This window comes from Cyclopterus lumpus, chromosome 15 (genome assembly GCF_009769545.1).
Source record: "Cyclopterus lumpus isolate fCycLum1 chromosome 15, fCycLum1.pri, whole genome shotgun sequence".
Taxonomy (NCBI): Eukaryota; Metazoa; Chordata; class Actinopteri; order Perciformes; family Cyclopteridae; genus Cyclopterus; species Cyclopterus lumpus.
Genome location: NC_046980.1, coordinates 240001 through 297500, shown reverse-complemented (window position 1 = coordinate 297500; position 57500 = coordinate 240001). Strand labels below are relative to the sequence as shown.

The window sequence follows — 57500 nt, the reverse complement described above, 5'->3', positions numbered from 1 at the left end:
GTTTGGTGACAGAAACAGGGCTTTTATTTTGAAGGATAATCACCAGATGATTAATCTGATCTGTATTTACATACATACATATGTATGTATGTGTGTGTGTGTGTGTGTATATATATATATATATATATATACACACACACACACACACACACACATACATACATATGTATGTATGTGTGTGTGTGTATATATATATATATATATATATATATATATATATATATATGAAGGTTTTTTGTACTAAGTAGCTTGTTCAAATACTACAACAACAACACATTAATTATTATGATTATTCTTAATTTTGTCTAATATCAGCCCCTCATGTTTCTGTCCCTTTTGAGCTTCCGTACTTTTAATTCCTGGTTCTTCTGCATTCGGTGTCACTGGTCGAATGTCGGCCTTCACAGCTCACCTGTTATCACTGATTGATTGATCACCGACTTATTGATTGATTGATCACCGACTTATTGATTGATTGATCCACTGACTAATTGATTGATCCACTGACTAATTGATTGATCCACTGACTAATTGATTGATCCACTGACTAATTGATTGATCCACTGACTAATTGATTGATCCACTGACTAATTGATTGATCCACTGACTGATTGATTGATCCACTGACTAATTGATTGATCCACTGACTAATTGATTGATCCACTGACTGATTGATTGATCCACTGACTAATTGATTGATCCACTGACTAATTGATTGATCCACTGACTAATTGATTGATCCACTGACTGATTGATTGATCCACTGACTGATTGATTGATTGATTGATTGATCCACTGACTAATTGATTGATTGATCCACTGACTGATTGATCCACTGATTGATTGATTGATTGATCCACTGACTGATTGATCCACTGATTGATTGATTGATTGATCCACTGACTGATTGATTGATCCACTGATTGAGTGCACCTTTCAGAGTGGACACTGGACAGTTTTTCAGCAGTGTTTCATGTTTTCACAGTAAGTGGAGGTATTGATCACATATTGATCAGCACTATTAGAATGTCTTGAGTTTAAATTCAAAGCTTCAGTGTGTGATCAGTATTGATTACTTAATTGATTAATTGGTCTTTAAAGCCGACAGCAGCTGGCGTAAGATTTAAAAGGAATTAATAATCGATCATAGTATTGATCCAGTTCATCACGAGCACCAATCACAGACTGAAGCTTCTTGACCTTCACTGATGGATTGTGGGTTATTAAGGTGCTGTCAGAGTGCATGATGGGACACTTTGACACGTTTATTACAGAACAGAAAACAATAAATGCATTAAAATAAAAGAATATTTGATATTTTACATTTCCACCAGATCTCTTGTATTCTTTCCATCATTTAATGGCTCAATCCAAAGTATGCTGAGTACAGACTTGTGTTCTTCTGGACTCTGGAGTCCAGAATCCAGACTCCAGAGGACCAGGACGGTCTTCCTGCAATTGGAACAGCAGCGAACTGGATGACGTCACCTAGTCAGCTGTTCTTGCTCATGAGTTTACTCCAATTATTCACTTTAAATTATTTTTACAGTCAAACTAAATATGACAACCCTGCTTTTTTCGTTTTCCTTTAAAATTAATTATTTTATTTTGAATTGTGTGTGTGGGTTTATTTATATATTTAATGTTACCTGTGAACTAATAATAACTCTTTGTGTTAGATCCTCCACACTGAATGATACCTCATGTGTAACCGCTCCGGAGACATCAGAGCCAGCGGATCGTTTAAAGTCCTGCCGACATCAGGCTGTTCTCGGCGGCCTCACTGAGCGCTGACCGCCCGGTGCTGCAGGCTCACCGGGCCGAGAGCCGGACCTCAACTCTCCGAAACCGGCGGAGGATATTTTTTGTCGGCTGAATGTCGACAACCCGACAACAGACTTTATGATTAAACTAATAACTTCTCGCCTGAAAACATCCTACAATATCATTCCGTGACTCAACAGTATTTAGAAATGCTCAATTTTCTCCTCCGCCATTGTTCCCCGTCGCTGGTGTGAAATGCATTGTGGGATATGGTCTGTCCAAAGTACGCACAAGTCTCCTCTGATCCTTTGGTTAAATGGGCGGAGCCAGTCACATCCGGGTGTTTTTACCGTGCTTTGCGAAGCGGACTTTTGAATTGGAACAGTTCTGATGACGTTTCACGAGAACTCATATTGAGAAACGGCCAATGACTTCTCTATGATTGAGGTACTGATAAGTTAAGCTAACTGGGCTAACAGTCTCTGTGCTAAGCTAAGCTAAAGATGTTCTGATATAACTCATTAGTTTCATACTTTGGATCATTTAGCTCCTACGATAGTAAATAGTGATAAACACATATATTAATGCTAAGCTAGCTGCCATAACAGAGTATATTGACTTTACATAGCATTGGTGAAGCTAACTGGTATGTCGCTACACTGGCTAGCAGTTTCCACTTGATTACAGTATTTATGCTAAGCTAAGCCAAAACCGAGAGCCAGCATGGAGGATGTTTTTATCAGAAGTCACCACTGCTGCAGGTTGCCATGTCACTCACAGTAAGCCCCGCCCTAAAGCGTCCCCTGCTTTATGGTCTGTTTGACTCTAAATGACCATCATTTACTAAATGAACATCACGCTGTATTGAAGAAGACTTGAAACTAGAGATTGAGACCAAAAACTAATGTTTACAATGTTTACTGAGGGAATAAATCAAGAGAAGTAGAGTCATTTATATAATTCAATTCAATTCAGTTTATTTTGTATAGCCAAATATCACAAATTACAAACTCCCCTCAGAGGGCTTTACAATCTGTACACATACGACATCCCTGACCTTTGACCTCACATCGGATCAGGAAAAACTCCCCAAAAATAACCTTTGACAGGGAAAAAAGGGAAGAAACCTTCAGGAGAGCAACAGAGGAGGATCCCTCTCCCCGGATGGACAGATGAATAGATGTCATGTGACCAGATGAACAGAGTTACAGAGTTACATAAACACATTACATGAATATGACAATGTATGAATGGAACTCCAATCCATGAAACAGAAGGAGGTAGAGAGGAGGGGGGGCGGGGCATCAGCAGGGCCAATGGGAGGCCGGTTCACCAGCATCAGACACCTCCAGGTCCAATGGACCCTATGAATTCATCCATAAGGAGAGAGAGAAGAGGAGATAGGTGCTCAGTGTATCCTAAAACATCCCCCAGCAGCCTATAAGCCTATAGCAGCATATCAAGGGGCTGGACCAGGGCAAACCTGATTCAGCCCTAACTATAAGCACTATTAAAGAGGAAAGTCTTAAGTCTACTCTTGAATGAGGTGACTGTGTCTGCCTCCAGGACTGAAAGTGGAAGCTGGTTCCATAAAAGAGGAGCTTGATAACTGAAGGCTCTGGCTCCCATCCTACTTTTTAGGACTCTAGGAACCACAAGTAGCCCCGCATTTAGTGAGCGCAGCTCTCTAGTGGGGCAATATGGTACTACAAGCTCCTTAAGATATGATGGTGCATCACCAATCAAGGCTTTGTAGGTGAGGAGAAGAATTTTAAATGTGATTCTTGATTTTACAGGGAGCCAGTGCAGAGCAGCTAATACAGGAGTCATGTGATCTCTTTTCTTAGTTTTTGTGAGTACACGAGCTGCAGCATTCTGGATCAACTGGAGGGACTTAAGAGACTTATTAGAGCAGCCTGATAATAAGGAGTTGCAGTAATCTAGTCTGGAAGTAAGAAATGTGTGAAAGGACAAGTCTGGGTCAAAGATAACTAGAGATTCTTTACAGTGGTGTTGGATGCCAGGGAAATGCCATCTACAGAAACCACATCACCAGATAATTGATCTCTGAGGTGTTCAGGGCCAGTAAAATAACTTCAGTTTTGTCTGAGTTTAACATCAGGAAGTTGCAGGTCATCCATGTTTTTATGTCTTTAAGACATTCTTGAATTTTAGCCAGCTGGTTGGTCTCCTCTGGTTTGATCGATAGATATAATTGAGTATCATCTGCATAGCAATGAAAGTTTATGCAGTGTTTCCTGATAATGTTGCCCAAAGGAAGCATATATAAGGTAAATAAAATTGGTCCAAGAACAGAACCTTGTGGAACTCCGTGATTAACGTTGGTGGTCTTTGAGGCTTCATCGTTTACAAATACAGATTGAGATTGATCTGATAAATAGGATTTAAACCAACTTAGTGCGGTACCTGAAATGCCAATCGACTGATCCAGTCTCTGTAATAGGATGTCATGATCAATGGTGTCGAACGCAGCACTAAGGTCTAATAATACCAGTACAGAGATGAGTCCTTTATCAGCACTAAGGTCTAACAAGACCAGTACGGAGATGAGTCCTTTATCAGCACTAAGGTCTAACAAGACCAGTACGGAGATGAGTCCTTTATCAGCACTAAGGTCTAACAAGACCAGTACAGAGATGAGTCCTTTATCAGCACTAAGGTCTAACAAGACCAGTACAGAGATGAGTCCTTTATCAGCACTAAGGTCTAATAAGACCAGTACAGAGATGAGTCCTTTATCAGCACTAAGGTCTAACAAGACCAGTACAGAGATGAGTCCTTTATCAGCACTAAGGTCTAACAAGACCAGTACAGAGATGAGTCCTTTATCAGCACTAAGGTCTAACAAGACCAGTACAGAGATGAGTCCTTTATCAGCACTAAGGTCTAACAAGACCAGTACAGAGATGAGTCCTTTATCAGCACTAAGGTCTAACAAGACCAGTACAGAGATGAGTCCTTTATCAGCACTAAGGTCTAACAAGACCAGTACAGAGATGAGTCCTTTATCAGCACTAAGGTCTAACAAGACCAGTACAGAGATGAGTCCTTTATCAGCACTAAGGTCTAACAAGACCAGTACAGAGATGAGTCCTTTATCAGCACTAAGGTCTAACAAGACCAGTACAGAGATGAGTCCTACTTTCTCAAGGATCTTAGAGAGGAAGGGAAGGTTAGAGATCGGTCTGTAGTTAGCCAACACCTCTGGATTAAGAGTGGTCTTCTTCAGGAGAGGTTTAATTACAGCTACTTTGAAGGAATGTGGTACATGGCCTGTTAGCAAAGACACATTAACAATATCCAGCAGAGAGGTGCCAACTAAAGGCAACACGTCTTTAAGCAGCCTCGTTGGGATGGGGTCTAAGAGACAGGTAGACGGTTTAGAAGTAGAAACCATTGAGGACAATTGGTCTAGGTTAATGGGAGAAAAGCTATCCAAATATACACCAGGGCATACAGCCGTTGCTGTATGAAGCATAGACTTCTTTAAAACCAGAGGAGTCGCCCCCTGGTGGTCAGTAGAGAGAATGCATCTTTAACACATGAAGCATAGATTTCTATACAACCAGAGGAGTCACCCCCTGGTGGTCACTAGAGATAATGCAGCTTTAACACATGAAGCATAGACTTCTATACAACCAGAGGAGTCGCCCCCTGGTGGTCAGGAGTGAGAATGCAGCTTTAACACATGAAGCATAGACTTCTATACAACCAGAGGAGTTGCCCCCTGGTGGTCAGGAGAGAATGCAGCTTTAACACATGAAGCATAGACTTCTATACAACCAGAGGAGTTGCCCCCTGGTGGTCAGGAGAGAATGCAGCTTTAACACATGAAGCATAGACTTCTATACAACCAGAGGAGTCACCCCCTGGTGGTCAGGAGAGAGAATGCAGCTTTAACACATGAAGCATAGACTTCTATACAACCAGAGGAGTCGCCCCCTGGTGGTCAGGAGAGAGAATGCAGCTTTAACACATGAAGCATAGACTTCTATACAACCAGAGGAGTCGCCCCCTGGTGGTCAGGAGAGAGAATGCAGCTTTAACACATGAAGCATAGACTTCTATACAACCAGAGGAGTCGCCCCCTGGTGGTCAGGAGAGAATGCAGCTTTAACACATGAAGCATAGACTTCTATACAACCAGAGGAGTTGCCCCCTGGTGGTCAGGAGAGAGAATGCAGCTTTAACACATGAAGCATAGACTTCTATACAACCAGAGGAGTCACCCCCTGGTGGTCAGGAGAGAGAATGCAGCTTTAACACATGAAGCATAGACTTCTATACAACCAGAGGAGTCGCCCCCTGGTGGTCAGGAGAGAGAATGCAGCTTTAACACATGAAGCATAGACTTCTATACAACCAGAGGAGTCGCCCCCTGGTGGTCAGGAGAGAGAATGCAGCTTTAACACATGAAGCATAGACTTCTATACAACCAGAGGAGTCGCCCCCTGGTGGTCAGGAGAGAATGCAGCTTTAACACATGAAGCATAGACTTCTATACAACCAGAGGAGTTGCCCCCTGGTGGTCAGGAGAGAGGATGCAGCTTTAACACATGAAGCATAGACTTCTAGACAACCAGAGGAGTTGCCCCCTGGTGGTCAGGAGAGAGAATGCAGCTTTAAGACTTCAATAAAACTATTTAAAAAACATTTATTTTTCTCACTTTAATTAGCAGAACGAGCGTCTGCCATAACATTGTTTTAATAGCGTCAGAAATGTGTGTCAAGTGTGTGTGTGTATCCGATCTTTTGATCAAACTGCTCTGTGAATAATTAATAGTTGACATCACACCACCTGTCAATCATCTGGTTCTCAGAACAGAACCATGAAAACCAGAACCTCAGTCCTTTTTTTATTTAGAAACACTTTTATTATTGCAGTAAATTCATTCTTAAAATAATTGAACCAGGAAGTTGTTTTTAAATGCAGATGTTCAGGTTCTCCTCAGGTTCTCCTCGGGCTTTCTTCTGGTTCTTCAGGCGGTTGAAGAACTCTTCCAGAACGTTCTCAACTTCGTCTTCTTTGTAATCTTTCACCACAAACCGATCGCTGTCTTCAGCACCGCGAATCATCGCCGACAGACCTGAAACAGGAAGTGGTGTTAAAGAGGATAGAGATTGTTGTTGTTGTTGTTGTTGTTGTTGTATTATTATTATTATTATAGGAAGGAAAGAGGAAGGAGGAAAGGAAAACATGAAGGAAGCAGGAAGGAGGAAGGAAACAGGAAGTGTCCTCACTTCGTCCTGACGCTGGTCTGAACAGACAGAGGACCTTCGTCTCCATGGTAACGGCTCGGCCGAGCTCGTACCCGACGCCCAGAGACGGCTGAGTTACCTCGGCAACGACCACTAAACACAGAGGTCAAAGGTCAATATTGATTCATGATCACTCTATTGATGCCTGTCCGTCTCACCGTCACACTCCCGGAGCCAGCGCACGTCCCGGTCATGAATGGCTCGGTCTCCTCCTACCGCGTCCTCTCCTGTCCAATCACAGCACAGCAGCAACAAGTGTCAATCATCCCAGATACAACGGCTGACTCAACGTATTGATCGTTTGATCAGTCCAACTTATTCTGATCAGCTCAGTCAGTTAATTACGCGTGTGCGCGTGCGCGTGTGCGCGTGAGACCTTTCTCGCTGATCTCGCTGCAGCTCACGTGCTCGGTCAGCACGCTCCCGTAGCTCTGCAGCTTCTGGACGATCCTCCGGTAAACGTGCGCGTCCTCGCGGCCGCCGCGGATGCTCCCGCAGAAATACACCTTCATCCTGTCTGCTCTGCGCGGTGACGTCAGACGCACGTACTGTGCGTGGTGTCCAACGGGACCTGATCGTGGTCGCAAGTACAACGCTGTGGAAACGTTATTCTTTCTCTGCTCTGATTGGATGAAGCTCAGACTCCTCGGCCTCTGATTGGAGCAGACCGACCACCTGACTAATGAATAATAGATCGACCATAACGGATCCTTTAAACAATGAACGAGTTCCGGGACTTCCCCTTCATTTTGTTTATTTTTTACAAAACAAACAAACAAATACTGACTTCCAGGATAGTTCATCATCATCATCATCATCATCATCATCATCATCATGTTTTATTGATCCATTTAAAGAATATCTTTCTTCTCGTTATGATATGCCTTTCAAAATAAAGGTTGTATCATCCGTTGCACTACCTTATAGTATATAAGAAGTCTATTATACTATTCGAGTATAACACATTAAAATATGAAGTAAATTGTACAAACAGAAATGTTTACATGTGAAGATAAGTTTAAAGTTAAAGCAGTTTATTGAGTTTTTGTTCAGAAAGTATAAATACGACCGACCAGGAAAATATGACAGACCGAAAGAATAAAGAAGGTACAGACATGAAGATATTTCAGGGCCCCCTCAGTGGACCCCTCAGTGGACCCTCAGTGGGCCCCTCAGTGGACCCCTCAGTGGACCCCTCAGTGGACCCCTCAGTGGGCCCCTCAGTGGACCCCTCAGTGGGCCCTCAGTGGACCCCTCAGTGGGCCCCTCAGTGGACCCCTCAGTGGGCCCTCAGTGGACCCTCAGTGGACCCCTCAGTGGGCCCTCAGTGGACCCTCAGTGGACCCCTCAGTGGGCCCTCAGTAGGGGCACCAGGCTCCTTACTGTGGCATTTATGGTCAGTTCAGGCACGTCTCTGGCCACCCGCTGCATGGGAACCATGTTGGGTCCTTCCAGAGAGTCCAGCAGCCCTGAAACCAAAATGACAAGAGATCTCACTCTGACACGGAACAAGAACAGGGAACGAGGACAAGAAGTCTCACTCCGGCGCGCAATGAGGATGAGAGGTCTCACTCTTTCACAAAGAACGAGAACGGGAGGTCTCACTCTCACAAAGACTGAGGATGGGAGGTCTCACTCTCACAAAGACAAGACGGCAGGTCTCACTCTGTCAAAGAACGAGGACGGGAGGTCTCACTCTCACTAAGACAGGACAGGAGGTCTCACTCTCACAAAGACAGAGGACGGGAGGTCTCACTCTCACAAAGACAGGACGGGAGGTCTCACTCTCACAAAGACAGAGGACGGGAGGTCTCACTCTCACAAAGACAGAGGACGGGAGGTCTCACTCTCACAAAGACAGGGCGGGAGGTCTCACTCTCTCAAAGAACGAGGACGGGAGGTCTCACTCTCACAAAGACGGAGGACGGGAGGTCTCACTCGCACAAAGAACGAGGACGGGAGGTCTCACTCTCAAAAAAAGAGGACGGGAGGTCTCACTCTCACAAAGAACGAGGATGGGAGGTCTCACTCTCACAAAGAACAAGGACGGGAGGTCTCACTCTCACTAAGACAGGACGGGAGGTCTCACTCTCACAAAGAACGAGGACGGGAGGTCTTACTCTCACAAAGACAGGACGGGAGGTCTCACTCTCACAAAGAACGAGGACGGGAGGTCTCACTCTCACAAAGACAGGACGGGAGGTCTCACTCTCACAAAGAACGAGGACGGGAGGTCTCACTCTCACAAAGACAGGACGGGAGGTCTCACTCTCACAAAGAACGAGAACGGGAGGTCTCACTCTGACAAAGACAGGACGGGAGGTCTCACTTTCACAAAGAACGAGGACGGGAGGTCTCACTCTCACAAAGACTGAGGACGGGAGGTTTCACTCTCACTAAGACAGGACGGGAGGTCTCACTCTCACAAAGAACGAGGATGAGAGGTCTCACTCTTTCACAAAGAACGAGAACGGGAGGTCTCACTCTCACAAAGACTGAGGATGGGAGGTCTCACTCTCACAAAGACAAGACGGCAGGTCTCACTCTGTCAAAGAACGAGGACGGGAGGTCTCACTCTCACTAAGACAGGACAGGAGGTCTCACTCTCACAAAGACAGAGGACGGGAGGTCTCACTCTCACAAAGACAGGACGGGAGGTCTCACTCTCACAAAGACAGAGGACGGGAGGTCTCACTCTCACAAAGACAGAGGACGGGAGGTCTCACTCTCACAAAGACAGGGCGGGAGGTCTCACTCTCTCAAAGAACGAGGACGGGAGGTCTCACTCTCACAAAGACGGAGGACGGGAGGTCTCACTCGCACAAAGAACGAGGACGGGAGGTCTCACTCTCAAAAAAAGAGGACGGGAGGTCTCACTCTCACAAAGAACGAGGATGGGAGGTCTCACTCTCACAAAGAACAAGGACGGGAGGTCTCACTCTCACTAAGACAGGACGGGAGGTCTCACTCTCACAAAGAACGAGGACGGGAGGTCTTACTCTCACAAAGACAGGACGGGAAGTCTCACTCTCACAAAGAACGAGGACGGGAGGTCTCACTCTCACAAAGACAGGACGGGAGGTCTCACTCTCACAAAGAACGAGGACGGGAGGTCTCACTCTCACAAAGACAGGACGGGAGGTCTCACTCTCACAAAGAACGAGAACGGGAGGTCTCACTCTGACAAAGACAGGACGGGAGGTCTCACTTTCACAAAGAACGAGGACGGGAGGTCTCACTCTCACAAAGACTGAGGACGGGAGGTTTCACTCTCACTAAGACAGGACGGGAGGTCTCACTCTCACAAAGACAGAGGACGGGAGGTCTCACTCTCACTAAGACAGGACGGGAGGTCTCACTCTCACAAAGACAGGGCGGGAGGTCTCACTCTCTCAAATAACGAGGACGGGAGGTCTCACTCTCACAAAGACGGAGGACGGGAGGTCTCACTCGCACAAAGAACGAGGACGGGAGGTCTCACTCTCACAAAGACAGAGGACGGGAGGTCTCACTCTCACAAAGAACGAGGATGGGAGGTCTCACTCTCACAAAGAACAAGGACGGGAGGTCTCACTCTCACTAAGACAGGACGGGAGGTCTCACTCTCACAAAGAACGAGGACGGGAGGTCTTACTCTCACAAAGACAGGACGGGAAGTCTCACTCTCACAAAGAACGAGGACGGGAGGTCTCACTCTCACAAAGAACGAGGACGGGAGGTCTCACTCTCACAAAGACGGAGGACGGGAGGTCTCACTCGCACAAAGAACGAGGACGGGAGGTCTCACTCTCACAAAGACAGAGGACGGGAGGTCTCACTCTCACAAAGAACGAGGATGGGAGGTCTCACTCTCACAAAGAACAAGGACGGGAGGTCTCACTCTCACTAAGACAGGACGGGAGGTCTCACTCTCACAAAGAACGAGGACGGGAGGTCTTACTCTCACAAAGACAGGACGGGAAGTCTCACTCTCACAAAGAACGAGGACGGGAGGTCTCACTCTCACAAAGAACGAGGACGGGAGGTCTCACTCTCACAAAGACAGGACGGGAGGTCTCACTCTCACAAAGAACGAGAACGGGAGGTCTCACTCTCACAAAGACAGGACGGGAGGTCTCACTTTCACAAAGAACGAGGACGGGAGGTCTCACTCTCACAAAGACTGAGGACGGGAGGTCTCACTCTCACAAAGACAGGACGGGAGGTCTCACTTTCACAAAGAACGAGGACGGGAGGTCTCACTTTCACAAAGAACGAGGACGGGAGGTCTCACTTTCACAAAGACTGAGGACGGGAGGTCTCACTCTCACAAAGAACGAGGACGGGAGGTCGCACTCTCACAAAGACAGGACGGGAGGTCTCACTCTCACAAAGACAGAGGACTGGAGGTCTCACTCTCACAAAGACTGAGGATGGGAGGTCTCACTCTCACAAAGACAAGACGGCAGGTCTCACTCTCTCAAAGAACGAGGACGGGAGGTCTCACTCTCACTAAGACAGGACGGGAGGTCTCACTCTCACAAAGACAGAGGACGGGAGGTCTCACTCTCACTAAGACAGGACGGGAGGTCTCACTCTCACAAAGACAGAGGACGGGAGGTCTCACTCTCACAAAGACAGAGGACGGGAGGTCTCACTCTCACAAAGAACGAGGACGGGAGGTCGCACTCTCACAAAGACAGGACGGGAGGTCTCACTCTCACAAAGACAGAGGACTGGAGGTCTCACTCTCACAAAGACTGAGGATGGGAGGTCTCACTCTCACAAAGACAAGACGGCAGGTCTCACTCTCTCAAAGAACGAGGACGGGAGGTCTCACTCTCACTAAGACAGGACGGGAGGTCTCACTCTCACAAAGACAGAGGACGGGAGGTCTCACTCTCACTAAGACAGGACGGGAGGTCTCACTCTCACAAAGACAGAGGACGGGAGGTCTCACTCTCACAAAGACAGAGGACGGGAGGTCTCACTCTCACAAAGACAGAGGACTGGAGGTCTCACTCTCACAAAGACTGAGGATGGGAGGTCTCACTCTCACAAAGACAGAGGACGGGAGGTCTCACTCTCACAAAGACAGGACGGGAGGTCTCACTCTCACAAAGACAGGATGGGAGGTCTCACTCTCACAAAGACAGAGGACTGGAGGTCTCACTCTCACAAAGACAGAGGACGGGAGGTCTCACTCTCACTAAGACAGGACGGGAGGTCTCACTCTCACAAAGACAGAGGACGGGAGGTCTCACTCTCACAAAGAACGAGGACGGGAGGTCTCACTCTCACAAAGACAGGACGGGAGGTCTCACTCTCTCAAAGAACGAGGACGGGAGGTCTCACTCTCACAAAGACAGGACGGGAGGTCTCACTCTCACAAAGACAGGATGGGAGGTCTCACTCTCTCAAAGACAGGATGGGAGGTCTCACTCTCACAAAGACAGAGGACTGGAGGTCTCACTCTCACAAAGACTGAGGACGGGAGGTCTCACTCTCACAAAGACAGAGGACGGGAGGTCTCACTCTCACAAAGACAGAGGGCGGGAGGTCTCACTCTCAGAAAGACAAGACGGCAGGTCTCACTCTCTCAAAGAACGAGGACGGGAGGTCTCACTCTCACAAAAACAGGACGGGAGGTCTCACTCTCACAAAGACAGGACGGGAGGTCTCACTCTCATAAAGACTGAGGATGGGAGGTCTCACTCTCACAAAGACAAGACGGCAGGTCTCACTCTCTCAAAGAACGAGGACGGGAGGTCTCACTCTCAGAAAGACAGGGCGGGAGGTCTCACTCTCTCAAAGAACGAGGACGGGAGGTCTCACTCTCACAAAGACAGGGCGGGAGGTCTCACTCTCACAAAGACTGAGGATGGGAGGTCTCACTCTCACAAAGACAAGACGGCAGGTCTCACTCTCTCAAAGAACGAGGACGGGAGGTCTCACTCTCACTAAGACAGGACAGGAGGTCTCACTCTCACAAAGACAGAGGACGGGAGGTCTCACTCTCACAAAGACAGAGGACTGGAGGTCTCACTCTCACAAAGACTGAGGACGGGAGGTCTCACTCTCACAAAGACAGAGGACGGGAGGTCTCACTCTCAGAAAGACAGGGCGGGAGGTCTCACTCTCTCAAAGAACGAGGACGGGAGGTCTCACTCTCACTAAAACAGGACGGGAGGTCTCACTCTCACAAAGACAGGATGGGAGGTCTCACTCTCACAAAGACAGGACGGGAGGTCTCACTCTCACAAAGACTGAGGATGGGAGGTCTCACTCTCACAAAGACAGGACGGGAGGTCTCACTCTCACAAAGAGAGGACGGGAGGTCTCACTCTCACAAAGACTGAGGTTGGGAGGTCTCACTCTCACAAAGACAGGATGGGAGGTCTCACTCTCACAAAGACAGGACGGGAGGTCTCACTCTCACAAAGACTGAGGATGGGAGGTCTCACTCTCACAAAGACAAGACGGCAGGTCTCACTCTCTCAAAGAACGAGGACGGGAGGTCTCACTCTCACTAAGACAGGACAGGAGGTCTCACTCTCACAAAGACAGAGGACGGGAGTTCTCACTCTCACAAAGACAGAGGACTGGAGGTCTCACTCTCACAAAGACTGAGGACGGGAGGTCTCACTCTCACAAAGACTGAGGACGGGAGGTCTCACTCTCACAAAGACAGAGGGCGGGAGGTCTCACTCTCAGAAAGACAGGGCGGGAGGTCTCACTCTCTCAAAGAACGAGGACGGGAGGTCTCACTCTCACAAAGACAGGACGGGAGGTCTCACTCTCACAAAGACAGGACGGGAGGTCTCACTCTCATAAAGACTGAGGATGGGAGGTCTCACTCTCACAAAGACACGACGGCAGGTCTCACTCTCTCAAAGAACGAGGACGGGAGGTCTCACTCTCACTAAGACAGGACGGGAGGTCTCACTCTCACAAAGACAGAGGACGGGAGGTCTCACTCTCACTAAAACAGGACGGGAGGTCTCACTCTCACAAAGACAGAGGACGGGAGGTCTCACTCTCACAAAGAACGAGGACGGGAGGTCTCACTCTCACAAAGACAGGACGGGAGGTCTCACTCTCACAAAGACAGAGGGCGGGAGTTCTCACTTGTACAAAGACAGAGGACGGGAGGTCTCACTCTCACAAAGACAGGACGGGAGGTCTCACTCTCACAAAGACAGGACGGGAGGTCTCACTCTCACAAAGACAGAGGGCGCGAGTTCTCACTCTCACAAAGACAGAGGACGGGAGGTCTCACTCTCACTAAGACAGGACGGGAGGTCTCACTCTCACAAAGACAGGACGGGAGGTCTCACTCTCACAAAGACAGGACGGGAGGTCTCACTCTCACTAAGACAGGACGGGAAGTCTCGCTCTCACAAAGAACGAGGACGGGAGGTCTCACTCTCACTAAGACAGGACGGGAGGTCTCACTCTCACAAAGACAGGACGGGAGGTCTCACTCGCACAAAGAACGAGGACGGGAGGTCTCACTCTCACAAACACAGAGGACGGGAGGTCTCACTCTCACAAAGACAGAGGACTGGAGGTCTCACTCTCACAAAGACTGAGGACGGGAGGTCTCACTCTCACAAAGACTGAGGACGGGAGGTCTCACTCTCACAAAGACAGAGGGCGGGAGGTCTCACTCTCAGAAAGACAGGGCGGGAGGTCTCACTCTCTCAAAGAACGAGGACGGGAGGTCTCACTCTCACAAAGACAGGACGGGAGGTCTCACTCTCACAAAGACAGGACGGGAGGTCTCACTCTCATAAAGACTGAGGATGGGAGGTCTCACTCTCACAAAGACAAGACGGCAGGTCTCACTCTCTCAAAGAACGAGGACGGGAGGTCTCACTCTCACTAAGACAGGACGGGAGGTCTCACTCTCACAAAGACAGAGGACGGGAGGTCTCACTCTCACAAAGAACGAGGACGGGAGGTCTCACTCTCACAAAGACAGGACGGGAGGTCTCACTCTCACAAAGACAGAGGACTGGAGGTCTCACTCTCACAAAGACTGAGGACGGGAGGTCTCACTCTCACAAAGACTGAGGACGGGAGGTCTCACTCTCACAAAGACAGAGGGCGGGAGGTCTCACTCTCAGAAAGACAGGGCGGGAGGTCTCACTCTCTCAAAGAACGAGGACGGGAGGTCTCACTCTCACAAAGACAGGACGGGAGGTCTCACTCTCACAAAGACAGGACGGGAGGTCTCACTCTCATAAAGACTGAGGATGGGAGGTCTCACTCTCACAAAGACAAGACGGCAGGTCTCACTCTCTCAAAGAACGAGGACGGGAGGTCTCACTCTCACTAAGACAGGACGGGAGGTCTCACTCTCACAAAGACAGAGGACGGGAGGTCTCACTCTCACTAAAACAGGACGGGAGGTCTCACTCTCACAAAGACAGAGGACGGGAGGTCTCACTCTCACAAAGAACGAGGACGGGAGGTCTCACTCTCACAAAGACAGGACGGGAGGTCTCACTCTCACAAAGACAGAGGGCGGGAGTTCTCACTTGTACAAAGACAGAGGACGGGAGGTCTCACTCTCACAAAGACAGGACGGGAGGTCTCACTCTCACAAAGACAGGACGGGAGGTCTCACTCTCACAAAGACAGAGGGCGGGAGGTCTCACTCTCACAAACACAGAGGACGGGAGGTCTCACTCTCACTAAGACAGGACGGGAGGTCTCACTCTCACAAAGACAGGACGGGAGGTCTCACTCTCACAAAGACAGGACGGGAGGTCTCACTCTCACTAAGACAGGACGGGAAGTCTCGCTCTCACAAAGAACGAGGACGGGAGGTCTCACTCTCACTAAGACAGGACGGGAGGTCTCACTCTCACAAAGACAGGACGGGAGGTCTCACTCGCACAAAGAACGAGGACGGGAGGTCTCACTCTCACAAAGACAGAGGACGGGAGGTCTCACTCTCACAAAGACAGAGGACTGGAGGTCTCACTCTCACAAAGACTGAGGACGGGAGGTCTCACTCTCACAAAGACTGAGGACGGGAGGTCTCACTCTCACAAAGACAGAGGGCGGGAGGTCTCACTCTCAGAAAGACAGGGCGGGAGGTCTCACTCTCACAAAGAACGAGGACGGGAGGTCTCACTCTCACAAAGACAGGACGGGAGGTCTCACTCTCACAAAGACAGGACGGGAGGTCTCACTCTCATAAAGACTGAGGATGGGAGGTCTCACTCTCACAAAGACAAGACGGCAGGTCTCACTCTCTCAAAGAACGAGGACGGGAGGTCTCACTCTCACTAAGACAGGACGGGAGGTCTCACTCTCACAAAGACAGAGGACGGGAGGTCTCACTCTCACAAAGAACGAGGACGGGAGGTCTCACTCTCACAAAGACAGGACGGGAGGTCTCACTCTCACAAAGACAGAGGGCGGGAGTTCTCACTTGTACAAAGACAGAGGACGGGAGGTCTCACTCTCACAAAGACAGGACGGGAGGTCTCACTCTCACAAAGACAGGACGGGAGGTCTCACTCTCACAAAGACAGAGGGCGGGAGTTCTCACTCGCACAAAGACAGAGGACGGGAGGTCTCACTCTCACTAAGACAGGACGGGAGGTCTCACTCTCACAAAGACAGGACGGGAGGTCTCACTCTCACAAAGACAGGACGGGAGGTCTCACTCTCACAAAGACAGAGGGCGGGAGTTCTCACTCGCACAAAGACAGAGGACGGGAGGTCTCACTCTCACTAAGACAGGACGGGAGGTCTCACTCTCACAAAAAACGAGGACGGGAGGTCTCACTCTCACTAAGACAGGACGGGAGGTCTCACTCTCACAAAGACAGGACGGGAGGTCTCACTCTCACTAAGACAGGACGGGAAGTCTCGCTCTCACAAAGAACGAGGACGGGAGGTCTCACTCTCACTAAGACAGGACGGGAGGTCTCACTCTCACAAAGACAGGACGGGAGGTCTCACTCGCACAAAGAACGAGGACGGGAGGTCTCACTCTCACAAAGACAGAGGACGGGAGGTCTCACTCTCACAAAGACAGAGGACTGGAGGTCTCACTCTCACAAAGACTGAGGACGGGAGGTCTCACTCTCACAAAGACTGAGGACGGGAGGTCTCACTCTCACAAAGACAGAGGGCGGGAGGTCTCACTCTCAGAAAGACAGGGCGGGAGGTCTCACTCTCTCAAAGAACGAGGACGGGAGGTCTCACTCTCACAAAGACAGGACGGGAGGTCTCACTCTCACAAAGACAGGACGGGAGGTCTCACTCTCATAAAGACTGAGGATGGGAGGTCTCACTCTCACAAAGACAAGACGGCAGGTCTCACTCTCTCAAAGAACGAGGACGGGAGGTCTCACTCTCACTAAGACAGGACGGGAGGTCTCACTCTCACAAAGACAGAGGACGGGAGGTCTCACTCTCACTAAAACAGGACGGGAGGTCTCACTCTCACAAAGACAGAGGACGGGAGGTCTCACTCTCACAAAGAACGAGGACGGGAGGTCTCACTCTCACAAAGACAGGACGGGAGGTCTCACTCTCACAAAGACAGAGGGCGGGAGTTCTCACTTGTACAAAGACAGAGGACGGGAGGTCTCACTCTCACAAAGACAGGACGGGAGGTCTCACTCTCACAAAGACAGGACGGGAGGTCTCACTCTCACAAAGACAGAGGGCGGGAGTTCTCACTCTCACAAAGACAGAGGACGGGAGGTCTCACTCTCACTAAGACAGGACGGGAGGTCTCACTCTCACAAAAAACGAGGACGGGAGGTCTCACTCTCACTAAGACAGGACGGGAGGTCTCACTCTCACAAAGACAGGACGGGAGGTCTCACTCTCACTAAGACAGGACGGGAAGTCTCGCTCTCACAAAGAACGAGGACGGGAGGTCTCACTCTCACTAAGACAGGACGGGAGGTCTCACTCTCACAAAGACAGGACGGGAGGTCTCACTCGCACAAAGAACGAGGACGGGAGGTCTCACTCTCACAAAGACAGAGGACGGGAGGTCTCACTCTCACAAAGACAGGATGGGAGGTCTCACTCTCACAAAGACAGGACGGGAGGTCTCACTCTCACAAAGACTGAGGATGGGAGGTCTCACTCTCACAAAGACAGGATGGGAGGTCTCACTCTCACAAAGACAGGACGGGAGGTCTCACTCTCACAAAGACTGAGGATGGGAGGTCTCACTCTCACAAAGACAAGACGGCAGGTCTCACTCTCTCAAAGAACGAGGACGGGAGGTCTCACTCTCACTAAGACAGGACAGGAGGTCTCACTCTCACAAAGACAGAGGACGGGAGGTCTCACTCTCACAAAGACAGAGGACTGGAGGTCTCACTCTCACAAAGACTGAGGACGGGAGGTCTCACTCTCACAAAGACTGAGGACGGGAGGTCTCACTCTCACAAAGACAGAGGGCGGGAGGTCTCACTCTCAGAAAGACAGGGCGGGAGGTCTCACTCTCTCAAAGAACGAGGACGGGAGGTCTCACTCTCACAAAGACAGGACGGGAGGTCTCACTCTCACAAAGACAGGACGGGAGGTCTCACTCTCATAAAGACTGAGGATGGGAGGTCTCACTCTCACAAAGACAAGACGGCAGGTCTCACTCTCTCAAAGAACGAGGACGGGAGGTCTCACTCTCACAAAGACAGGACGGGAGGTCTCACTCTCACAAAGACAGAGGACGGGAGGTCTCACTCTCACTAAAACAGGACGGGAGGTCTCACTCTCACAAAGACAGAGGACGGGAGGTCTCACTCTCACAAAGAACGAGGACGGGAGGTCTCACTCTCACAAAGACAGGACGGGAGGTCTCACTCTCACAAAGACAGAGGGCGGGAGTTCTCACTTGTACAAAGACAGAGGACGGGAGGTCTCACTCTCACAAAGACAGGACGGGAGGTCTCACTCTCACTAAGACAGGACGGGAAGTCTCACTCTCACAAAGAACGAGGACGGGAGGTCTCACTCTCACTAAGACAGGACGGGAGGTCTCACTCTCACAAAGACAGGACGGGAGGTCTCACTCTCACAAAGACTGAGGATGGGAGGTCTCACTCTCACAAAGACAAGACGGCAGGTCTCACTCTCTCAAAGAACGAGGACGGGAGGTCTCACTCTCACTAAGACAGGACAGGAGGTCTCACTCTCACAAAGACAGAGGACGGGAGGTCTCACTAAAACAGGACGGGAGGTCTCACTCTCACAAAGACAGAGGACGGGAGGTCTCACTCTCACAAAGACAGGACGGGAGGTCTCACTCTCACTAAGACAGGACGGGAGGTCTCACTCTCACTAAGACAGAGGACGGGAGGTCTCACTCGCACAAAGACAGAGGACGGGAGGTCTCACTCTCACTAAGACAGGACGGGAGGTCTCACTCTCACTAAGACAGGACGGGAGGTCTCACTCTCACTAAGACAGAGGACGGGAGGTCTCACTCTCACAAAGAACGAGGACGGGAGGTCTCACTCTCACTAAGACAGGACGGGAGGTCTCACTCTCACAAAGACAGGATGGGAGGTCTCACTCGCACAAAGACAGAGGACGGGAGGTCTCACTCGCACAAAGACAGAGGACGGGAGGTCTCACTCTCACAAAGACAGAGGGCGGGAGGTCTCACTCTCACAAAGACAGGACGGGAGGTCTCACTCTCACAAAGACAGAGGACGGAAGGTCTCACTCTCACAAAGACAGAGGACGGGAGGTCTCACTCTCACAAAGACAGGACGGGAGGTCTCACTCTCACAAAGACAGAGGACGGGAGGTCTCACTCTCACTAAAACAGGACGGGAGGTCTCACTCTCACAAAGACAGAGGACGGGAGGTCTCACTCTCACAAAGACAGGACGGGAGGTCTCACTCTCACTAAGACAGGACGGGAGGTCTCACTCTCACTAAGACAGGACGGGAAGTCTCACTCTCACAAAGAACGAGGACGGGAGGTCTCACTCTCACTAAGACAGGACGGGAGGTCTCACTCTCACAAAAACAGGACGGGAGGTCTCACTCGCACAAAGACAGAGGACGGGAGGTCTCACTCGCACAAAGACAGAGGACGGGAGGTCTCACTCTCACAAAGACAGAGGGCGGGAGGTCTCACTCTCACAAAGACAGGACGGGAGGTCTCACTCTCACAAAGACAGAGGACGGGAGGTCTCACTCCCACAAAGACAGAGGGCGGGAGGTCTCACTCTCACAAAGACAGGGCGGGAGGTCTCACTCTCTCAAAGAGCAAGGACGGGAGGTCTCACTCTCACAAAGACAGGACGGGAGGTCTCACTCTCACAAAGACAGAGGACGGGAGGTCTCACTCTCACAAAGACAGGACGGGAGGTCTCACTCTCACAAAGACAGGACGGGAGGTCTCACTCTCACAAAGACAGAGGACGGGAGGTCTCACTCTCACAAAGACAGGATGGGAGGTCTCACTCTCACAAAGACAGGACGGGAGGTCTCACTCTCACTAAGACAGGACGGGAAGTCTCACTCTCACAAAGAACGAGGACGGGAGGTCTCACTCTCACTAAGACAGGACGGGAGGTCTCACTCTCACAAAGACAGGACGGGAGGTCTCACTCTCACAAAGACAGGACGGGAGGTCTCACTCTCACAAAGACAGAGGACGGGAGGTCTCACTCTCACAAAGACAGAGGACGGGAGGTCTCACTCTCACAAAGACAGGACGGGAGGTCTCACTCTCACAAAGACAGGACGGGAGGTCTCACTCTCACTAAGACAGGACGGGAAGTCTCACTCTCACAAAGAACGAGGACGGGAGGTCTCACTCTCACTAAGACAGGACGGGAGGTCTCACTCTCACAAAGACAGGACGGGAGGTCTCACTCTCACAAAGACAGAGGACGGGAGGTCTCACTCTCACAAAGACAGAGGACGGGAGGTCTCACTCGCACAAAGACAGGATGGGAGGTCTCACTCTCACAAAGACAGGACGGGAGGTCTCACTCTCACTAAGACAGGACGGGAAGTCTCGCTCTCACAAAGAACGAGGACGGGAGGTCTCACTCTCACAAAGACAGGACGGGAGGTCTCACTCTCACAAAGAACGAGGACGGGAGTCTCACTCTCACAAAGACAGGACGGGAGGTCTCACTCTCACTAAGACAGGACGGGAGGTCTCACTCTCACTAAGACAGGACGGGAGGTCTCACTCTCACAAAGACAGGACGGGAGGTCTCACTCTCACAAAGACAGAGGGCGGGAGTTCTCACTCGCACAAAGACAGAGGACGGGAGGTCTCACTCTCACTAAGACAGGACGGGAGGTCTCACTCTCACAAAGACAGGACGGGAGGTCTCACTCTCACAAAGACAGGACGGGAGGTCTCACTCTCACAAAGACAGAGGGCGGGAGTTCTCACTCGCACAAAGACAGAGGACGGGAGGTCTCACTCTCACTAAGACAGGACGGGAGGTCTCACTCTCACAAAAAACGAGGACGGGAGGTCTCACTCTCACTAAGACAGGACGGGAGGTCTCACTCTCACAAAGACAGGACGGGAGGTCTCACTCTCACTAAGACAGGACGGGAAGTCTCGCTCTCACAAAGAACGAGGACGGGAGGTCTCACTCTCACTAAGACAGGACGGGAGGTCTCACTCTCACAAAGACAGGACGGGAGGTCTCACTCGCACAAAGAACGAGGACGGGAGGTCTCACTCTCACAAAGACAGAGGACGGGAGGTCTCACTCTCACAAAGACAGAGGACTGGAGGTCTCACTCTCACAAAGACTGAGGACGGGAGGTCTCACTCTCACAAAGACTGAGGACGGGAGGTCTCACTCTCACAAAGACAGAGGGCGGGAGGTCTCACTCTCAGAAAGACAGGGCGGGAGGTCTCACTCTCTCAAAGAACGAGGACGGGAGGTCTCACTCTCACAAAGACAGGACGGGAGGTCTCACTCTCACAAAGACAGGACGGGAGGTCTCACTCTCATAAAGACTGAGGATGGGAGGTCTCACTCTCACAAAGACAAGACGGCAGGTCTCACTCTCTCAAAGAACGAGGACGGGAGGTCTCACTCTCACTAAGACAGGACGGGAGGTCTCACTCTCACAAAGAAAGAGGACGGGAGGTCTCACTCTCACAAAGAACGAGGACGGGAGGTCTCACTCTCACAAAGACAGGACGGGAGGTCTCACTCTCACAAAGACAGAGGGCGGGAGTTCTCACTTGTACAAAGACAGAGGACGGGAGGTCTCACTCTCACAAAGACAGGACGGGAGGTCTCACTCTCACAAAGACAGGACGGGAGGTCTCACTCTCACAAAGACAGAGGGCGGGAGGTCTCACTCTCACAAAGACAGAGGACGGGAGGTCTCACTCTCACTAAGACAGGACGGGAGGTCTCACTCTCACAAAGACAGGACGGGAGGTCTCACTCTCACAAAGACAGGACGGGAGGTCTCACTCTCACAAAGACAGAGGGCGGGAGTTCTCACTCGCACAAAGACAGAGGACGGGAGGTCTCACTCTCACTAAGACAGGACGGGAGGTCTCACTCTCACAAAAAACGAGGACGGGAGGTCTCACTCTCACTAAGACAGGACGGGATGTCTCACTCTCACAAAGACAGGACGGGAGGTCTCACTCTCACTAAGACAGGACGGGAAGTCTCGCTCTCACAAAGAACGAGGACGGGAGGTCTCACTCTCACTAAGACAGGACGGGAGGTCTCACTCTCACAAAGACAGGACGGGAGGTCTCACTCGCACAAAGAACGAGGACGGGAGGTCTCACTCTCACAAAGACAGAGGACGGGAGGTCTCACTCTCACAAAGACAGAGGACGGGAGGTCTCACTCTCACAAAGACTGAGGACGGGAGGTCTCACTCTCACAAAGACTGAGGACGGGAGGTCTCACTCTCACAAAGACAGAGGGCGGGAGGTCTCACTCTCAGAAAGACAGGGCGGGAGGTCTCACTCTCTCAAAGAACGAGGACGGGAGGTCTCACTCTCACACAGACAGGACGGGAGGTCTCACTCTCACAAAGACAGGACGGGAGGTCTCACTCTCATAAAGACTGAGGATGGGAGGTCTCACTCTCACAAAGACAAGACGGCAGGTCTCACTCTCTCAAAGAACGAGGACGGGAGGTCTCACTCTCACTAAGACAGGACGGGAGGTCTCACTCTCACAAAGACAGAGGACGGGAGGTCTCACTCTCACTAAAACAGGACGGGAGGTCTCACTCTCACAAAGACAGGACGGGAGGTCTCACTCTCACTAAGACAGGACGGGAGGTCTCACTCTCACTAAGACAGAGGACGGGAGGTCTCACTCACACAAAGACAGAGGGCGGGAGTTCTCACTTGTACAAAGACAGAGGACGGGAGGTCTCACTCTCACAAAGACAGGACGGGAGGTCTCACTCTCACAAAGACAGGACGGGAGGTCTCACTCTCACAAAGACAGAGGGCGGGAGTTCTCACTCGCACAAAGACAGAGGACGGGAGGTCTCACTCTCACTAAGACAGGACGGGAGGTCTCACTCTCACAAAAAACGAGGACGGGAGGTCTCACTCTCACTAAGACAGGACGGGAGGTCTCACTCTCACAAAGACAGGACGGGAGGTCTCACTCTCACAAAGACAGGACGGGAAGTCTCGCTCTCACAAAGAACGAGGACGGGAGGTCTCACTCTCACTAAGACAGGACGGGAGGTCTCACTCTCACAAAGACAGGACGGGAGGTCTCACTCGCACAAAGAACGAGGACGGGAGGTCTCACTCTCACAAAGACAGAGGACGGGAGGTCTCACTCTCACAAAGACAGGATGGGAGGTCTCACTCTCACAAAGACAGGACGGGAGGTCTCACTCTCACAAAGACTGAGGATGGGAGGTCTCACTCTCACAAAGACAGGATGGGAGGTCTCACTCTCACAAAGACAGGACGGGAGGTCTCACTCTCACAAAGACTGAGGATGGGAGGTCTCACTCTCACAAAGACAAGACGGCAGGTCTCACTCTCTCAAAGAACGAGGACGGGAGGTCTCACTCTCACTAAGACAGGACGGGAGGTCTCACTCTCACAAAGACAGAGGACGGGAGGTCTCACTCTCACAAAGACAGAGGACTGGAGGTCTCACTCTCACAAAGACTGAGGACGGGAGGTCTCACTCTCACAAAGACTGAGGACGGGAGGTCTCACTCTCACAAAGACAGAGGGCGGGAGGTCTCACTCTCAGAAAGACAGGGCGGGAGGTCTCACTCTCTCAAAGAACGAGGACGGGAGGTCTCACTCTCACAAAGACAGGACGGGAGGTCTCACTCTCACAAAGACAGGACGGGAGGTCTCACTCTCATAAAGACTGAGGATGGGAGGTCTCACTCTCACAAAGACAAGACGGCAGGTCTCACTCTCTCAAAGAACGAGGACGGGAGGTCTCACTCTCACTAAGACAGGACGGGAGGTCTCACTCTCACAAAGACTGAGGATGGGAGGTCTCACTCTCACAAAGACAAGACGGCAGGTCTCACTCTCTCAAAGAACGAGGACGGGAGGTCTCACTCTCACTAAGACAGGACAGGAGGTCTCACTCTCACAAAGACAGAGGACGGGAGGTCTCACTCTCACAAAGACAGAGGACTGGAGGTCTCACTCTCACAAAGACTGAGGACGGGAGGTCTCACTCTCACAAAGACTGAGGACGGGAGGTCTCACTCTCACAAAGACAGAGGACGGGAGGTCTCACTCTCAGAAAGACAGGGCGGGAGGTCTCACTCTCTCAAAGAACGAGGACGGGAGGTCTCACTCTCACAAAGACAGGACGGGAGGTCTCACTCTCACAAAGACAGGACGGGAGGTCTCACTCTCATAAAGACTGAGGATGGGAGGTCTCACTCTCACAAAGACAAGACGGCAGGTCTCACTCTCTCAAAGAACGAGGACGGGAGGTCTCACTCTCACTAAGACAGGACGGGAGGTCTCACTCTCACAAAGACAGAGGACGGGAGGTCTCACTCTCACTAAAACAGGACGGGAGGTCTCACTCTCACAAAGACAGAGGACGGGAGGTCTCACTCTCACAAAGAACGAGGACGGGAGGTCTCACTCTCACAAAGACAGGACGGGAGGTCTCACTCTCACAAAGACAGAGGGCGGGAGTTCTCACTTGTACAAAGACAGAGGACGGGAGGTCTCACTCTCACAAAGACAGGACGGGAGGTCTCACTCTCACAAAGACAGGACGGGAAGTCTCACTCTCACAAAGAACGAGGACGGGAGGTCTCACTCTCACTAAGACAGGACGGGAGGTCTCACTCTCACAAAGACAGGACGGGAGGTCTCACTCTCACAAAGACTGAGGATGGGAGGTCTCACTCTCACAAAGACAAGACGGCAGGTCTCACTCTCTCAAAGAACGAGGACGGGAGGTCTCACTCTCACTAAGACAGGACAGGAGGTCTCACTCTCACAAAGACAGAGGACGGGAGGTCTCACTAAAACAGGACGGGAGGTCTCACTCTCACAAAGACAGAGGACGGGAGGTCTCACTCTCACAAAGACAGGACGGGAGGTCTCACTCTCACTAAGACAGGACGGGAGGTCTCACTCTCACTAAGACAGAGGACGGGAGGTCTCACTCGCACAAAGACAGAGGACGGGAGGTCTCACTCTCACTAAGACAGGACGGGAGGTCTCACTCTCACTAAGACAGGACGGGAGGTCTCACTCTCACTAAGACAGAGGACGGGAGGTCTCACTCTCACAAAGAACGAGGACGGGAGGTCTCACTCTCACAAAGACAGGATGGGAGGTCTCACTCGCACAAAGACAGAGGACGGGAGGTCTCACTCGCACAAAGACAGAGGACGGGAGGTCTCACTCTCACAAAGACAGAGGGCGGGAGGTCTCACTCTCACAAAGACAGGACGGGAGGTCTCACTCTCACAAAGACAGAGGACGGAAGGTCTCACTCTCACAAAGACAGAGGACGGGAGGTCTCACTCTCACAAAGACAGGACGGGAGGTCTCACTCTCACAAAGACAGAGGACGGGAGGTCTCACTCTCACTAAAACAGGACGGGAGGTCTCACTCTCACAAAGACAGAGGACGGGAGGTCTCACTCTCACAAAGACAGGACGGGAGGTCTCACTCTCACTAAGACAGGACGGGAGGTCTCACTCTCACTAAGACAGGACGGGAAGTCTCACTCTCACAAAGAACGAGGACGGGAGGTCTCACTCTCACTAAGACAGGACGGGAGGTCTCACTCTCACAAAAACAGGACGGGAGGTCTCACTCGCACAAAGACAGAGGACGGGAGGTCTCACTCGCACAAAGACAGAGGACGGGAGGTCTCACTCTCACAAAGACAGAGGGCGGGAGGTCTCACTCTCACAAAGACAGGACGGGAGGTCTCACTCTCACAAAGACAGAGGACGGGAGGTCTCACTCCCACAAAGACAGAGGGCGGGAGGTCTCACTCTCACAAAGACAGGGCGGGAGGTCTCACTCTCTCAAAGAGCAAGGACGGGAGGTCTCACTCTCACAAAGACAGGACGGGAGGTCTCACTCTCACAAAGACAGAGGACGGGAGGTCTCACTCTCACAAAGACAGGACGGGAGGTCTCACTCTCACAAAGACAGGACGGGAGGTCTCACTCTCACAAAGACAGAGGACGGGAGGTCTCACTCTCACAAAGACAGGATGGGAGGTCTCACTCTCACAAAGACAGGACGGGAGGTCTCACTCTCACTAAGACAGGACGGGAAGTCTCACTCTCACAAAGAACGAGGACGGGAGGTCTCACTCTCACTAAGACAGGACGGGAGGTCTCACTCTCACAAAGACAGGACGGGAGGTCTCACTCTCACAAAGACAGGACGGGAGGTCTCACTCTCACAAAGACAGAGGACGGGAGGTCTCACTCTCACAAAGACAGAGGACGGGAGGTCTCACTCTCACAAAGACAGGACGGGAGGTCTCACTCTCACAAAGACAGGACGGGAGGTCTCACTCTCACTAAGACAGGACGGGAAGTCTCACTCTCACAAAGAACGAGGACGGGAGGTCTCACTCTCACTAAGACAGGACGGGAGGTCTCACTCTCACAAAGACAGGACGGGAGGTCTCACTCTCACAAAGACAGAGGACGGGAGGTCTCACTCTCACAAAGACAGAGGACGGGAGGTCTCACTCTCACAAAGACAGGATGGGAGGTCTCACTCTCACAAAGACAGGACGGGAGGTCTCACTCTCACTAAGACAGGACGGGAAGTCTCGCTCTCACAAAGAACGAGGACGGGAGGTCTCACTCTCACAAAGACAGGACGGGAGGTCTCACTCTCACAAAGAACGAGGACGGGAGTCTCACTCTCACAAAGACAGGACGGGAGGTCTCACTCTCACTAAGACAGGACGGGAGGTCTCACTCTCACTAAGACAGGACGGGAGGTCTCACTCTCACAAAGACAGAGGACGGGAGGTCTCACTCTCACAAAGACAGAGGACGGGAGGTCTCACTCTCACAAAGACAGAGGACGGGAGGTCTCACTCTCACTAAGACAGAGGACGGGAGGTCTCACTCTCACAAAGACAGGACGGGAGTCTCACTCTCACTAAGACAGGACGGGAAGTCTCACTCTCACAAAGAACGAGGACGGGAGGTCTCACTCTCACTAAGACAGACAAACACTGACAGCAGGTCACATGACCTCAGTAGAGTAGACGAGGACTCTGACCTTCGACGATCTTGTGGTAGGCGAAGTGGAGGTAGAGCAGGAACAGCATGTGGAGGACAGACAGAGTCCCACAGAGGAGAAGACGAGGAGTCTGTCCCACCGTGCGGGACAGGAGAGCCGCTACCTGAGGGGACAGGACTCATGTCAGTGAGGGAGGGGGCGAGGGACCACAGGGGGCTGCTGGGAAATGCAGTCCTCACCATGCGCAGAGTGGACAGTCCTCCACACAGCAGCCAGAGGACGTAGAACAGGAAGTGGAAGTGGATGTTGTAGGACACGAGGAGGACGACGCAGTGCCCAAACAGACCATAACCCTGGCGATAGGAGAGAGGAAGTGATGTCACTACAAAGCAGAACTCACTGACTCAACATTATACTTCCTGTTTACATCCCTCAAAGCATCATGGGAACGGTGGTTCCAAAACTTGAACATTCTTCCATAAAGAGAAGGAGAGAGTGTGTGTACTTGTAGTACTGTGTGTGTACTGTGTGAATACTTCCAGTACTGTGTGCATACTGTGTGAATACTTGCAGTATTGTGTGTGTACTGTGTGTGTACTTGCAGTACTGTGTGTGTACTTGTAGTACTGTGTGTGTACTGTGTGAATACTTCCAGTACTGTGTTTATACTGTGTAAATACTTGCAGTATTGTGTGTGTACTGTGTGTGTACTTGCAGTACTGTGTGTGTACTTGTAGTACTGTCTGTGTACTAGCGGTACTGTGTGTGTACTGTGAGTACTTGCAGTACTGCCACTGACCAGCAGGGACAGCATCTGCAGCATGGTGATCTGAGCGTTGACCAAATAAGCCAGGAAGTAGATGAAGGAGGAAACACCGAGCCAGTAACCAAAACAAGTTCCTATGGCGGTTCCCATCAGGGTGCCCTCCCTCTGAAAGACACAAGAGTCATTTAGTCTGTTAGATACAGAGAGTCATTTAGATCTGGTTATTCTGCTCCATGAAGAGAGCAGAACTCCAGCTTATTTATTCCATGTTTGATGGCACCATAGGGGAACCGGGAACCACCAAGAGCCCCCAGCAGCCACCAAGAGCTCCCAGCAGCCCCCAGCAGCCCCCAGGAGCCACCAGGAGCCCCCAGCAGCCACCAGGAGCCCTCAGAAGCCACCAGGAGCCCCCAGCAGCCACCAGGAGCCCTCAGAAGCCACCAGGAGCCCTCAGCAGCCACCAGGAGCCCCCAGCAGCCACCAGGAGCCACCAGGAGCCCTCAGAAGCCACCAGGAGCCCCCAGCAGCCACCAGGAGCCCTCAGAAGCCACCAGGAGCCCTCAGCAGCCACCAGGAGCCCCCAGCAGCCACCAGGAGCCACCAGGAGCCCTCAGAAGCCACCAGGAGCCCCCAGCAGCCCTCAGAAGCCACCAGGAGCCCTCAGCAGCCACCAAGAGCCCCCAGCAGCCACCAGGAGCCCCCAGCAGCCACCAGGAGCCATCAGAAGCCACCAGGAGCCCTCAGCAGCCACCAAGAGCCCTCAGCAGCCCCCAGGAGCCCCCAGCAGCCACCAGGAGCCACCAGGAGCCACCAGGAGCCCCCAGCAGCCACCAGGAGCCCTCAGAAGCCACCAGGAGCCCTCAGAAGCCACCAGGAGCCCCCAGCAGCCACCAGGAGCCCCCAGCAGCCACCAGGAGCCACCAGGAGCCCCCAGCAGCCAGGAGCCGGCCACCGGTTGTGTATACGGAGATTCATTATGAAACCTGATCTACAGGAAGCTCTTACGATGATGGTGTCCGACGTCTTCATGCCATGCAGCAGGATCGCCACCAGAGTGAAGACCAGCATCAGAGGGCCATACAGCTCACCTGCAATCTTCTACAGGAAGTACAAACTGTCAGAGGACTGAACCGGAAGCTTTTATTGTGAAAATCCTTTCAAAGCAGGATCAGTGTCATGCAGCTAGGAAACACAGGAAGTGGGAGGGAGTACCTGGGGGAAGTTGATCATGCGGACAGGTATCATGGACTCCATCAGCCTGAGAGGAGACAGTTAGCAGTTAGCATCAGACTGACAGGAAACAGGAAGTGGAGGAAACAGGAAATCCTACCTGCTGCGCACCTGCACGGGCTCCACGTCAAAGTAGGGCCGCAGGATGTCAATGTTGGCGTACAGGTTGAAGGCTCTGGAGGCCTGGCGCTTCCCCGCCTGCCACACCTGAACGCATCACACAGGTAAGAGAGACACCTGAACGCATCACACAGGTAAGAGAGACACCTGAACGCATGAATGAGGTTATTGACTGAACCCACAGCTCAGGTGAGTGTGGAATCCACCTGTCCAGGAGACTGACCTCATCCGCCACCTGTCGGCCCAGCTGGCCCTTTAACCCCTTCATGCCCAGGAACTCCCCGTCCTCGTGGTCCTCGGTGGCGGCGGCCTCCTCGGTGACCTCCTCCTCCTCCTTCATCCTCTGGTGCAGCTCCCCCATGTCCTCGAAGCTGGAGCCCGACGTGTCGTCCATGTTCTCCATGTCGATGACGGCGGAGCCGCTGCCCTGCACGCAACCAGGGTCAAAGGTCACGCATGTACAGTCATTTGCAACAGTGTTCCGGTTCATCAGTTGACCTCGTTGCCTGGCGACTAATCGGTTTGTGTGAAGCAGGTATGTTTACTTGCATGACGTCATGCAGGTTTGTTTACCTGCTTAGCTGCAGCAGTTATCGTCGTTAGCTTATGCTAGATTGGTTCATTCTCCCGGTAGAAGGCTAGTTATAACTAGTTAGTTACCAGGTTAGTGAGCGTGTGAATGAGCTTTACCTGGATAAGGTTGTCATCGAAGCTTCCCCACGGTTCCGTGTTTTTGTTGCCGGAGCCCGCAGACATTGTCCCGGTTCACTGTGTTCGTCTCTAGCGGACGTTATTTCACACAGAAGCGATGAAAAGCGACGTTTCCGTCTCTAAACACGTCACCAACCCCACAGGCTCTGACTCCGCCTCCACGGGCTACACGCAGGGAGCGTGATGATGTCACAGAAGGCGACGCACCGTGGAGAATATATAAAGTAAGTCCACTTTGTTCCGTTTTATAATTCTTTATTCAACAATTGCACATGTACAATTCAATAAGAAACGGCTAAATACATTGAAATATCTTATAAACTAAGAAGCAGCTGCAGCTACCGCACGTCACCAGCAGGGGGCGTTCCTGCTCTATGTCCGACTCACGGAATCTCGCTCTCAGATCTCGCGAGACTCCTCCTCCCTGTGTGTTGTGTGTTTCCCTGACGTGGTGGTGACTTCGGGCCGCAGCTGGAGGGAAACACACGCGTTAAGCTCTTCTTCTCCTCGTAGACAAACAGCAGATACCTCGAGGGGCGATGACGTCGAAGTTGCGGGTTCAGACCAACGGCTCGCGGTGAGTTGACCCGACTAAACGGCTCCTTTCTCACCGGAAGTGTCGGTTAAGCTAACTTTAGCTCCTCGAGCTAAAAACACGCGCTGACCTCCAGCTGGTGTTAATAATAAACAATAATACATCTTGATCGAAACCTGAACATGCTTCTTTAAAAAGGTCCGAATTATCGCGTCATAAAGTGTGATGGTCACGTGTTCAGGGGAAAGACTCTGAAACCAGACCCGCTCCAGAAACCCTCACATTGTACCGATACCGGTCTCTGGGGGATCTCACCCGGTGTTACGGTGGGTTTCAAAGTAGTTCTACACGCCACTAGTATCCTATCTGTAGTTCGGCTCAGTCGGCTGACATTACGTCATGTTTTATATATTTATACACGTTACTAGTACCCTCTCTACTTTCTAAAGCGGAGAAGTTTACTACCCTGACCTGTGGAGAAAGTGTGGCGTGGTTCGGTCCACCAAACCGGACTGCACGTGTCTTCTCGTCACGTTTACTGTGAGCATGAAGCTATCAGCTGTGACCAGCTGATGTGTGATAATAGAGGGGGCGTGCGTGTGCGTGCGTGTGCGTACGTGCAGGCCAACAAGCAGTGATGGCGGAGTGTTTCCTCCCTAAGGAGATTAACCCAATAACAACCGGTTCAGGGTGTCTTTGTCCTCCACAGATTCACATGATCAGTTGGGGGTTCCTGCCAGACCCCAAACTCACCAAATGTTGCATGTTTGGTGAAAATAGATATCTGATTAAATTTATTAAAAAATAATGGCTCTCTAGCGCCCCCTTGAAGTTGGACCGGCCTGCCCCTCACCCAGAACTCTGATTGACTTTTCAATTCAGTTTATTTTGTATATCAGAAATTACAAATTTGCCTCATAGGGCTTTACAATCTGTACACATATGACATCCCTGACCTTTGACCTCACATCGAATCAGGAAAAACTCCCCAAAAATAACCTTTGACAGGGAAAAAAGTGAAGAAACCTTCAGGAGAGCAACAGAAGAGGATCCCTCTCCCCGGATGGACAGAAGAATAGATGTCATGTGACCAGATGAACAGAGTTACAGAGTTACATAAACACATTACATGAATATGACAATGTATGAATGGAACTCCAATCCATGAAACAGAAGGAGGTAGAGAGGAGGGGGGGCGGGGCATCAGCAGGGCCAATGGGAGGCCGGCTCACCAGGCATCAGACACCTCCAGGTCCAATGGACCCTATGAGACGTGAAGTCACAACGACTCCGGGGAGGAAGCAGAGTTAATAAGGTGTAATGGAGAGATGTAAATTCATCCATAAGGAGAGAGAGAAGAGGAGATAGGTGCTCAGTGTATCCTAAAACATCCCCCAGCAGCCTATAAGCCTATAGCAGCATATCAAGGGGCTGGACCAGGGCAAACCTGATTCAGCCCTAACTATAAGCACTATTAAAGAGGAAAGTCTTAAGTCTATTCTTAAATGAGGTGACTGTGTCTGCCTCCAGGACTGAAAGTGGAAGCTGGTTCCATAAAAGAGGAGCTTGATAACTGAAGGCTCTGGCTCCCATCCTACTTTTTAAGACTCTAGGAACCACAAGTAGCCCCACATTTAGTGAGCGCAGCTCTCTAGTGGGTCAATATGGTACTACAAGCTCCTTAAGATATGACTCAGTAACTACTGAGGTCTATAGGAATACACGGCTCCACAGAGCTGTGACTCTCTGTCAGCCTGGCTACAGTGCTAAAGAGAACCCTGGGGTTGTTCTTATTTTTCTCTATTACTGATGAGTAATGGGCTGCTCTGGCATTACGGAGAGCCTTTTTATATGTTTTAAGGCTGTCTCTCCAAACTAAGCGTGATTCTTCCAGATTGGTGGAACGCCATATGCTTTAAAGCTTTCGTGAAGTTTGCTTTAGTTTTTGGGTCTGAGGGTTCTACCAGGGAGCAAACCTCCTTTGCCTCACTGTCTTTTTCTTCAGTGGGGCTATCGAGTCTAGTGTCATTCTCAGTGAGCCTGTAGCACTATCGACAAGATGATCAATCTGGGACGGACTAAAGTTAGCACAGGAGTCCTCCGTCACATTGAGACGTGGTATTGAATCAAATGCAGAAGGAATCTCTTCTTTAAATGTAGCTACAGCACTGTCAGTTAGACTTCTGGTGTAGAAACTTTTGACTAACGGTGTATACTCCGGGAGTATGAACTCAAAAGTTATGAGGTAATGGTCTGACAGAAGAGGGTTCTGTGGGAAGACCTCCAAATGCTCAATGTCAATGCCATATGTAAGAACAAGGTGGAGGGTGTGGCCAAAGCAGTGAGTGGGTTTCTGTACTCTCTGACAGAAGCCAATCGAGTCCAACAATGAGATAAATGCAGTACTAAGGCAATCATTGTCTATATCCACATGAATATTAAAATCTCCTACAATAATAACCTTATCAGTTTTAAGGACTAAACTTGATAAACACTCTGAACATTCAGATATAAATTCTGAATATGGACCTGGTGGCCGGTACAGTATAACAAATAGAATTGGCTGTAATGTTTTCCAGGTTGGATGTGAAAGACTAAAAACAAGGCTTTCAAATGAGTTGTAGTTTAGTTTAGGTTTAGGATTCATTAATAGGCTTGAGTCAAAGATGGCTGCTACTCCACCTCCTCGGCCGGTGCCTCGAGGAATGTGAGTATTAATATGACTTGGAGGAGTTGATTCATTTAGGCTGACATATTCTTCATGGCTCAGCCAGGTTTCAGTAAGACACAATAAATCAATGTGATTAAATGATATTAAATCATTTACTAATACAGCTTTAGATGACAGAGATCTAATATTTAGGAGTCCACATTTAATTATCCTGTTTTGTTGCACTGTGGCAGTAGTGATGTAAACCTGTATGAGGTTATTTTGTATGACTCCTCTTCTGGTTACTTTTGATTTAATTAATTTAAGTGGCCGTGGGACAGACACAGTCTCTATAGAGTTAAGGTTAAGGGTGGGTAACTGCTCCAATGGAAGAGCAGAGAAGGGTGGAAGACTACAACTCTGCTTCTGCTTCCTGATCTGAACTCTGGGTCATGGATTAAGTCTCTTAATTAACTTGGCCATGTTCGCAGAAATGAGACGCGCTCCATCCCAAGTGGGATGAATGCCGTCTCGACTCATCAGATCAGGCTTTCCCCAGAAAGTCCTCCAGTTATCTATGTAGCCCACATTGTTTGCTGGGCACCACCTGGACAACCAGCGGTTGAATGACGACATGCGGCTATACATGTCATCATTAATCAGATTGGGGAGAGGGCCAGAGAAAACTACGGTGTCCGACATTGTCTTGGCATAAGTACACACCGATTCCACATTAATTTTAGTGACCTCCGACCGCCGCAGTCGAGAGTCATTACCGCCGGCGTGTATTATAATCTTACTGTAACTACGCTCATCTTTAGCCAGCAGTTTTAGGACACATGGACGAGGGCGATCCCCGCCCTCGTCCATGTGTCCTTGAGCAAGACCCTGAACCCTGAAGCTCTGTCTGTTGTAAGTTGATTAAAAGCGTTGGCTAAATGACATGTAATGTAATAATGTACCATGATCATGTACATGTTCACATTGTCACAGCGCCACCTACTGGCTCTTGATTGACAGCCCAAGGATATGGACCAGCCTATTTTCACTGTCAAAGCGTTACGTGACAGACGGTAAAATGTCCGACCCGTTCATCGCTGCTCGCACCTTTTAATTATTAATGTTGTTATTATTGGTATTAATATTGTCATTAATGGTGTTGTTGTTGTTATCGTACTATTATTGTTGTTGTATTGTATGTCACTCAGCGGTCTAATATCTGAAGGTAAAATACTCGTTAGGAAATATTAACATACTAATATTCAATGGTGGTAGAAGTACTCCGATCATGTACTTTGGTCCCATGATATAAAAATATTCCTGTAAGTGGGTTAATGTGTATTTTATTAGTTTAGAAACGTCAAGTAAATACAAGTACTTTAGACATGTACTGTCTCCTGTTACTGGTTATTACTGATGGTGTAATAAGTACTTCTGCTACACAAAGAGTGGAGAGAATAATCAGCAGATGAACCAATAATGAAGTACTTGCTCGTAATACTTTTAGTACTCGTCAGTTAAGATTTGTATATGTTCTAGAGTTTGTGCTGTAGTATGAAATAAATCGTTTGAATCCAGCTCAATATACAGAGAAATATGATAACAACTATATATATATATATATATATATATATATATATATCTCATACATACTGTAGTAAACACACATTCTGACAGTCAAAGGTCAGAAGAGTGAGGCTCCTATCAGATGACAGACAGCTGGCTGTTTACAGCTGATAGAGCCCATAGGCCACGCCCACAGACCTCAGAGGCCTCCACCAACATGTTTATATTGGAGCGGTTACTCTGTGTTTAGGTATAACGTCACACAGGTACTCCTGTGTTATGAAGCCCTTCAGGTGTGTGTGATGTACCAATGAGGTGGTCCAGCTGGGGCTCAGAATAGCTGCTGGGGTGACTGGTTTAATCCCAGCGGAGCCTTCTGACCAATCGGAGCACAATGCAGCTGTGGCTCAACACTGATCTAGAGTCAGTGAGTCAGCCTGAACACAAGAATAGAATCACCATAAAGCCTTTTTTGTCAGGACTCACCTGAGTGGTCATCAGTCAGGTGTTGATCCACCAACACCTTCAGGTCGGACTCTGGTTTTATTTTGACGCTGTGTTTCCTGTGCAGGATGGAGGCGGCAGAAGCTGGCGGCCTGCAGCAGTGTCGGCTGGCCCAGGATCAGCTGGAGGACGCCATCAGCGGCGTGATGAAGGCCGAGCAGCAGCTGAGAGAGAACACCAGAGAGGTCAGGACCGTGTGCGTGAACATATAAAAGAGTGGAGAGTTGAGTTCACTGAGTCTGAGAACCGTGTAGTCTAGTGGACTCTGCTGGACTCTGCTGGACTCTGCTGGACTCTTCTCCTGGTCAGTTTGTTGATAGATTAGTCTTGTCTGTCTCTCTTACCAGTCTTTCACCTGTCTGTCTCACCTGTCTCTCTCTCTCATTTGTCTCTCACCTGTCTGTCTCACCTGTCTCTCTCTCTCATTTGTCTCTCACCTGTCTGCCACTCTCTCACCAGTCTGTCTCACCTGTCTGTCTCTCTTACCAGTCTTTCACCTGTCTGCCTCACCTGTCTCTCTCTCTCATTTGTCTCTCACCTGTCTGCCACTCTCTCACCAGTCTGTCTCACCTGTCTGTCTCTCTCATTTGTCTCTCACCTGTCTGTCTCACCTGTCTCTCTCTCTCATTTGTCTCTCACCTGTCTGCCACTCTCTCACCAGTCTGTCTCACCTGTCTGTCTCTCTTACCAGTCTTTCACCTGTCTGCCTCACCTGTCTCTCTCTCTCATTTGTCTCTCACCTGTCTGCCACTCTCTCACCAGTCTGTCTCACCTGTCTGTCTCTCTCATTTGTCTCTCACCTGTCTGTCTCACCTGTCTCTCTCTCTCATTTGTCTCTCACCTGTCTGCCACTCTCTCACCAGTCTGTCTCACCTGTCTGTCTCTCTCTCACCAGTCTCTCACCTATCTGCCTCTCCCCTGTCTCTCTCTCTCATTTGTCTCTCACCTGTCTGTCTCTCTCTACAGTCTCTCACCTGTCTGTCTCTCACCTGTCTGTCTCTCTCTCTCACCTGTCTGTCTCTCTCACCAGTCTCTCACCTGTCTGTCTCTCACCTGTCTCTCTCTCTCATTTGTCTGTCTCTCTCACCAGTCTCTCACCTGTCTGTCTCTCACCTGTCTGTCTCTCTCTCACCTGTCTGTCTCTCTCACCAGTCTCTCACCTGTCTGTCTCTCACCTGTCTCTCTCTCTCATTTGTCTCTCACCTGTCTGTCTCTCTCTCACCTGTCTGTCTCTCTCTACAGTCTCTCACCTGTCTGTCTCTCACCTGTCTGTCTCTCACCTGTCTGTCTCTCTCTCTCACCTGTCTCTCTCTCTCACCAGTCTGTCTCACCTGTCTGTCTCTCTCTACAGCCTCTCACCTGTCTGCCTCTCACCTGTCTGTCTCTCAGGTGCGTGCTGAGCTCCAGAGCAGTGTGAGTCGTCAGCAGGAGGCTCTCCGCTGTCGAGAGGTTTGGCTGCTCGGACAAATTGAGCTGCTGGAGCAAGTGAAGACTGACACTCTGCAGCAGCAGCTGCACCGGCTGCACTGGGTGAGCACTGGTTCCTACTGGTTTCTACTGGGTGAGCACTGGGTGAGCACTGGTTTCTACTGGGTAAGCACTGGTTCCTACTGGTTCCTACTGGGTGAGCACTGGTTTCTACTGGGTAAGCACTGGTTCCTACTGGTTCCTACTGGGTGAGCACTGGTTCCTACTGGTTTCTACTGGGTAAGCACTGGGTGAGCACTGGTTTCTACTGGGTAAGCACTGGTTCCTACTGGTTCCTACTGGGTGAGCACTGGTTTCTACTGGGTAAGCACTGGTTCCTACTGGTTCCTACTGGGTGAGCACTGGTTCCTACTGGTTTCTACTGGGTAAGCACTGGGTGAGCACTGGTTCCTACTGGTTTCTACTGGGTAAGCACTGGTTTCTACTGGGTAAGCACTGGTTACTACTGGGTAAGCACTGGTTTCTACTGGGTAAGCACTGGTTTCTACTGGGTAAGCACTGGGTGAGCACTGGTTCCTACTGGTTTCTACTGGGTAAGCACTGGTTACTACTGGGTAAGCACTGGTTTCTACTGGGTAAGCACTGGTTACTACTGGGTAAGCACTGGGTAAGCACTGGTTTCTACTGGGTAAGCACTGGTTACTACTGGGTAAGCACTGGGTAAGCACTGGTTTCTACTGGGTAAGCACTGGTTTCTACTGGTTTCCACTGGGTAAGCACTGGTTTCTACTGGGTCTCTACTGGGCTCCACTGCTGGTAGTCTGGTGTTTACTGGTCTTTGTTTTGCAGCTTCGAGGACAGTTTGATGTGATCGTGCATCAGCTGCACAACAACAACAACAACCAGCTGACGAGCTGCCTGGAGAAGTAAGTTCACCTCTGATCCTCATGCATATATATATATATATATATATATAATTTAATATAGTGATGATGAAGATGCTCATCATGATCCTCCTGTATGCAGGTTGTCCTCTCTGAGTCTGACACCTGAGGAAACACCTGAGATGAGCTTCCACGCTGACAGCCGCTCTCTGAGACAGGCCATCACCTCGTTTGGCCGCATCACGGCTCAGGTAAAGCACACACACACAGCCCTGTTCTTCTATCTTTGTGAGGACACTCATTGGCATCTCTTCACACATCTAATACTGAGGCTCACCCATCAAACAGGCCTTCAGAGGTCTGTCCCAAAGTGTCTCTTTCCAGAAATGTTGTCTCTGAAGGTCTACAACTTCAATTGATCCTCACAAAGATAGCTGGACAAGTAAAGAGGCACACACAGGTGTTGTCTGTAGATGTGATGATGATCAGGTGTTTTCTGTACTTCCTGTTTGCAGCTGGTGGAGGGTGTGTCCTCTCAGAGCCCTGTGTCCTCTCAGAGCCCTGTGTCCTCTCAGAGCCCTGTGTCCTCTCAGAGCTGTCCAATAGCTGCCAAGAAACAGGTAAGTGCTCCTAGCAGGTAGACGGAGAAACTCACCTTTTGAATCTTGTAAAATGTTTCTTACAGCTCCAACTTCAGTGGAAAAAAGCACCTTACAGTATTTACTGCTGATATAAAACACTTAATTAAACTGTTAGTTTGATTGGATCCCAATATCAGTAATTAGTATAACATAATTATGACATTATCACAACATAATGCCACTTCCCTAAGAAGCAGAAATGTGACATTGTTTGTCTCATCAGAAGATGGAGTCTGGATCTCTGAGCGACTGGCTGATGGGAACGCCTCCATCGAGCAGCGCTCCTATTGGTTACCAGGCCAGCAAGAACCCTCAGGATTGGCTGATGGCTCACAATGACAGCAAGGTGAGAGAGATGACTCGCTCTCTTAGTTATTGTTAGAAGCTCTGGCTCACAGTTGGACTAAGTGGTGTTTGATGTTTCTTTTTACTTAAATAGTTTGTGTGTTTCAAAGTGAACCGTTTCATTGAACCCAAAGTAGAGAAACTAAATAACAATGCGTTTACTTGGCTCCCTGATGGATTAGCTTCCTGTGTGTTTGTGTCAGACTTCCTGTCCCGTCCTGGCCTCTGTGAACTTCCTGCAGGCCTGGGGTCATATCCGTGACCTCGAGGCATGGCTTCTCCAGGACCAGGACCAGACCCCCGTCGGCAGGGAGCGAACCGACAGCAGCTGCAGCTCCTCCTTCTCCATTGAGAAGATCGACGAATCAGAGTTCACCATCGCTTCTAAGGAGGAGGAGGAGGAGGAGGAGGAGGAGGAGGAGCTGAGCGACTGGCTCATCACCCCGCCCACCGCTGCCATGGAGGCCGTGTCGGACGCAGAGCGGTGGAGGCAGGTTCTGAAGCCGTTCCAGGACAGCTGGTCTTCAGGTGCCTGGCTGATGGGTTCGAGCCGCCCCCCTGCCGACTGCTCCTCCTGCTGCCAGACCACCAAGGCCCTGGAGATTGAGAACCTGGGCCAGCTCAAGTGCCTCAAGACCCCGCTGACCTCGCCGGTGACCCCGACAGTGGCCCTGGAGGCGTGGCTTCAGCAGGCGGTGCCGGTGCAGCAGACCTGCAGGGCCAACGAGGTCTGCGCCTCTTTCTCCTCCTGCGTCTGTGAGGAGAACTGCGGGAGAGAAGCTCTGAGCCTCTGGCTGCTCAAACAGGACGGGAGAGACAAGAACGGGGTCTCTCTGGCCCCGCCCACTGCCAATGTAGCCACACCCCCTGTCAAGGACACCCCACCCACCTTGCACCGCATAGAGCAGGAACAGAAGGTGACTATTTCTTCTTTCTTTCATCTATCAGTCAGCATCCTTTTCTTCTAAAATAATACATTATTTCCATTATTGATTAATCAATCAGGTCTTTAAAGTGAGGACAGTCCGTCTACCTGTCGCGACTGTGGCTCAGTGGATCGGCGGTTCGATCCCCAGCTCCACTAGCCCATGTCATTGTGTCCTTGGGCAAGACACTTAAGACCTGTAGCGGTTCTAGGTTGTTATTGTAAGTTTCTTTGGATAAAGGCGTCAGCTAAATGAAAGGTAATGTCTTTCCTCAGGTTCAGGCCATCCTGGAGGCCTGGCTCCACCCCCCCAACACCTGCGTGGCTCCTGAAGAGGAGAAGGCCAGATCCCAGATCTTGTCTCTGTTCCAAAGCCCTCTGGATCCAGATCTTTGGGTGCTCCCAGGACAGACTCTGGGGTCAGGATGTCAGACCCACCCAGCTGAGGAGGAGGACAAATGGTTGCTGAAGAAGAAGAGCCAGGCTCGGGTAACAGGACCTGCAGAGACCAGCACAGATCTGCAGAGACCAGCAGTGTGTTAACAGTCTGTTTGGACGTTGACTTCCCTGTTAAACTGGTTTCTCTGTGCTTGTTGTTGCCTGACAGGAGCGCCTGGCGCTGCCCTCCGTCTGTGACCTGTTCTCCTGCATGAAGGTGGGCGGAGACAAAGAGAAGTGGCTGCACAAAGCTGCTGAACAGGTGAGTTAACTTTGTGGGGTTGAGTTTCTTTAGTTTGTGGGGTTGAGTTTCTTTAGTTTGTGGGGTTGAGTTTCTTTAGTTTGTGGGGTCGAGTTTCTTTAGTTTGTGGGGTTGAGTTTCTTTAGTTTGTGGGGTCGAGTTTCTTTAGTTTGTGGGTCGAGTTTCTTTAGTTTGTGGGTCGAGTTTCTTTAGTTTGTGGGGTTGAGTTTCTTTAGTTTGTGGGGTCGAGTTTCTTTAGTTTGTGGGTCGAGTTTCTTTAGTTTGTGGGGTTGAGTTTCTTTAGTTTGTGGGGTTGAGTTTCTTTAGTTTGTGGGGTTGAGTTTCTTTAGTTTGTGGGGTCGAGTTTCTTTAGTTTGTGGGGTTGAGTTTCTTTAGTTTGTGGGGTCGAGTTTCTTTAGTTTGTGGGTCGAGTTTCTTTAGTTTGTGGGTCGAGTTTCTTTAGTTTGTGGGTCGAGTTTCTTTAGTTTGTGGGTCGAGTTTCTTTAGTTTGTGGGGTCGAGTTTCTTTAGTTTGTGGGGTCGAGTTTCTTTAGTTTGTGGGTCCAGTTTCTTTAGTTTGTGGGGTCGAGTTTCTTTAGTTTGTGGGGTTGAGTTTCTTTAGTTTGTGGGGTTGAGTTTCTTTAGTTTGTGGGGTCGAGTTTCTTTAGTTTGTGGGGTCCAGTTTCTTTAGTTTGTGGGGTTGAGTTTCTTTAGTTTGTGGGGTCGAGTTTCTTTAGTTTGTGGGGTCGAGTTTCTTTAGTTTGTGGGTCCAGTTTCTTTAGTTTGTGGGGTTGAGTTTCTTTAGTTTGTGGGGTCGAGTTTCTTTAGTTTGTGGGGTTGAGTTTCTTTAGTTTGTGGGGTCGAGTTTCTTTAGTTTGTGGGGTTGAGTTTCTTTAGTTTGTGGGGTTGAGTTTCTTTAGTTTGTGGGTCCAGTTTCTTTAGTTTGTGGGGTCGAGTTTCTTTAGTTTGTGGGTCCAGTTTCTTTAGTTTGTGGGGTCCAGTTTCTTTAGTTTGTGGGGTTGAGTTTCTTTAGTTTGTGGGTCCAGTTTCTTTAGTTTGTGGGGTCCAGTTTCTTTAGTTTGTGGGGTTGAGTTTCTTTAGTTTGTGGGTCCAGTTTCTTTAGTTTGTGGGGTCCAGTTTCTTTAGTTTGTGGGGTTGAGTTTCTTTAGTTTGTGGGTCCAGTTTCTTTAGTTTGTGGGTCCAGTTTCTTTAGTTTGTGGGTCCAGTTTCTTTAGTTTCATTCTGTTTTTCTTCCAGATGTGACGATGATGATGACGATGATGATGATGATGATGCTTCTTCTTTCCTCTTGGAGTCACTTTAACGCTGCACAACCTCCCCACACCGAGCTCTCCTCCAATCAGGATCAAGAGCTCACTGATCAATACCTTTCATAGTTTCAGAATGATTCAGTGAGACTCGAGAGCCTTGAAGCTTTCAGCCCCAGTTCACTGACTTCATCAGAACATGTTTTATTTCAGCTTCTCACTCTTTTTTTCTTACTTTTATGTTTCAATGAACTGAATCTGAGTTTCTGATTGTTTTCATAATCTATTGATCTTTGTTCAGTTTAGGAATTGAAGCTGGAATCGTATTAATCGATCGATCTACTGTTTTGATTTGCATCTTTCACATTTATCTCTTGCTGTGTAACCTTATGTCTCTCTGATTATTGATTTGGGATTTTAGTTTGACTAAATTAAGAGTTCTTCATTTTAAAGAGGTGATCCATAATGCTCATAATCATTTCCCACAATGCTTTTGATGAGAGGATCCTGACAGGATAGGGGGCGGAGTTAACCTTCGTCAGAAAAGTAGCCTTTATTTTAACAAACCTGTTTTTATGATTTGCTTGATTTCTTTCTTTAACGGGTTGAATGTTCCTTTTCTTCTTCTCTTGTTACCTGTGAAACTGCTGAACTCCAGAGATCTACTTCCTGTTCAGACTGCGGTCTGCACATGCTCAGTAGTGTTTTCTCTTTCCGACTAACTTCATGGATTAAATATTAATAACTCAATCAGTTTGACACCGAGTCGTATCTATCAATACGTTTATTAGTAGCTGTATCAATAGATTTATTAATGGATGCATTCTGCTTTTTATCAATTCATTTTGGCCAAGTTTTATTATTATTTTTTTTTAAACTGAACTTTCCTATCTGTATTTTATACCCTGAGTTGAGTCTTTTAGGCAGTTCTGGACCAGCTCTTATTTTTAAGGGTTAGATTGGTGTAGTTTGTCATGTCATCACACCACCTCTAAGACTCAGTTCAGGGCATAAAGCAGGCTCTTTTGATCTACAGAATCAAGTTACTTTGTTACCCAGAATGCCTCTGGGGTACGCATGCTGCAGTCTGTCAGGTCACATGACTGCAGTCAGCAGCGATTGGTGCTTTTTATTGAAGCTCTAACAATTTGGGGGCGGGTCTAATATATAGATATAGCTGTGATGTTATCAATACTCTCTGTGATTCTTTACCATAATAAAACATTCTGACATCATCACTGTCTGTGACGTCACTTTGGTTTCTGCTGAAACTTTACCTGAAGGGATTTTATTCTGAAACATTAACTTTACCTGAAGTGATTTTATTCTGAAACATTAACTTTACCTGAAGGGATTTTATTCTGAAACATTAACTTTACCTGAAGGGATTTTATTCTGAAAAGTTAACTTTACCTGAAGGGATTTTATGCTGAAAGTTTCCAGTTTAATCAGACCAAAGGGGATTTTATTCTGAAAGTTTCCAGTTTATTCAGACCAAAGGGGATTTTATTCTAAAAGTTTAAACTTGAACTTTACTTGAAGGGATTTTATTCTGACACAACAGACATGCTCTCATTGTAATCTATGGACGTATGTGCTCTGAGCAGTTATGTAAGCAGCCATAAAAATAGTTCAGTATCTTCAGTTTATGGTCACAAAAATACTTGTGCAAACGCATGCACGCTTGCACACATGCACACACACACACACACAGACGCTCACACACATGCGCACACACACATGCACACACGCACACACACAGACGCTCACACACATGCACACACACACAGACGCTCACACATAGACGCTCACACACATGCGCACACACACAGACGCTCACACACATGCACACACGCACACACACAGACGCTCACACACATGCACACACACACAGACGCTCACACATAGACGCTCACACACATGCACACACACACAGACGCTCACACACAGACGCTCACACACATGCGCACACACACAGACGCTCACACACAGACGCTCACACACATGCGCACACACACAGACGCTCACACACAGACGCTCACACACATGCGCACACACACAGACGCTCACACACATGCGCACACACACAGACGCTCACACACATGCGCACACACACAGACGCTCACACACATGCGCACACACACAGACGCTCACACACAGACGCTCACACACATGCACACACGCACACACACAGACGCTCACACACATGCGCACACACACAGACGCTCACACACAGACGCTCACACACACACACACACGCACACACACATACGCTCACACACATGCGCACACACACAGATGTTCACACACATGCACACACGCACACACACAGACGCTCACACACATGCGCACACACACAGACGCTCACACACATGCGCACACACACAGACGCTCACACACAGACGCTCACACACATGCGCACACACACAGACGCTCACACACATGCACACACGCACACACACAGACGCTCACACACATGCACACACACACAGACGCTCAGACATAGACGCTCACACACATGCACACACACACAGACGCTCACACACAGACGCTCACACACATGCGCACACACACAGACGCTCACACACATGCACACACGCACACACACAGACGCTCACACACATGCGCACACACACAGACGCTCACACACATGCGCACACACACAGACGCTCACACACAGACGCTCACACACATGCACACACGCACACACACAGACGCTCACACACATGCACACACACACAGACGCTCAGACATAGACGCTCACACACATGCACACACACACAGACGCTCACACACAGACGCTCACACACATGCGCACACACACAGACGCTCACACACATGCACACACGCACACACACAGACGCTCACACACATGCACACACACACAGACGCTCACACATAGACGCTCACACACATGCGCACACACACAGACGCTCACACACATGCACACACGCACACACACAGACGCTCACACACATGCACACACACACAGACGCTCACACATAGACGCTCACACACATGCACACACACACAGACGCTCACACACAGACGCTCACACACATGCGCACACACACAGACGCTCACACACAGACGCTCACACACATGCGCACACACACAGACGCTCACACACATGCGCACACACACAGACGCTCACACACAGACGCTCACACACATGCGCACACACACAGACGCTCACACACAGACGCTCACACACAGACGCTCACACACATGCGCACACACACAGACGCTCACACACAGACGCTCACACACATGCGCACACACACAGACGCTCACACACATGCACACACGCACACACACAGACGCTCACACACATGCACACACACACAGACGCTCACACATAGACGCTCACACACATGCACACACACACACTGATAAGCTGATGAGGTCACATCCACCAGCAGGAGGACACTGATAAACAAAGCTGTCTGATTAACTTGCATGTACTGAGGGTACTTTTATTTGCTTTCACTGTACTTTACTGTTAATAATACTACTTACTATTTGTAAACGATGAAGCCTCAATGACCACCAACGTTAATCACGGAGTTCCACAAGGTTCTGTGCTTGGACCAATTTTATTTACCTTATATATCCTTCCTTTGGGCAATATTATCAGGAAACACTCCATAAACGTTCATTGCTATGCAGACGATACTCAATTATATCTATCGATCAAACCAGAGGAGACCACCAGCTCGCTAAAATTAAACCATGAGTCCAAACTCAGAACAACAAGAATCAAGCAAGTACAATTTCTTCAATAACGTTAAACTACAAAGTGCTATCAGTAAGAGACATTTAAGTGCTACTAAAGTGCTACTACGGCTCTACCTTCCCTATTCAAGGTATAGTCAAAAAATATGTGTTTTTAGTTTGCGACGGAAGATGTAGAGACTTCCTGTCCTGATGTCAATGGGGAGTTCGTTCCACCAATGAGAAGCCAGCACAGCAAACAGTCGTGACTTTGTTGAGTGTTTAGCTCGAAGTGAAGGAGCTACAAGCCGATTGGCAGAAGCCGAGCGAAGTGAACGAGCTGGGGTGTGAGGTTAGACCATGTCCTGGGTGTGAGGTTAGACCATGTCCTGGATGTAGACCGGACCCGATTTGTTCGCAGCACGGTACGCAAGTACCAATGTTTTGAAGCGGATGCGGGCGGCCACCGGTAACCAGTGAAGGTCGCAGAGGAGCAGAGGATTGTGGGTAAATTTCGGGAGGTTGAAGACCAGACGAGCAGCTGCATTCTGGATGAGCTGTAGAGGTCGAATGGCATTAGCAGGTAGACCTGAAGGAGGAGTTACAGTAGTCTAGACGTGAGATGACCAGAGCCTGGACCAGAACCTGGACTAGATCCTGGACCAGAACCTGTGCCGCCTTCTGAGTGAGAAGAGGTCGTATTTTCCTGATGTTGTACAGCATGTACCTACAGGAGCGTGTTGTTGTGGTAATGTTGGCAGTCAGGGAGAGTTGACTGACAGGTGTCACACCGAGGTTCCTGGCAGTCGGGGGCGGGGCCAACACTGAGTTGGTGAAGTTAATAGTCAGGTCGTGGGTGGGAGAGCCTTTTCCTGGAAGGAGGAGAAGTTCAGTCTTGTCAGTGTTAATTTTCAGGTGGTGTGCGGACATCCACTGAGAGATGTCAGTCAGACATCCACTGAGAGATGTCAGTCAGACATCCACTGAGATGTCAGTCAGACATCCACTGAGAGATGTCAGTCAGACAGGCAGATATTCGTGTTGCTACCTGTGTTTCAGATTGGGGAAACGAGAGGATCAGTGGGGTGTCGTCAGCATAGCTGTGGTAGGTGAAGCCATGCAAGCGAATGACAGAGCCGAGAGAGTTGGTGTACAGAGAGAAGAGAAGAGGACCAAGGACTGAGCCCTGAGGGACCCCAGTAGTCAGAGGACAAGGCTCAGACACAGATCCTCTCCAGGTTACCCGGTAAGAGCGGTCGGTGAGGTAGGATGAGAAGAGTGAGAGCAGAGCCTGAGATACCAGGTCCTGGAGGGAGGACATGAGGATCTGGTGGTTCACTGTGTCAAAGGCAGCGGAAAGGTCTAGAAGGATGAGGACAGAGGAGAGAGAGGCTGCTCTAGCAGTGTGAAGCTGCTCAGAGACAGCAAGGAGGGCAGTCTCTGTTGAGTGGCCTGTCTTGAATCCAGACTGGTGGGGGTCTAGAAGGTTGTTACTGTGGAGAAAGGAGGAGACTTGGTTAAAGATAGCTCGCTCTAGAGTTTTGGAAAGGAAGGGGAGGAGAGAGACAGGTCTGTAGTTATTGACTTCAGGTCTGTAGTTGTTGACTTCAGGTCTGTAGTTGTTTACTTCAGGTCTGTAGTTGTTGACTTCAGGTCTGTAGTTGTTTACTTCAGGTCTGTAGTTATTGACTTCAGGTCAGGTCTGTAGTTGTTGACTTCAGGTCTGTAGTTATTGACTTCAGACGGGTCGAGAGTGGGTTTCTTCAGGAGAGGGTTGACTCCGCCTCCTTCAGAGAGTTGGGGAAACAGCCGGTTGAGAGGGAGGTGTTAATAAGATGGGTGAGAAAGGGAAGAAGGTCCGGAGCAATAGACTGGAGAATGTGAGACGGGATGGGGTCCAGGGGGCAGGTGGTTGGGGGGTCAGAGGTTACCAAGGTAAGAACTTGATTGGGAGACAGGGGGATAAAAGAGGAAAACGAGGGAGAAGAAGATGAAGTTACTGGAGGTGTAGTTATGGAAGATGGATTAGTAAATGAAGAGCGTATGTCGTCTATCTTTTTTGTAAAGTATTCCACAAAGTGGCTTGGTAGAAGGGTGGAGGGAGGGGGGGGGACCAGGGGGGTCAAGAAGGTTGGAAAAAATTGAGAAGAGCTTTTTAGGGTTAGACAAAGAGGATTCGATTCTGGATTGGTAGAACAGACTTTTGGCTGTAGAGATGGACGCAGAGAAGGAGGAGAGAAGAGATTGATAGGCGAGCAGGTCGCTGGTGTGTTTGGATCTTCGCCATTTCCTTTCCGATGCTCGCATAGTGGCTCTCTCGGCGCGCACCGGTTCAGACAACCACGGAGCCGGAGAGGACTTGAGGACCTTTAGAGTCATAAGAGGACTTGAGGACCTTTAGAGTCGTAAGAGGACTTGAGGACCTTTAGAGTCATAAGAGGACAGAGAGAATCAAGACAGGACGACAGCGTAGAGAGAAGAGTGTCAGTGGCAAAGTTAGGCTGCATGAGTGAGAAGGAATCGGTTGAAGGGAGACAGAACAGAGGAGGCCAGAGAGGAGGGTGAGAGAGAGAGAGAGGGAGGGTGAGAGGGTGAGAGGGTGCGGATGTTGCGACGGACAGGTGCAGAGTCCGTTGTGGGAGGGTTGTTAGTTCCAAAGAGTGGGAGAGAGTAGGAGATGAATAAGTGGTCAGAGACATGAAGTGGAGTTACAGTGAGGTTAGATGTAGAGCAGTTTCTGGTGAACATATAGTCAAGGTGGTGTCCAGCTTTGTGAGTAGGAGTAGAAGGACTGAGAGAGAAAGCAAAGGAAGACAGTAAGAGTAGCAGGTCTGATGACTTCTCTGTCTTCATGTTGAAGTCACCCAGAAAGATGAGTGGGGGGCCGTTTTCTGGGAAGTTTGATAGGAGGACGTCTAGTTCTTCTTAGAAGTCTCCCAAGGAGCCAGGTAGACGGTAGAGAACAACAATGGTTAGTTGAACCGGATGAGTAACCGTCACTGCATGCAATTCAAAAGATAGTGGGGTAAATGGAATCGGGTAGAGAGCAAAACTCCATTTGGGTGAGATGAGTAGACCTGTGCCACCACCCCGACCAGAGGGTCTGGGTGTGTGGATGAAGGTGAAGGAGAGAGCAGCAGGGGTTGATGTGTTGTCTGGTGTGATCCAAGTCTCAGTGAGAGCCAGGAAGTCCAGCGATTGCTTGATAGCGAAGCCAGAGATGAAGTCCGCTTTGCGGTTGGCTGACTGGCAGTTCCAGAGGCCCCCAGTGACGAGGCGCTGGGTCTGTGTGGAGCGGGTGGGATAAATAAGAGAGGAAGGATTTTGATGCATGTGTGACCGAGTCCGCGGTCTATAATATCTACGAGTAGATGTGCACACAGGTATGGAAAGAAAACACATTATCACAGGGAAATGTTTATACTCAGCCGCCCTCAGCCACCACCGAAGACTCCAACGAAAGACTCCTAGGTCTTTATCCTCCGAGTCTTGACTCCAACGAAAGACTCCTGGGTCTTTATCCTCCGAGTCTTGACTCCAACGAAAGACTCCTGGGTCTTTATCCTCCGAGTCTTGACTCCAACGAAAGACTCCTATGTCTTTATCCTCCGAGTCTTGACTCCAACGAAAGACTCCTGGGTCTTTATCCTCCGAGTCTTGACTCCAACGAAAGACTCCTAGGTCTTTATCCTCCGAGTCTTGACTCCAACGAAAGACTCCTGGGTCTTTATCCTCCGAGTCTTGACTCCAACGAAAGACTCCTGGGTCTTTATCCTCCGAGTCTTCATACGAGGAGTCTTCCCTGACGCTACAAGCCCCAACCTGGTTATACACCCGAGTTGGCGGTAATTGGTGTGGGGTTTTTACCATAAAGATAAAGCCCCGCTAGTTCAATTAACAGACCCACACTCCAATGACCACAGATGACAGACTCGAGCTCTTGGTTTTACTTGCTGCAAGGAGAATGTTGAGCTGCACGTCTGCAAAACACTCTGGCTCACCATTCTCCAGACAGTCCTTTTTATTGAAGTGGTTATCCCACACAGAATGAGGAAACAGTTTGTCTAGTCCCTCATCAGTCTGAGATGACCCTGAGCCATGTGTGGTGTGTGAGGTATGTGGGGAGACACAAAACAAACCTAGTTTTGTGCCTGCACATTAAACCTGTTGACCTCTTGCCCTCAGGGTGAACGGTATAGAATAAGTAAAACAACAACGTATTACTCTTCTTCTGTTAGCTACAGTAATTACATTCATAGGGCGTACATTCTTTAATGCAAATTGAAAACACATGCTCTAAACTCTAACATTCCCTCCTGTTTTTCATTTTTTAGCTTTGTACTGTGTTTTTCTCATATTCAGATCTGGTTAACTTGTTATACACACTTTCTAACCAGCCGTCATTATAAACCTTAGTACTGTACTCTTTGCTGGGCGCGTTCAACACTAGAGTATACATCATGGGGGGCTTTGTTCAGAGCCATATGATCTTCTTCGCTCTTGGGTTCATCCTGCTGCAACATGACGTATTGTACAAAGGTATTACCCACCATCCTGCCAATCATTGCTTTTATGAAAGGGATTATACAAGCCATAAGACAACACATTAGAACAAAAATACATGTCATCAGTACTCAAGCTTTTACGAGGAGTTTCATCCAGCTTCCAGACCACAGCCAGCCGAACCAGTTGTATTGTAAAACGTCAACATGGTCGGCGGCCACGGCCTTCTGGAGGGCCCGCAGGCGGTCCATTGCAAAGGTCATGTTGTCAGAATGTACGTCATCGGTAATGAATGTACAACATGTTGTGTTCAGTCAGCCAACTTATGCATATATGAAAACCATTTATTCTTCAGCCGTGGTTGTTTCTCTTCTCCGCTGTCCTGACCCCAGGGGTCGTCTTTCAGATGTGTCCATCTTTTCTGCCTCGACTGCAGAGCGTCATAGTTCAGCAGTCCTACGACCACTAGGGTCGCAGCAACTGCGGCCACCGCAAGTAACACCTTACCAAGCATTTTCTAAATGGATTGTGGCTCAGTTGATTTCTTCACCGGGTTGAGACTAGTGGCCACTAAAAGAACCACCACCCTGTGTAACCGGACTTCACACCACTATCCGTCGTCTGCCTGGAGAGGTATTACCTTTTTGCAGTGGCTTTGATGTATCCAGGTGTTCCGCTCTGCGATTTTTAACGACGTTGGAGTAGTCAGTAAGACGGTGACTGGACCTTCCCAGCGTGGATGGTGCCAATGTTTTCTTTTCACCACCTTGATGAGGACCTGGTCGCCTGGCTCCACATGGGTGTTCTGGAGGGGAACAGAGATGTCTGGCAGGTTATTTGTTCGAGCGATCTCGTTGCTTTTAAAAAGACGGCTCATCCAGTCAGCTAGTGTGTGCTCCGCCCCCGCCTCATCTACCTCTCTTATAGTGTCTATAATTGGTAGTTTAAACTGCCTCCCTGTCACTATTTCAAAAGGTGACAGCCCCTGTGGAGTGGGCGTAATTCTCATGTATGTTTCAACCAGAGACACACATTCTTCCCATGTCCTCCCAGTCTCTTCCATTGTTTTTCTAAGTCTCAGTTCTACTGTGCCGTTTGTCCTCTCGACTAACCCTGCACTCTGGGGGTGATATGCGCAGTGGTTTTTTAACTGAATGTTTAAATGTTCGGACATTAAGGAGATGACCCGATTTACAAAATGAGAGCCGTTGTCACTGTACACTCTCTCTGGAATCCCTTTGTTTGGTATGATACTCTTGCAAATGGCTTTTGCTACAGTTATGGCGTCTGCATGTTTACCTGGGATTATGTCCACCTATTTAGAGAACGGACATATTAACACTAAGCAATACTTGTAGCCTTTGCATGGTGTTAGTTCAATAAAGTCCATGTTCAAATATTGGAATGGGTATGAGGGGGAAGGAAATTTCCCTCTCATTGGTCTTTCATTTCCTTGTGCATTATGTCTGCAACATACCATACATGCTCTACAAATGTTTTTGGAAAATTGAGTGTAATTGTATGTATGAAAGTGCATGTTTATCATCCGTACCATCCCTCCTGTTGAGACATGGCATGGCCCATGACTCAAATGGGCAGCTGTGTTGTACAAGCTTGCTGGGAGCACAAGTTTGCTTTGTATTTTAAACAAGCCGTCTTTGTCTGTTTCTGCTCCGTCAGTTAACCACTTTCTTTTTTCGTTCTCAGGTGCACTGTTCTGCATGTCTCGTAATACATCTAGTGGTATTGGCTGTGGAACACTTTCTCTACTGTGTAGGAAGATATGTAAACCATATTTCCCTACAGCTGCTTCCTTTGCTTTGATGTCAGCGTGTGCATTACCTCGTGCCACTGTGTCCTTTCTACTGGTATGTGCTGCACACTTACATATTGCGACCGTACGTGGTAACAATACTGCTTTTAAAAGGTTAGTCAGTAGGTGTGCATGGGTGACAGGTTTTCCTGTTGATGTCTTCATTCCTCTGCGAGCCCATTGGGCTCCGAACACATGTAGAGTTGAGTACACATATTGGCTGTCTGTGTACACTGTTATGTCTTTCCCTTCCGCTGCTTTGCATGCTTCAGTTAATGCCACCAATTCTGCTGCTTGTGCTGAATACGTGTGTGGGAGTTTTCCAGCCTTAACTACCTCTTTTTCTGTCACAACAGCAAACCCTGTCAGGTTCTGTCCAGTCATTGATTTTGAACATGAACCGTCTACAAACCATGTCTCGCCAAAGCCTAATGGTATATCTTTCAGGTCAGGACGTGGTTTGCATGTTTTCTCGGTTTCCTCTTGACAGTTGTGAGGTTCTCCGTCTTCAGGTGTAGGTAGTAATGTAGCTGGGTTCAAAGTGGTGCATCTCTTAATGGTGATATGTGCTTGTGACAGAAGTGTAGCTGTTAATGCCAAATAACGTGGTGGGGATAAGAAAGCCATCTTTGTCTCACTCAATAACATGGATACTGCGTGTGGTACCATCAGTATAAGCGGATGGAACAGTATAATTTCAGCTGTGCAGTGCACAGCCATAGCGACTGCACATACTGCTTGCACACATACAGGGAGGGCCTGGGACACAGGGTCCAATTTCTTTGAATAGAATCCTATTGGTCGTGATTTGGTCCTGTGTTTCTGTGTTAACACTGATGTCATGAAGCCTCCCTTGCAGTCAACAGTCTGTTCAAATGGTTTGTCATAATCGGGTAATGCCAGGACAGATTAGCCCACGAGGCAACATTTAGTAGCCTTGAAAGCGTTGTCTGCAGCTGGTGTCCATTGTATCTTTCCTGTCAAGGTCATGTCGTCCGTGTAGATTGTGTCCAACAATGGTTGTGTTAAGCACAGGAATTGACCATGCTCATTTCTTCCTCCATTGCGTCCTCTGTTGCCGCCTCTACCTCGGCCTCCTCTATAACCTCCTTGTCCTCTTGCTCCCCCTCCCCCTACAAAAACAACTTCCTGCTCATCCCTCTCTGCTGATACTACAAATGCTGCTGTCAACTTCTTCTTTTTCTTCTCTCTGATCACGCTGGCTGCATTTTCCACATAGTTTAAGCACTCTTGCACTGAACCTGTTCTGTGGTTGACGTTGAACTTTCGGATATATTCAGCTATTCCTGGGCCGAAACCATTCATTAAGGCCTGTTTTAACTGTTGTTGGTAGGGGGTGGCGTCTCCAACATCATATGGGACGCCGCTGTTTGTTCTAAAGCACTCCTCTAATCTCATCCTGTAATTTTGTAGAGTCTCCTTCTCGTCCTGTCTACATGTCGCTATTTTAGTGTAATCTGGTGCTACAGTGAACACCCTTCGTACATCTTCATATACTGCGTCGGTCTGAGCGCGCAGGTTTGCATGTCCTACAACTAGGAAATTTGCATTGACGCCTGCTCCTGCTCCTGTAAACACTCCCTTTACTCTTCCCCACTCGGGCCCAAATATTCCCCAAAACGTCCTAAGGACTTCACCTCCGTTCAATTGGAATGCATCCACCAATGCGCGATGCTCCCTGCAGAACGTTTCTGCATCTCGTTTGTACGGAGTCAGTCCTTCACATGCTTTGCTACATTGTTCTTCTGTCCATGGACGGAAAACATTTACCGTTACTTCCTGATCTAGGGTGCCGTCTGCTTGCCCTGGCATTTGTAAACCGTAATGCGGATTTGCTACGGCGACCAAGGGAAACGCAGAGGCCTGTGCATGCATGTCATCTTTCAGTTGTTCTAAGTCGGGGTATATAGGGGGAGTGAGAGACGGGTTCCTCCCTGCTGCAACCGAACGTGTTTCAACAGGACTACGCATACCTTGTATTATATTTTAGTTTGTCTGTTCTGCAGTATTTTGTATTTGTAATTTTCTATTCCTCTATTGTGTTCATTGCCTCATGTATTTTCTGAAATGTTTACTTGTATTGATGTTGTTTTTACCTTGCTTATATGTAGAGCACTTTGTAAACTCTGTTTTTAAAGGTGCTATATGAATAAATGTATTATTATTATTATTGTTATTATTATTATACCGCTCTCTCCCTTTTGTGCCATCCTCTCTACGTGTTTATCTATTGCTGCCTCACCTCTCTTTTTCCTCTCTGCTCTGGCTTTCTCCTCTTCTCTTGCGATCTCTCTCTCTTTTCTGTCTAGTTCTTCTCTCATTTCTCTCTCTCTGTCCCTCCTTGCTCTCCTTGCTGCTGCACTACCTGATGTTGACGCTCCTGTTTCATCATCAGAATCTACTGAAACTGCTGCTACCATTGTACTTTGCTTGTCCCTCTCTTGGCTTTCTGCTCTTTTCTTTCTCTGCTCACTCCATATTTTTGCCGTTCTCATCTGTTTGTCCAACCCCTCTCTTTCTTTTCCTGTCTTTCCTGCCGCTGTAGCCCTAAGTTTTTCCAATAACTCAATACAGCTTGCTTTTTCTAACCTTCCTGTGAAACCATGTTTCTTATGCCAGGTTTTACAATGGATCGTACTACCAGGACAATAATGCTCCATGTACTTCATGTCCCAGTAAGGGACCGGTTTGCTATCCCCATTCCCCATTATTCTTTACACTATGTGTTCTTACTTGACAACATGTCTTTCGGAACCTAAATCCTCATTCATCACTTGTGTACTTCAACAGACCACAGAGTTTGTGTTATCACCGTTAGGTTTCCACTCTGCGCGCTGATTCCACTGATGACAGTTATTCAACCACTTGCATTCGACATTCATTCACAATTAAACCTCCTTTCGGTGGAGTAACCGCAACCTCCTTTTGGTGGAGTAACCGTAAACCTCCTTTCGGTGGAGTAACCGCAACCTCCTTTCGGTGGAGTAACCGCAACCTCCTTTTGGTGGAGTAACCGTAAACCTCCTTTCGGTGGAGTAACCGCAACCTCCTTTTGGTGGAGTAACCGTAAACCTCCTTTCGGTGGAGTAACCGCAACCTCCTTTCGGTGGAGTAACCGCAACCTCCTTTTGGTGGAGTAACCGTAAACCTCCTTTTGGTGGAGTAACCGTAAACCTCCTTTCGGTGGAGTAACCGCAACCTCCTTTCGGTGGAGTAACCGCAACCTCCTTTCGGTGGAGTAACCGTAAACCTCCTTTCGGTGGAGTAACCGCAAACCTCCTTTCGGTGGAGTAACCGCAACCTCCTTTCGGTGGAGTAACCGTAAACCTCCTTTCGGTGGAGTAACCGTAAACCTCCTTTCGGTGGAGTAACCGTTCCTTACCTGTTATCTGAGGTCACTGGTTGGGTCTGGATCCCGTCAATCGTCTCAGGGAAGAAGGAGGTTGGACATTTAAGGCACCGGCCCGGCCACGAATTCACGTCCCGGGACTTTGACAGGATCGGCTGATGACCCTGGCTGTCGACAGACTTCGGCGTGTCTTCCCCTTCCTCTTTTCCGTTGACGATGTCTTGGGATCCGGCTTGAAGGACCAATTAATGTGGGGTTTTTACCATAAAGATAAAGCCCCGCTAGTTCAATTAACAGACCCACACTCCAATGACCACAGATGACAGACTCGAGCTCTTGGTTTTACTTGCTGCAAGGAGAATGTTGAGCTGTGCCTCTGCACGTCTGCAAAACACTCTGGCTCGCCATTCTCCAGACAGTCCTTTTTATTGAAGTGGTTATCCCACACAGAATGAGGAAACAGTTTGTCTTGTCCCTCATCAGTCTGAGATGACCCTGAGCTATGTGTGGTGGTGTGTGAGGTATGTGGGGAGACACGAGACAAACCTAGTTTTGTGCCTGCACATTAACCCTGTTGACCTCTTGTCCTCAGGGTGAACGGTATAGAATAAGTAAAACAACAACGTATTACTCTTCTTCTGTTAGCTACAGTAATTACATTCATAGGGCGTACATTCTTTAATGCAAATTGAAAACACATGCTCTAAACTCTAACGTTTGGTTACAGCTGTGTCGAGCCCGCCCACAGGTCGTTGAAGGAATTGCCCACTTAGTGATCCATAATGGTAAACAGGGGATCCTTGCTAACAGTGAAGTCTCAGTTTGCTAGAATGTGAAATTCTTGCCAAACTGATTAAGGACAAAGATCTGTTTACCTCAAGGTAAAAAGTAGAATAAAGTTTAGTCCCTAGTAGATTTGGATTACAGAGCAAATACTTAAATCCTAGCTGGTTTCGTTGACTTTTCAGACACTTGTGTAAAAAAGCAAGAAATGTAGCTCAAAATGTTCTAATTAGAAAGACAGTACAGACTAGCATTCTAGTATAACTAAATACAGCAGATACAGTAGTAATTTAGACAAAACTGAAGTTATTTTACTGTCCCTGAACACCTCAGAGATCAATTATCTGGTGATGTGGTTTCTGTAGATGGCATTTCCCTGGCATCCAACACCACTGTAAAGAATCTCTAGTTATCTTTGACCCAGACTTGTCCTTTAACTCCACGTTAAGCAAATCTCAAGGACTGCATTTTATCATCTACGTAACATTTCAAAAATCAGGCACATCTTGTCTCGAAAAGATGCAGAAAAGCTGGTTCACACGTTTGTTACTTCCAGACTAGATTACTGCAACTCCTTATTATCAGGCTGCTCTAATAAGTCTCTTAAATCCCTCCAGTTGATCCAGAATGCTGCAGCTCGTGTACTCACAAAAACTAAGAAAAGAGATCACATGACTCCTGTATTAGCTGCTCTGCACTGGCTCCCTGTAAAATCAAGAATCACATTTAAAATTCTTCTCCTCACCTACAAAGCCTTGATTGGTGATGCACCATCATATCTTAAGGAGCTTGTAGTACCATATTGCCCCACTAGAGAGCTGCGCTCACTAAATGTGGGGCTACTTGTGGTTCCTAGAGTCCTAAAAAGTAGGATGGGAGCCAGAGCCTTCAGTTATCAAGCTCCTCTTTTATGGAACCAGCTTCCACTTTCAGTCCGGGAGGCAGACACAGTCACCTCATTTAAGAACAGACTTAAGACTTTCCTCTTTAATAGTGCTTATAGTTAGGGCTGAATCAGGTTTGCCCTGGTCCAGCCCCTTGATATGCTGCTATAGGCTTATAGGCTGCTGGGGGATGTTTTAGGATACACTGAGCACCTATCTCCTCTGGCCCTGCCTCCTTCTTTGTGCCTCTGGTCTGGCCTCATTGGTCTGGATCGTGGTCCATGCCTACTAGTCATTATCCATAAAGTCATATTCATTGAATGTTCATGTAACTCTGTAACTCTGTTCATCTGGTCACATGACATCTATCTGGTCACATGACATCTATTGATTATCTGGTCACATGACATCTATTGTTCATCTGGTCACATGACATCTATTGTTCATCTGGTCACAT

The 57500-nt window shown here is 49.1% G+C and overlaps 3 protein-coding genes across 6 annotated transcripts; 1 reads left to right on the top strand and 2 right to left on the bottom strand.

Moving 5' to 3' along the window:
• Positions 1-6584: 6584 nt before the first annotated feature.
• dnph1 (2'-deoxynucleoside 5'-phosphate N-hydrolase 1) lies at positions 6585-7660 on the bottom strand. The gene is made up of 4 exons (XM_034551344.1): positions 7421-7660; positions 7203-7271; positions 7027-7137; positions 6585-6872 (listed from the first exon to the last, which is right to left on the bottom strand). The coding sequence occupies exons 1-4, from the start codon at positions 7554-7556 to the stop codon at positions 6709-6711; spliced, it is 480 nt and encodes a 159-aa protein (XP_034407235.1). The 5' UTR covers positions 7557-7660; the 3' UTR covers positions 6585-6708.
• Positions 7661-7752: 92 nt separating this feature from the next.
• Positions 7753-30819, bottom strand: yipf3 (Yip1 domain family, member 3). The gene is made up of 9 exons (XM_034551343.1): positions 30532-30819; positions 30065-30268; positions 29822-29928; positions 29704-29749; positions 29497-29589; positions 28525-28656; positions 27965-28078; positions 27765-27888; positions 7753-8513 (listed from the first exon to the last, which is right to left on the bottom strand). Exons 1-9 carry the CDS (start codon positions 30595-30597, stop codon positions 8392-8394), a joined length of 1008 nt encoding a protein of 335 aa, XP_034407234.1. The 5' UTR covers positions 30598-30819; the 3' UTR covers positions 7753-8391.
• A 140-nt stretch (positions 30820-30959) lies between these two features.
• ncoa4 (nuclear receptor coactivator 4) lies at positions 30960-43211 on the top strand. 4 transcript variants are annotated; one of them, XM_034551339.1, is made up of 11 exons: positions 30960-31129; positions 35875-35992; positions 37197-37337; positions 38085-38161; positions 38262-38370; positions 38635-38739; positions 38984-39106; positions 39309-40022; positions 40307-40519; positions 40638-40730; positions 41966-43211. In XM_034551339.1, the coding sequence occupies exons 1-11, from the start codon at positions 31092-31094 to the stop codon at positions 41969-41971; spliced, it is 1737 nt and encodes a 578-aa protein (XP_034407230.1). In that variant the 5' UTR covers positions 30960-31091; the 3' UTR covers positions 41972-43211. The 4 variants fall into 4 exon arrangements, with proteins under 4 accessions (XP_034407230.1, XP_034407232.1, XP_034407231.1 ...); XM_034551341.1 differs by lacking the exon at positions 30960-31129 and adding an exon at positions 35497-35596; XM_034551340.1 differs by lacking the exon at positions 30960-31129 and adding an exon at positions 35603-35726.
• Positions 43212-57500: the final 14289 nt, after the last annotated feature.

Bases quoted from the DNA above. Each gene is read 5' to 3' on its own strand.
- dnph1 (XM_034551344.1), bottom strand. From the start codon at position 7,556: ATGAAGGTGTATTTCTGCGGGAGCATCCGCGGCGGCCGCGAGGACGCG. The intron at 7,138-7,202 runs GTGAGACGGACA...CTCTGTGTTTAG, and splicing joins CTGGCTCCGGGAGTGTGACG to TGGTCGTTGCCGAGGTAACT. The intron at 6,873-7,026 runs GTGAGGACACTT...TTCCTGTTTCAG, and splicing joins CAGACCAGCGTCAGGACGAA to GTCTGTCGGCGATGATTCGC.
- yipf3 (XM_034551343.1), bottom strand. From the start codon at position 30,597: ATGTCTGCGGGCTCCGGCAACAAAAACACGGAACCGTGGGGAAGCTTC. The intron at 28,657-29,496 runs GTAAGAGCTTCC...TGTGTCTTTCAG, and splicing joins AGACGTCGGACACCATCATC to AGGGAGGGCACCCTGATGGG. The intron at 8,514-27,764 runs GTCAGAGTCCTC...TTTTGGTTTCAG, and splicing joins CTACCACAAGATCGTCGAAG to GGCTGCTGGACTCTCTGGAA.
- ncoa4 (XM_034551339.1), top strand. From the start codon at position 31,092: ATGACGTCGAAGTTGCGGGTTCAGACCAACGGCTCGCG. The intron at 38,371-38,634 runs GTAAAGCACACA...TCCTGTTTGCAG, and splicing joins TTGGCCGCATCACGGCTCAG to CTGGTGGAGGGTGTGTCCTC. The intron at 40,520-40,637 runs GTAACAGGACCT...GTTGCCTGACAG, and splicing joins AGAAGAAGAGCCAGGCTCGG to GAGCGCCTGGCGCTGCCCTC.